Consider the following 68,080-nt stretch of genomic DNA (forward strand, 5'->3'; position numbering starts at 1 on the left):
GGTGTGTATGGTTTGTATATTGTAAGAATGCCAGGATACCACACTTGGGAAGTAAAACTGAATTATTGTCTGTTTCAGGCCGTATGAACCATGGCTATGACTAGTGTCAGATTGCCCAGCAGCGTTTTAAGAAAGCCAGATGCCTGGATTGGGCTCTGCAGAACGCTACGAGGGACACCTTCACATAAACACTGTGCTTCCTGGAATCGATACTTATATTTGTCTAGTACCAAGTTAAATGCTTCAAATTGTAAAACATTTTTCCATAACATTTTCTCACTGAGACTCTCAGGGCTTTTAATATCTCAAGAATATATTTTCCCATTTTCCATAAGACTCAAAAGTAATGTAAGCTCTAAAAAATCCACTAAAAAGACTCTGCAAAAAGTGGAAGATGAAGGGGACTCTGATGAAGAGAGTGAGCATAATGAGATGATTGAGCAGGAAGAGGAGCCAGAGGATGACCCCAGTGTGGTCAAAGACTATAAAGACCTGGACAAAGTAGTGCAGTCTCTCCGATATGATGTTATCCTGAAGACGGGCCTAGATATCGGAAGAAAGTAAGTATGTGCGTTTTAATACAAAATCGCTTGTCTTCTTGTTGGTTGTTTTAAAGCAGCATTACCAATTACATGGCTCATATTATGGTGAAGAGTAACCATAGATGTGAAAGGATCTTATAGGTAACCTGTTCCAATTATTTCATTCTATAGATGAGAAAACTAATTCCCAAAGAAGTCAAGTGACTGCCTGCAAGTCCCACATGGCATATTTCCTTGATTCTAAGACACAATCAACTGTAAGATGAACCATTGATGTAAAAACAGCTTTTTGAGGAAAGAAGGAATCACCATGTTAGATGTATATAGCAAGCATAGCATGCACCTGGGTTTCACAAATGCTACAGTGAGAAGGTACCTCTTAGAATCAACATAAGCAGTAAAACATGGTGGTTAAGACTGCAGGCTTTGTAGCCAGACTACTGGGGTTTCAATCCCGGGTTGTGTGTGACCTTGGACACGTTACTTAAAATCTCTGTGCAGTTTCCTCATCTGTAAAACGGGGGTAATAGAACCAGCTTTAGAAGGTGGTGGCTAGGATTAAATGAGTCTGTCTACCTAAAGCATTTATAACAGTGTGTGGCACATAGTGGGTACTCGGTACGTTAGCTATGATGATGAAAATACTATGTGTGTTCATATATAGTGCATAGAGATACTAAGTGTAACTTTCAAGATTTCTTTAATATTCTCATTCCTTCTCTACTAGACTAATTACGTGAGAATAGTGATCCTCATTGTTCATTCATTCCTTTAGCAATCATTGTGTGCATACTGCATGCAAGATAAGAATTGTGGTATGAATAATAAGAAAGATGCCCTTGTGTGATTTGTATCTTTATGTCCTGATTTAAAGGCATAGTTCAGTTTTTAACGCTGAATCCACAGGCATCCTGATCAGGACTTGAATGTTCTCTAAAATCTGGCAGACTCATGAGGGGCCTCTCCCTCTCTCACAGTAGTAATGGCCGCTGTTCTTACTAGGAGAAGCCCAGATGTCAGTCGCTTGGAGTCAGAGCACTAAAACGAAAGGGCACTCGTTTTCATCTGTATCCTGCCCTGGTCTGGTTGCCCCAGTGATCAAATTCAGAGAGATCAGCAGCTGCTGGATTGGAATTTCCCCATCCTCAGTGCAGATTAGCAGAGGGTTTCTCAATAGCCTCACCATACACGTGGTGCCAGGTTTTTCTCACAGCATGTGAAGGGAAGGGAGTGCCCCCTCATTTTGGCTTTCGTGAATCACAGGCGCTACCACCTCTAAGGTGACTGCTGTAGGGAGAGTCACATGGAGAGCACCGGGCCCATCCTGAATGCCCTAGATGCAGGTTCCAGCCCACTTGGAAGCCCCAGCAGGGCGCTGGTTACCTGCCTGCTAGCGCTAGCAGGTCTTTGCAGCAGCCGGCATCTACTCGGCAGTGACCTTTGGTCTCCCTGTTGAGATATATATGGAAGCAGTTGACTTTCACTTTCCCAGCACCCAGAACGGAGATTTTGTGGAGAGGCCAGTCACTGTCAGGAGAAGCTTTACAAACAGCTGGTACTTTTCTCAAAATTATATAATTGTTTTGAATAAATTTCTATTTTCAAGCACTTTGATTTTTTTTTTTCCTTTTTTTAGCAAAGTGGAAGATGCATTCTACAAAGGTGAACTCAGGCTGAACGGGGAAAAATTATGGAAGAAAAGCAGAACGGTGACCTTTTTTTTGTTGTTTTTTTGGGGGGGCTGTGTTGGGTCTTCACTGCTGTGCGCAGGCTTTCTCTAGTTGCAGTGAACGGGGGCTGCTCTTCGTTGCGGTGCGCGGGCTTCTCATTGTGTGGGCTTCTCTTGTTGCGGAGCACGGGCTTTAGGTGTGCAGGCGTCAGTAGCTGTAGCACGTGGGCTCAGTAGTTGTGGCGCACGGGCTTAGTTGCGCTGCGGCATGTGGGATCTTCCTGGACCAGGGCTCGAACCCGTGTCCCCTGCATTGGCAGGCGGATTCTTAACCACTGTGCCACCAGGGAAGTCCACGGTGAGATATTATGACAGCCAGATAATTCTGTCTGTTCTTCCAGTACTCAGTTAATGGCTCCCCCAGTTTCCCCCAGGGCTCCTTCTTTGGGGCATCAGTGGCTCCTCGTGTATGTCTGTCTTGCCCCCTGTAAGGTCTCCCTCAGGCCTGGTCACAAAGCTTCAGTTACACAAATCACTTGCTCTTTGCAGCCATAATGACTTTGAGATGAAGCTTCCCCTTTTTTAAAAAAATTTTAAGACAAGTCACTATCAGAACTGGCAAAAATCTATTAAACTTCTAAGTCATTAATGTTAGCCCCCGTGAAATCATCATAATCAGGCTAAATCCATGTAGAGGTTTCTTTGGCCTGCTGTTACCTGAGCAGATGTGCAATTCTGTTCCACTCAGCAGTAGCCTCCAACCCCCAGTACCTGCTGGATACACTGCTCTGTGTGCAGGGTAGCCATCAAAAAAAAGGTTTCATATTTCCTGACAGCTCCATATCAATACTATTGTTAAGTGAAAGAATCACTCACAAGTGTTAACAAGAAATTGTATTTCTAGTATCCAGTGTTATAATAAATGAATATACTTTTAAAATGTATTTTTGTTAAAAAGTCATATATACATACATAGAATTAAAATATTAATACTACTAGTATTTATCTTTGAGTGGGGCACTGTGGGTTATATGTTCTTCATGCATTTTATTTTCTGAATTTTTTACGAATATGTTTCACTTTTGTAATTGGAAAATATAATAATGATAGTAAAAGTTAACAAAACAATTTTGAAAAGTATATAACAGAGACCCTTAAAAAGTTTAGAAGACACAGACCTATGAGGCATTGGCAGGTATAATCTAACTCTTAGTCAGTGTCCAGGGAATAAATGTTCCAGGGAAGTTAGACATACTTTTGAAGGTTGTTTTTATTTTAGCTTCTTTCTTTTTTTTTTTTTTTTTTGCGGTACGCAGGCCTCTCACCGTTGTGGCCTCTCGTTGCGGAGTACAGGCTCCGGACGTGCAGGCTCAGCGGACGTGGCTCACGGGCCTAAGCCGCTCTGCGGCATGTGGGATCTTCCCGGACCGGGGAACGAACCCTTGTCCCCTGCATCGGCAGGCGGACTCTCAACCACTGCGCCACCAGGGAAGCCCTAGCTTCTTTCATATTTCAAAACACTCCTGGGATTGGAGGACCTGAGCTGCATCCTGTACCCCTGGGACCCAGGAGGGTGTGAGCCATTGGCCATGGACCTGGATGAGCACTGAGGCTGTCTTCAGTCTCTGCTCCCCAGACTCAGAGTGGTTCTTGCAGCTGAGTGGACAGGAGGGGGGATCCCCAGTGCTTGTCTTGGCCACCAAGTCACAAGGCCCAGATCCCTCTGATGGCACCTGACCTGACAGGTTCAGACTGCAGGTGTCAATCCTTGCTCAGTGAGCTGTAGGAAATCAAGCACTCCAGATATGCACCTGGAGATCAGGTCCTTCTTGTCCCTTAATTGCTTTTTCCTGCTTGTAGCCCAGCCCCCTTCTCACCAGCCGCAGTGTTCCAAAGACAAGATCTGTTTTTGGTGCACAGTGTCTCTGCCAGGGCCTCATTTACAGATGCCATAAATCTATTTTTCTCCCTCTGCTTTGAGATATTGTTAACTACAGTCTTAATTGCTGCTTCTTCACTCTGCCTTGGGTGTTCTGTTGTCTTGGCTGCCTTCCAGATTTCTCCTGAGGGTCAGCAAAGGAAGGGGCCAGCATTAACACTCGGCTGCCTTGTTACTAGGAGGCCTGGTAGCCATAGTAACTGCAGCTAAGGGGAGATTGGAAATGTAGATGCTTGGAACAGCCCCTAATCCCAGCCAGTTTTGCTTTGTGTCTACTGTGCCGTCTCCCACGGTAGAAGGGACAGGGCTTTGCAGGGAATGAGGAACACCTCCCCTTCCGTGGCCTGCTCCGTGGGGCCTGTGCCTGGCTTCTGGCTGAAGGGTCAGGCGCCTGTCTGATGCTGCAGCTCTAACCCTGGCTGCCTGCAGCTGAGCAGAGCTTTTCTGTGAGTTGCACACCAGATGGGGCCCAGAGTGCTGTGGGTGCTGGGTAACTGTTGACCTAAATAGAGGGTGTATGGAGCCCAAATATGGGGACTGAAGCCTTCCTAACCTCACCTCTCCCTGGGATTGACCGGGTAAAGGAGAAACATTCCTTCCCTATTCTCTGCCCTAGAAGAAAGCCACCAGAACGATCCACTGTCCTCTTAAGGGGCAGATACCACACATAGTATATCCATGAAAGGATACATAAGAAGGGTTGCCTTTTTCTCTGTGTATCCTTTTATACCTTTTACGTATTGTATCATGTGCGTATATTACTTATTAAAAAATGAATTTTAATGACAAAGTTATGCCGAAAAAGGTAAAGCAGAGTTCCCAAGCCTTGTATTTCTGAACATTGATTTTAAATGTCTACACAGTTTGGGCAAATGGTCATTTTTTTTAAAAAATTGAATCCAGCAGAACTTCAGGAGGACTGACCGCCCCTCCCCCCAACTCCCCACTCCCCCCTCTGCCTAGCCCAGATGATGCCTTCAAACCCACAAGGAGAAGCAGTCTTCCTGCCTCTCTGTGGTTTGAGTCTCTCTGCTTCTCAGCCCAGAGAGGAGAGTTAATGGTTTAAAATCAGCCCCTGTGAGTTTTACTTCCAGCTGCCTGGATTGACCAGTGTGACATCGTGGTGAGCAGGCGTGCATTCCCAGGTTGTAGACTTAGTATTGGGCCTACAGAAGCCTTGAGTGGGTGGCTTGCCCTAGTGAGGTACAGATATCCCAACAGCGTGAAGTTATGACTGCCTCAGGGCATTCATTGAAAAATGAGGCAAACATAAGCATTTGGCACCATGCTCCCTAAACAGAAGCCCCCAAGTAGGCTTTTAAATGGGTACCTGTGCCCACTTAGAGTCCATGGCCCACACATGGGGGTCTGTCCCTGTCTTCCTGTCCATCTCTTCACCACTGCCCCCATCCTTGGCTCTGAAGTGGTGGTGAATGGTCTGAGATGGCCTCTGGTCATCCTGGCTTGTGTTCTAGTAGAAGCATATGGCATCTGGGTCGGTTTAGCCCCTTCCTGAGTTGCTGGGCAGATTCCCTGGGATCCTGAGCTGCCAGGACCAGGTGTCTCATGGGCTGTTTGCACCGTGGCAGCACTGATGTGACTGCCCCCAGGGCATGTCCTGCACTCCCTCAACCCAAAGCTCCCATCTGGACAAAAACGGGTTTGACCTCAGCCCTTTTAACCCAAGTCAGCATCCAACTTGACCCTCTCTTCTGTGGCATTCCATCCTTGTGCGTTGAGTCCTGTCTCCTTGATGATGTAGTATCACTGGCGCTAGCCAATGCTGGAAAGCAGTTTATTTACTTCAATTTCTTTTGGAGATGCAGCTGACCGTTGTTCCACTGTGACAGATTTTCAACAAACTGTGCCCCGTCCCCAATTATGTAGCTTAACTGTGTTGAAATCAGTGAAAGTGTTACGCTGAAAATTGTCTTCTCAGTGCATGTAGTAATTACTGTGCTCATAATCTCTAAGGTTGTGCCCCGCTTCATCTTTTGCCACTGTTACAAAATAAATGCTTCCATTCAAGTGTTTCCTTAAGTCATGCAATAGACATGAAGACTGAAGCTACACAGGCCCTGTCCACAAGCAGCCAGTTGTCTCAGCCTGAAGGAGGGACACTGGCCCCTATTGAGCCACATGGGTCTGAGGCATCTGCCCAGAGAGGGGGGCCCTTTCACCTGGAAGCACTAGGGAGAAGTGACCATAACAGAGGAGTCACCTGTGCCCTGGGTGGTGGTTGCCCAGTGAAAACTCAAAGGAGAGATGTTTGCATTGGCCGAGTTTCCCAAAATGTAATGAAGGTTCTGTTTTCTTTTTAATTTTCAGGTGAAAGTGGGAGATACATTGGATCTTCTGATTGGAGAGGATAGAGAAGCAGAAACAGAGACAGTGATGAGGATTCTCCTGAAAAAAGTTTTTGAAGAGAAGACCAGCAGTGAGAAATACAGAGTGGTGTTACGGCGGTGGAAAAAGTTAAAATTGCCTAAAAAAAGTACACTCAAATAAATGGATTGCTTTTTAGCAATAAAGCTGCTTTCTAGTGGTGGGGGAAGGGGCCAGGTTAAAAAGAGGACGTTTTTATTAAAATAATGTTCTCCTACCATTTGTGGACTCTCCTGAGCCAATTCTGTGGAAGTCAGCATTCGTATCGTGGCTCCTATAGACGCTTCCCTTGGCCTGGATTTCCCTCCCAGGCTTGATTTGTTCACATTTTGACCTCGTGAGCATGAGTGAGACATGTGCTGAATGAACTAAGCCCAGAGAGGGTTTTCATGACCAGCCTGCTGTTTCCCACGTTAACTACCTCAGGAGGCAGTGTAAAATAAATTGGCTTGTTCTTAGTGTCATTTCAGTTTTATCCCCGTCAGCCAGCTTCCCTGGGTTCAGGCTTCTTAAGGCAAAACCAAGCTAAGTCAGGGCCCCTTTATCTCCTTAGGGGAGCAGCACTGGGAGACCCCTTTCCCCACTGGCCTTCGGAATTACTAACATGTTGGCCTTAGTTCCCTTCAGTTTGTCTCCAGAAGTCTGGATAGTAAAGTTGTTCCAGGTAATTCCAAATGGGCTAGTTAGGGCCCATTTAAAATTAATTGTTTAGGGCATGGGGTTGATAGACTAAGGCAGCTGGAGGCCTTTTGTATGGCATGCAAGTTAGGAATGGCTTTTACATTTTTAAAGAGTTGTTTTAAAAAAAGAGAAAGGAACATATGAGAGAGACCTTATGTAGCCCACAAAGCATAAAATATTTACATTGACCTACAGAAAGAATGTGATGACCCTCCCAGGTTTAAGCGATGGTTTACTTTTCAGGTGAAAGTAGAAAATACACAGATTTTATCAGTAAAGAGAATAAAGAATCAGAGACTAATTATTCTAATTCTCAAGAAAGTGTTATAAAAGGGACTAAAAGAGTAGTAATAGAAAGGACACACACATAATACACATCATCTAAGAAAAGGGCATCTGCATAAATAAATTGGTTTGTAGATTCCCAGGAGCAGTGTGCTAGCACTGGAAGAGTTGGCTCAAATAGACTTATTAGACTGTGTTGTGTCATAAAGACCAACTATGTCTGGGTCCTTTTATTTGCCCTCTAGGAATTCTTGAGAATTCAGGTTAACTGATAGAGAACGGAAACTTCTGTAGCCCAAAGCAGTGAGATGTTTGGTCACATGAGTCTGGAAGTCTTACCGGCTCAGATTTCAGAAGACTCAGGAAAATTGATTTTTATTTGAAAGCTTAAATAAGCTCTCAGGAAGCAATAATATATACTGTGCAGTGTAACAGAAGGAATTTTTCTATTTTACCACTTGTTAATTAGGCTTTTACATCAGTGAAAATAGTATAATTAATTTCAACATGAGTTAATTATGAGTTTTAATTTAGGAGATTATAGTAATGATGATGCTTTTTCTCATTTTCTTCACCTCTCTGTGCCTTTCTGTCTCTCCTTCCCTCCCACCCTCTCTCCCTTCCTTCTCTTGATTGCTCTTTGGAAAGTAATAGAAAGCCAAATAAGTCTTATATGGTGAGGGGCAGCATGACCTAGTGATATGTCAGGGGTCCTAGTTTTTAGGCTCTGTCTTGCCCTTAGCAAGTTCGGTTACCTTGGTTATATTCTGGCCTTAACCTCTCTGAGCTTCAGCTTCTTTACTGGTCAGAAGGGGGATCAGGATCCTAATTTCCTTACCTTGTTGAGTTGAGTCTTCAAGAGAGTTAATTAAAATGTGTTGTGTGAGGCAAGATCAGTTGATAGTAGCTAGAAAGCAGGAAGGCCCATTTGAAAGGCTGTTGGAAGCTCTATTGGTAATTAAGTACCTCAACTTAGCTGGTGGGATTTGACCCATTACAGGCTTCTCTGTTTTTAAAAATCAAAATAAGCAAAAAGACGTCTGATGGTGGAGAATGTTAGTTTGGTCATACCACGTGGCAAAAACTGATCTCTCATAGTTGTCTACAGCACAAGGGATTTGGAACATATTTATGAAACAGCAGAAACAAAAGCAATTCATAAAGATTTATGGAACTCTTGCAGCTTACTCTATGATAGCTGCTTTATAATGCCGTCCTGGCAAGGCCTCCTCAGTGAACATGTGACCAACATGATGAAAAAATTAAAAGATTTGGATGTTTCTAATTCAGTGCTTCTCAACCTGGCATGATTTTACCCCCTTGGGGACATTTGGCAATGTCTGGAGATATTTTTGTCTGTCACAACTGAGGGGGTGGGATGGGCATCAAATGGGTAGAGACAGGTGATGCTGCTAAACATCCTACAGTGTACAGATAGTCCCCACAACAAAGAATGATCAGACCTTAAATGTCAGTGGTACTGAGGCTGAGATGCCCTGCTCTAATGGGGTGACAAGAATTTTTTTTTTTCAATAGGTCTGGCTTTCACAGCAGTCAGACAAAAAAGAAAAAAGATATCCAAATTGGAAGGGAAGAGGTAAAACTGTTATTATATGCAGATGACATGATACTCTATGTAGAATACCCTGAGACTTCACACAAAAACTATTAGAACTGATAAATGAATTCAACAAGATAGCAGGATACAAGACTAATATACAGAAACCTGTTGCATTTCTTTACACTAAAAATGAAATATCAGAAAGTAAAAAAAAAAATACTCATTTAAAATCACTTCAAAAGAAAAACAAAAACAAAAAACAAATACCTAGGGGCTTCCCTGGTGACACAGTGGTTAAGAATCCGCCTGCCAACGCAGGGGACATGGGTTCAAACCCGGGTCCGGGAAGATCCCACATGCTGCAGAGCAGCTAAGCCTGTGAGCCATAACTCCTGAGCCTGCGCTCTAGAGCCCGCGAGCCACAACTACTGAAGCCTGTGTGCCTAGAGCCCATGCTCTGCAGCAAGAGAGGCCACCGCATTGAGAAGCCCGCGTACCACAACAAAGAGTAGCCCCCGCTTGCTGCAACTAGAGAAAGCCTGTGCACAGCAATGAAGACCCAATGCAGCCAAAAAAAAAAAAAAAAACCCCACAAATACATAGGAATTAACATAACCAAAGAGATTAAAGATTTATACGCTGAGAACTATGAAACATTGGTAAAGGAAATTGAAGATGATTCAAGGAAATGAAAAGATACCCCATGTTCTTGGATTGGAAGGATTAATACTGTTAAATTAATATTGTTAAAATGGCCATACTACCCAAAGCAATCTACAGATTTAATGCGATCCATATCAAATTACCCATGACATTTTTCACAGAACTAGGACAAATAATCCTAAAATTTATGTAGAACTGCAAAAGCAATCCTGAGGAAGAAGAATGAAGCTGAAGGCATAATCCTTCAGACAGTACTACAAACTTAAAGTAATCAAAACAGTGTGGTACTGGCACAAAAATACGTATAGATCAGTGTACAGAATAGAGAGCCTAGAAATAAGCACGTACTTATGGTCAATCGTAAACAAAAGAGGTAAGAATATACCATGGAGAAAAGACAGTCTCTTCAGCAAGTGGTGCTGGGAAAGTTGGATAGCTGCATGTAAATCAATGAAGTTAGGACACACCCTCACACCATACACCAAAGTAAACTCGGAATGGCTTAAAGACTTAAATATAAGACATGACACCATAAAACTCCTAGAAGGGAACATAGGCAAAACATTCTCTGATGTAAGTCATACCAACGTTTTCTTAGGTCAGCTTACCAAGGCTATAGAAATAAAAGCAGGGGCTTCCCTAGTAGCGCAGTGGTTAAGAATCCACCTGCCAATGCAGGGGACATAGGTTCGAGCCCTGGTCCGGGAAGATCCCACATGCTGTGAAGCAACTAAGCCCATGTGCCACAACTACTGAAGCCTGTGTGCCTGGAGCCTGTGCTCCGCAACAAGAGAAGCCACTGCAATGAGAAGCCCTTGGCAACTAGAGAAAGCCCGTGCACAGCCACGGAAGAACCAACGTAGCCAATAAATAAATAAATAAAATAAATCTATTTTTAAAAGAAGAAATAAAAGCAAAAATAAACAAATGGGGCCTAATCAAACTTATAAGGGTTTTTTAAAAAAATATTTATGTATTTGGCTGTGCTGGCTCTTTGCTGCTGCATGGGGGATCTTTGTTGAGGCGTGCAGGATCTTTAGTTGCAGCATGCGGAATCTTCAGTTGTGGCATGTGGGATCTATTTCCCTGACCAGGGATCGAACCCGGGCCCCCTGCATGGGGAGTGTGGAGTCTTAGCCACTGGACCACCAGGGAAGCCCCCAAACTTTTAAAAAAATTAATTAATTTATCTTTGGCTGCATTGGGTCTTTGTTGCTGCACGCAGGCTTTCTCTAGTTGCAGCGAGTAGGGGCTACTCTTTGATGTGGTGCATGGGCTTCTTATTGCGGTGGCTTCTCTTGTTGCAGAGCATGGGCTCTAGGCACGTGGGCTTCAGTAGTTGTGGCATGCGGGCTTCAGTAGTTGTGGCATGCGGGCTCTAGAGCGCAGGCTCAGTAGTTGTGGCGCATGGGCTCAGTTGCTCTGCGGCATGTGGAATCTTCCCGGACCAGGGTTCAAACCCATGTCCCCTGCATTGGCAGGCAGATTCTTAACCACTGTGCCACCAGGGAAGTCCGGGAAGTCCCCAAACTTATAAGCTTGTGCACAACAAAGGAAACCATAAACAAAAAAGGAAAAGACAACCTACAGACTGGGAGAAAATATTTGTAAATGATGTGACCAACAAGGGCTTAATTTCCAAAATATACAAACAGCTCATACAACTCAGTAAAAAAAAACAAACAATGCAATCAAAAAATGAGCAGACCTAAATAGACATTTCTCCAAAGGAGATGTACAGATGGCCAACAGGCACATGAAAAGATGCTCAACATCACTAATTATTATAGAAATGCGAATCAAAACTACAGTGAGGTACCACCTCATACAGGTCAGAATGGCCATCATTAAAAAGTCCATAAACAGGGCTTCCCTGGTGGCACAGTGGTTAAGAATCCTCCTGCCAATGCAGAGCACACGGGTTCGAGCCCTGGTCCGGGAAGATTCCCACATGCCGCGGAGCAACTAAGCCCGTGCGCCACAACTACTGAGCCTGCGCTCAGAGCCCATGAGCCACAACTACTGAAGCCCACGCACCTAGAGCCCGTGCTCCGCAACAACAGAAGTCACCACAATGAGAAGCCTGTGCACTGCGATGAAGAGTAGCCCCCACTCGCTGCAACTAGAGGAAGCCTGCACACAGCAACGAAGACCCAATGCAGCCAATAAATAAAAAATAAAATATATTCTTTAAAAAAAAAAGTCCATAAACAATAAATTCTGGAGAGGGTGTGGAGAAAAGGGAACCCACCTACACTGTTAGTGTGGGAATGTAAGTTGGTGCAGCCACTATGGAAAACTGTATGGAGCGTACTCAAAAAACCAAAAATAGAGTTGCCATATGATCCAGCAATCCCCACTCCTGGGCATATATCCAGAGAAAACTCTATTTGAAAAGATGCATGCACCCCAATGTTTATTGCAGCACTATTTACAATAGCCAAGACATGGCAACAACCCAAGTGCCCATCGACAGATGAATGGATAAAGAAGTGGTATATATATACAATGGAATACAATTCAGCCATAAAAAAGAATGAAATATTGCCATTTGCAGCAACATGGATGGACCTAGAGATTATCTTACTAAGTGAAGTCAGAGAAAGATAAATATCATATATCACTTATACGTGGAATCTAAAAAATAATACAAATGAATGTATTTACGAAACAGAAACAGACTCACAGACATAGAAAACAAATTTATGGTTACCAAAGGAGAGGAGGGGCAAATTCGGAGTATGGGATTAACAGATACAATCTACTATACATAAAATAGATAAACAAGGATTTACTGCATAGCACAGGGAAATACATTCAGTATCTTATATAATGGAAAAGAATCTGAAAAAGTATACATATATATATGTGTGGGTATTTATATATATATATATATTTGAATCACTTTGCTGTATACCTGAAACACAATATTGTAAATCAACTATACTTCAATTAAAAAAATAATAAAAATTAAAAAATGTCTGGATTTCCCAGGAAAGTCTGAAAATGCTTCTAGTGTATGTTTGCAGTTTTTAAAGGATGAACAATTTAAAGTTATGACTTTGTAGAGCAGGGGTCCCCAACGCCTGGGCTGTGGACTGGTACCAGTCTGCGGCCTGTTAGGAACTGGGCCGCACAGTAGGAGGTGAGTGGCGGGCGAACAAGTGAAACTTCATCTGCTGCTCCCATCGCTCCCCATAGCTCGCATTGCCACATGAACCCAACACCCACCCCCTGGCTGTGGAAAATTTGTCTTCCATGAAACCGGTCCCTGGTGCCAAAAAGTTGGGGACTGCTGCCGTAGAGGCCTATCCAATCCTTTTACCAGTAATGGTTAATCCCTTCAAAGAAATAGCTCTCCCCTGGGCAATGTGATGCTAATTGCATTTCTCTGCCAAATAGCATTTACCATCTTCCATGGAAAATTATATAGACGGCTAGGCAATAGTTTCATTATTTTTTTAGCATTTTGGGGAGAAAAGTAGACATTTGGGGGAAAATTCTTAGGCCATGGTTTATTTGGTCAATAATGATTGAGGAATAGAAACTACCATTTTTCAAGAAACTAAAAACAAAACAGATTTCCTTTGGAGAGGTTGTGTATGTTCTATGAACTTTCTTAAAGGGTGTGCAATGTATACTAGGCAAGTAAAGAGACACTGTACGGAAGTCCTGCCTTATCTTGGTTGTATGTATTTTCACTTTCAAAAAGTTACTGTCAGGGCTTCCCTGGTGGCGCAGTGGTTGAGAATCCGCCTGCCGATGCAGGAGACACGGGTTCGTGCCCTGGTCCGGGAAGATCCCACATGCCGCGGAGCAACTAAGCCCGTGAGCCATGGCCGCGAGGCCTGCGCGTCCGGAGCCTGTGCTCCGCAACGGGAGAGGCCACAACAGTGAGAGGCCCGCATATCGCAAAAAAAAAAAAAAAAAGTTACTGTCAGAATTAGATAGATGGAACCAACAAGGACCTACTGTATAGCACAGGGAACTCTACTGAATATTCTGGGATAACTTAGAAAAGAATCTAAAAAAGAGTGAATATATGTATATGTATAACAATCACTTTGCTGTACACCTGAAACTAACACATTTTAAACCAACTATACTCCAATAAAATTAAAATTAAAAAAAAAAAGTTACTGCCAGGATTATCAGTCAGCTTACTGACCATCTTGAGAAATTAGAAACTCCATCGAGCAGACTCCATAGAGCAGAATGTGAGCATCTCCCAAACAGCTTTCGAGTCATATGGGTGGCTTACGATGAGACATGGTAGGAGGGTTTTCACCTTGGAAATCAGCAAGCACCGTGAAACAGAATGGATTTTTCTCTTGGAGAGCCAGTTGTCACACATTTACCAGCACACCCCTGGGTGGAATGGGGAGGTGCACCCACAAGAGTTTCCACTGGGAGATGCCGGGGCACCAGTACCCACCCTCCAAGTTCTTCTTTCAAGTTATCTTTTTTCTTCTTCTCACATAGTTCCACATGTCCTCCTCCCCTACTTTAGCTAATCATTCTAATGTGTATCTTTTTGTTGGTATGCATTCTTATAAAATGTTTTGTTCTGTGCACATATTATAAATATATTATAATTATATTTATTATAAATAAAATAAAATATATTTTAAATTTCATAAATGCCATTACTATATATTTCATTTTGTATCTTACTTTCTTCACTAAGCCCATCCATGGCACTCTAGGCACATCTAATCCATTGCTTCTCACTGCTGCATAATAAATACTGAAGTACATCCACCACATTTTGCCCACCCAGTCTCCCAGTGACATTCTCCCACCCAACTCCCCTCACCACAAAAAACACAGTGCTGCTTACTCTCCAGGATGGCTGCACCAGGCTGCCCTCCTACCAGCAATACCCAAAGTACCTATAGACTCATAGCCTCACCCAGCCCCTGGCATGACCCAGCTTTCTAATTTTTGCCAGTCTAATTATGAGTATAAAGAGATATAGTTAGTTTGACATACACTCTTCGTAAGTTCTCTCCACAGCCTGTGCTTCTGCCTTTTGGTAGCTGCTACAGCCAGTCTGTGCTTGGCATTTCTCTGAGGGCTCTGAAATTGGACACAGCTTTCTGAGACTGCCACTCTCCTGTTCCTCTCAAAGACACGCTTGATGGCCCTTTCTTGTTTTAAGATTTTTTTGTTCCTTATTAGTTAACAGACCAGGTATATCAAAAGACGGAGTGAAAGTCAACAATTTTGCAGGATCCTGAGGACGTGGATCAGTCACAATGCACTTCCTGATTCCCTTGTAGAGATGTCAACTGTATCCAATGGACCTTCGATCGTGGGACTTTATCCTTAAAGTTGGAGGAAACTTCCCCAGGCCAGACAAGTGAAGGCCCAAAGACTGATTGCAGTCAGAGTAGAACAGCAAGTACCTAAAATGGGCAATTTCTGTTTAGAAGTCTGGACTGGTAAAGCCCATTTCTGGAGTCCCACTCAGAGGGGTTACTTATATTAGATACTTCCCCACAGAATGTGTAGGGAATTTTCTTTAGGATTGTACGGGAAATCCCTTAACTCTTGATTCTGAGACAGATAAGTCAAAGGTGAGGCTACAATAATAGCAGCCAATTCTCTGGACTCAAGCAATCAGTATTAATTATCTTAAGACAAGGCAGCCATCACCATATGCTGAAGGATATGCCTTGTCATGCCTGGCACTGTGCCTGCACCGAGGTATCAGCTGGTCAGATACAATGGGGAGACTTGGGTTTAATACCTCACGTCAGAAATAGCAGGATACTTAGCAACTGTGTTTCAGCCTGTGAGAGACAGGAGAGTCAGGAACCCGCACTCTGGCAGGTGTGCCTCAGACCAAAGCCTGGCCCTGTCCTCCTGCCGTGGCCTCAGCTGTATGCACCCGGGCAGAGCCGATGTCCTCAGCCAGCTTATACCCACATGCATCTTGAAAATCAACCGAAGGCAAGAGGCATCATGTTTTGTACTGTTTACCATCAGAACCTTCTCTCCAAGCTCAAACAGGCTTCGTACCTACCAACTAACGAGGCTTGCTAGAATCATGAAACGGTGCCCAGGAGACAGTAGGGGTTACAAATATTTTTGCTAAATGAATGAACTTCCTTTAGAGGCAGAGATGATTATTACTGCATTCCTTGTTCTATTTCCTGTGGCATTGAGAGGCTTCCTGAGTCAGATACTCTGACTGGGGTGGATCCAGAAGCTCAGCGACTGTGGACAGTCAGCAAAACCCCAAGTTAAACAACCAGGAACCACCAGGCAAACAAACAGATTTAGTCCACACAGCTACATAAGCAGCAGTGTGGAAATCAAGGGCACAAACTGGGGAGTCAGCCTGGCCATCATTAGAGGCTCCCAGCTCTGCCAGCATTGTGACCTTGACCAAGTTACTTAACCTCTGAAAGCATCCCCATCTGTAAGATGGGGAATACAAATATCTATCCCACAGGGTTTCCGTGAGGAATAAATGAAATAACGTATGTCACATCCCTAGCATATTCCTGACCCATTGCAGGAGCTTAGAGAATGGGAGCTCTTCTGAAAAACACAACTCCCTATAATCTAAGGCCCCACCGTCACTTCTGAATACACAGCTGCCACACCGCAGAAGCTTCTGGAAGGAAAAGCTGTGGCATTCCATGTTCTCAACCTCTGTCAAGGACACAGTTCACCATCTGGACTACACACTCTTGAAGAACAAACAAATTCCTGCTCCTTAAAATAAAAGCAATGGACAGGCCTCCCCCTGCAGAAATGTTCTGGCAAAAGCTACCGTTTGGCCAGTGACGCTAAGCCCTGATGCTGAAGCATTTGTAAACCTGCCTCTTCCCACTGACCTGAAAGCTAAGATTGAGTTTATCACTAGTTAAGAAGTCAGGATGGCAAGGTGACTAGAACACCAGCAGAGGAAGGCAGCCTTACTGGGCTGAGAAGGCAGAGTTCAACACGATTGTATCAGAACAGAATATTCCCCTCCCTACTTAGAACAGGTGAAGGGTTTCTTCTTTTCGGACGGATCCAAGGACAATTTGGTGAAACCAAAGTCATCCAGCCCTGGACTAATTCTGCAGGTTCACGAAACTCCTCCTCCTCCCCTAGCTCCAGCCCCGTTGGCTTCCTTTTAGTGTTTCCTAAGGGGTTCTTCTTGTACCCCAAAGCTTGTTTGCATGCTGAACTTTTCACCTGATTAATTCCTCATTTTCAAATCTAGGCTAGTCATCCATTTCCCTGGGGAAGTTTTCCCTTACAACTCCAACAAGGACCAGTCTACCTGTTTCATAGTATTAACTACTCCTCATTAATGAACTTATAATTTGTAATTTTAAAAAAGGTCAGTTTTATTTGAACACGACAGGAAACCACTTATTTCAGCTCAGATCTATTTCTAGTATAATCAGGAAAGTGCTAAGCCTTCATTCAGTTTCTGAGATGTACACAGTGTATTTTTCGAAGTCACTGTCATGCAGTGGTTCTGCAGCCCCTGGACATCAGCACCAGTATGACCTGGGAACTCGTTAGAAATGCAAATGCTTAGACACCACCCCAGTCGGACAGCATCAGAACCTCTGGGGTAACGTGCCCTCCAGTGGTTCTGCCCCTTAGTGGGTGCTGATGGAGTCCCACCCAGACTCCCCTTCCAGCGCACCCATGCCCTCGCTGCTGAGAGCCAGCTAACCACTCACAATGGCCCTTCTGGAACACTGCCCTTGGCAAAGGGAGCCACCCTGCCAGGCGAGCTACCCCTTTCCCTGGAGAAGGCATCACTGACCAACTGGCCCCTTTGCTGCACCTGGTACGAACTCTGCCAAGCAATTCATGTTCTAGGGCCTCCCAGTGGCTGGCAATGAGGCCGGACCGCAGAGGAGACCACACTTGCTCACAGCCTTCCCTGCTTCCCGTCCTGCTTCCCATCTCCTGGGAGCAGGTCCTCAATCAATTGCACAAGAATCCTAGTCTCAGGCTCTGCTCCTAAGGAATCTGATCCATGGCAGTTACTTTCACCATCTCAAAAAATTTACTCTTACCAGAACATGTCTGTCCACAATTGCCACAATTATTTCACCCAGGGCAGTTTGAGAACCGGCACCCCCATATCTAAGATCAGACAAACTGGGGCTTAGAGCATGTGGGTGACAGGACACCACTGACTTGTAACTGGTTTTGGGTCTGAATCTCTGTGTATTGTGTGTGGTTCGGGGGTGTTTACTTTCTGAGATGGTACGGCGGAACGAGACAAACTTGGGTTCAAATCCTGGCACTAAAGTTTGCCAGTTGTGTGAACGTGGCCGGTAAACCTTCTTTCTGCTTCCTCACCACAAAACAGAGATTAATGGCATTGCCCAAGACGCTGAGTTTTTATGAGAATTAAATGAGATAACACACATACGCTTCAGGGCCTTACCTTTCTTGTCTCAACAGGCTTAATTAGGGAACTTACGTCACAGGGCTTCCGCCGTGATCCAGGCGCAGCTCTCAGCGGTGTGCCTCGGCACTGTTGTCTATACTCAATGAAAGGTATGCCCAACGCTGCCGTAACAGCAAGCAGGCAATGGATGTTCGTTCCCACCACTGGCGGAAGGATTTTAGATTTCTCTGGAAGCTCTCTTAAAGAGTCCATTGCATCTCACCGTTCCAATCTTCAGGATAATTTGGTGTGGCGCTCGTATTTCTGAGAACTGCTTTTACAAGTGAAACCACATATACTGAAATTCTCTGATTTTTTTTTTTTTTGCAAGACCAACAGATGCAGAGTTCGGCTTTTTTTAACAGTTTAGCTTTTTGCTGAATGTGTTACGTTTAGTCAAAAAAAAAAAAAAAAAAACAAAAAAAAAAGCCCGTGTCATCATCAGACTCCTCAGATTCTTCTTTCTTTGCTTCTGCTTTCTTCTCAGCTGGGGCAGCGGCGCTGGAGTGGGCAGGACCGCCTGCTCCTCCTGCTGGGCCGGTCCACCTGCCCCCCCACCGCCTTGCAGATGAGGCTCCTGAGGTTGACACTGGCCAGAGCCTCGGCAAACAAGCCTGGCCAGAAGGGCTCAACATTTACGCGGGCTGCTTTAATGAGGGCCTGGATCTTGCCCTCCGTGGCCGTCACGTCACTCGTCGTGCAGACCGGGGGCCGAGTAGATGCAGGCGAGCTCGGAGACCGAGGCCGTGGCGCGGGCGAGCGCTGGGCGGCGGGGTGCCGGGCGCGGCGCTAGTCGCGGCTGAAGGGCGGGCCTCACCCCCGTGCGGCCTCCGCTTCCTCGGAAGTACCGAGCACCTTCGCGGCAGCTGAGGAAAGGGACTTTTTTCTTTTCTTTTGGTCGAAAACAAAGATACCCACAGCCAGAACGGACCTAAAGAATTTAGTCTTCCTTCAAGTCTTGCTTAAACCTGCTCACGGAGTAAATGTCTGAGGCTCCAGCCCCGACCAGCCCTGACCTGCGCGAGGCTTACAGCACAGGTGTCAGGACTGAGGGCTGAGCGCTCACGCCCTGGAGGCGGCCGGGCTCCAATCGCAGGCCACGACTCACTTCAGGCCGTGCGAACCCCGGGTCCAAAACAGTGTTGCTCTGATAGCTTGAGACCTTATTTTCACTGTGAAATATGATTTAATGATTTATAATTCGCCAAAGAGGCGAGAAAAAACATGCATCCTTTTGTTACCAGTTAATAATACGTTAGCTTTGAGGAACGAAATCTCATTTAATCCGAAGTGGGGAAAAAAAAAAAAAGAGTGAACTGAAGCCCTGCTAGTTTAGCAGCAGGGAGGGTCTGGCACCCGACCAGGAAAGGGGGGCAGTCAGCCGCGCCCCTACTGCACGGCCAGGAAGGAGTTTGTGTGGAGACGTCTCAGTCACTCGGCTGTGACAAACTGCACCCCGATACCCAGAGCGCGTATAAGTCGGAGAGGCTGAGGTGCCCCGAGTGCCCGCGCCCTCCCCGGGGACGAGGGGGGAGGGGGGAGGCCGCACGCAAAGACACACAGACCCAGACATTTCGAGAGACGTCTGCCTTAAGAAAATAAGATGTTACGAGACCATATATTTTCTATTTTTATAACATTTTATATAACTCATAAAACAGTGCTTGTATAAAAATTCACACAAAGTTGCTAGAGAGCATACAATTTCCAAAAATGTCCTGGGTTTTTGTTACATTCAGTTTTCTAACGATGCACTCAAATCAATGGTAAAATGCAGACATTATGCGATATTTCATTATCTTTGGTAAAACTATACTCATTATTTTGTCTCCTCACAGTATTAATTCTGATATCCACTTTGTGCAGGGTCTGCTGTCACTAGGATGTCAGAAGAACATTAAGGCTGGATCTACAAGAGGCAAGTATCTCCACGTGACAGTCGGAGCCCCTCGGCCCCCACCCCGTACCCACTCCATATCATCCATCTACACAGCAAGGCAGGGTAAGAGCCCAATGGCCTCCAATCCGGGGTCTCGAGACCCTCCTCTTCCATCAGGCAAGAAGTAAACGTTTGGGGGCAAGGGTGGAAACTGAGGCCATCTCTGCAGGAACCCGAGTGGCCATGCTGTGGTAGGGTAGGCCAGTGACTCAGCATTTAAACAGCTATCCATTCACCACTAAGTAGATCCCATTGGTTGGTAGATGATTGCTGCTGAGGTGGTGCCCCTCCCCCCAAACTTAAAAAGAAAGGAAGGTTTGGAGCCAACACTGAAGGGGGAAGGGGCACACTAACACCCATGACACTGGACACGACTTTATTCCCTGTCAAACATGTGTTGTCATGTAGACACAGCCAAAGTGAACTGAAGCAGGATTAGAACACTTAGTACATTCATGACTATCTTCATACATTCTTTTAAAACTTACTAACAGAGAAAAACAAGGGACACTACCACCTATTGTGACTTGCTATTTTACTCAACATCAGAATGTATCTGTGCTACTTCTTTAGTCCTCTGGACGTGGGGGGTGGGGAAATTTCCAAAAAAAGCAAACCAGTAAAAATCAAAGAATTTAGATGCAGAGGGAGAAGGGGTTTTGCCAACAGATTTTATGGAAAACATTAAATTTTGAAAAAAATTTAGTATTTTGTACTTCTATTGCTTCGTGTAAAAAAAAACTGCCCCTGGAGCCCACATGTATGGCTGGAGCTCTGAGGACACCACACAGACAGACATGGGACCCACAGGTGGTTCCTGATGAGTCAGTCCAGAGAGACAAGAAACAGCTCACAGAGTGTGTCCACCTCTCTTCACTGGAAGGGACTCTTTAAGATTTTGGGGGAAGAAGCCCTACAAGGAAAGGTATTAAGGAAACCACCAAAACACGGTTTCCAAAAATTGAACATGCTTTAGGTTCTAAAGAGACATAGTTCATTCCTAGAACCTGATGATGTCTCTATCGTGGGTAGATAGGATGATTTTTTTTTTTTTTTAAATTATTAAATGATTGTGCTTCTGAAGTTGCAGGGTCACATTCCACCCTCTAGAAAGCAGGGCAATTTTCACATGGCTTGGAATCCTCTGGGATACATCCTAGAGACCAGAACAAATTCCATGGCACCCTCCCCCCCACAGGGCTGGTGAGTGAGAGAGTGCCACTGCCGTCTTTGGGTGTGTGTGCGCGCGCGCGCAGGCATGCATTTATGTGCTGGAGAGACTAAGGCATAGAGAAAGGCCCGGGAGAGGGGGAAGTGAGTCTCTGGCTGCTCCAGTCCTCCTCCTTTCCAGGCACAAAGAGGTTGAGCTTGTTATTCATGTCGGTCTCCTTCCTCTCACTTCAGTTTTCTACTAAGAAATGTGTGTGTGCACACGTGGGTGCGTGGGGAGACAGTCATTTATTAAGTCCCTGTGCATTTCTAAATTGCAATAATTTAGGTCCACAGTTTCAACAGAAATAATCTGTAAATGACATTTAAAAGCAAATTTACTAAAGTTAGATCAGCAACTTTACACTGCTCAGAATCTTGTCATATTAAAAAAAAAAAAAAAAACTGCCCGCTGGGTGCAGGCAAAATTCTGTCATATGGCCACTGAAACTGAAGTCCTTATCTGTATGAAGAAAAGTCATAGATTGTTTCTATTATTTCTGCATTTTAAGGTAGCAAAATATTAAGCCATTAGATTATTAAATCTGTAACATTCCACAAGGGTTTTAGGACTACCCTGTGTGATTAAATTCATTTTCTAGCTTTCTGGTATGATGTACTGTGTTTGGGGTAGACTGTTTCCTTTCCCTCTTAGGCACTGGCCCCCGCAGTCAGGTAGGTAAAAGTACTGTTTTTATATTAAGGACTTTACCTGTAGGGGAGTTTCCTTCAGGTTGGAATCCTGGAGAACATGCCGCTGGCCTGGAGCAATGTGACCTTCCCAACCAGGGGAGAGAAAAGAGGTGTCACATCCCGAGGCCAAGGGACCAGCCAGATGTAGGACAGCAGGACCTTCTGAGGGCCCAGAGGGAAAGCTCTGAGTGAACCCTGGGAAGGGATATGGGAGCCCCATTTGAGATGGCCTGGGTCCTTCCTATACCAGGTATCCCCAAGAGAGCCCAAGGCTTGGGCCCGCCCTGAGGAAAAAGGATGTGTACTGACGGGAGGAGCTGACACTGAGGTGTGGTGAAGTCACCATACAGCTCCCAGAACCCGGGTTTTGTTTTGTACAAATACACACATGGAAAGTAAACAGTTCTTGGTGAGCCCAAAGGGGCCCATCCTTAAATCAAACAAGAAGCCAAATATGCACACACACTTTTCCAAGGTAAAGTGTTTACCCCTCCAACAGCATCCTTGCCTAGAGAGGAAAGGAGGCAGTGGGAGGACACAGCTCAAATGAAGACATTGTGAACGTGTTTCCACGTCTCGCTACATTCATATCATCATCATCATCATCATCATCATCATCATCATCATCATCCAGTGTTCTCGTCTACAGAGTGAGCACAACAGTCTACCGGTGCAGCAATGCAGGCCGGGCCAGGCCGGGCCGCCCCCTAAGCCCCTTCCTCGGCACCACGGTGGAGGGGAGAAGGTGACTGACCGTGGTCAGAAAGACATCGCACTATTCCATCCCCTCCACCGCCATCCAAGAGGCATCCTGACTCTTCCAAAATCCGATATAAAAGACAAGGTCAGTAAAATCCACCTCTATGCCACCTGAAGCTATTAGCCATCATGCATGAACATGGCACTTCTAAAAATTTCATTTATCTGAAACCGTCTTTAAAAAAAAAAAAATTCCCAGCAACTGAAGTCATCTTACAGTATTTCATCTCAAATATTTAAAAGATTTTTTTTCTACGTAAAATGGCCTCCACAGAGCCCAATGATTTTCTTAAAAAGGGTTTCTTTTTAACTTAAAAAAAATTGATAAAAGTGGAAGATGTGAAACGTGGGAAGAAGACCAAGAGGGTTGCTCGATTTGCATTTCAAATTGTGAGGGGACTGGGAGGACACTGCCAAGGAGAGGGAACCCTGACTCCTGAGGCCTCTCTGCTATCACAGCTTGGCCCTCCCCAGACTCTGGCTGCACCACCAGGAACACAGGACAAAAGTCGTAAGTACAAGAGGCCAAATGCGAGGCTTCTTTCTCGCGGCCGTGGCCGGTGGGGCGGTCACGTGTGCAAATGCAGCAGGCCACTCCCCGCCGACATAAGGTGCGCGGCTGTGGACACGTCGCGGGCTCCGGCAGAACGCTCAGTGCCCGCCGTGCCCATCACTTCTCCACCTTCTTGGCTTTCTTCAGGATGTCGCATTTCTTCCTGTTGGGGCGGCGGCACCGTTCGTCGATGCTGGGGATACATTCGTAATGCCACACCTCCTCCATCTTCTCCACCGGGTACACAGCCTCCACGTAGTGGCGGATGAGCCTCAGCCGCGTGGGGTCCAGCTGCTTCTTGTTGCACGCCCCGGAGTGGTTGTACTGCAGCCGTAGATTCTCGGCGGTGAAGAGTTCGGGGAAGAGCCTGACGAGCAGCCGGGCGGCGAAGTTGCCCACAGAGAGGCTCTGCTGCACGATCTCGCGCACCTCCTTGTCTGACAGCAGGTACGGCGAAGGCACCGGGAAGTCGGGCGAGGGCACCACCAGCTCGTCCAGAGGGATCTTGCAGAAGTCCTTGCTGCTCCTTTCGGGGGGCAGCGGGGGCCCCTCAAATTCCTCCCGGAACCGCTCAGGGTTGATTGCATAGCTGGCCAGGTCCCTGCACTCCGGGCCCGGCACATGGACCTTGCGCTGCTGCTGGTAGGAGCGCCTCTGCTCTGTGTCCCGGCGCCGGCAGCGCTCGTCCAGTTTGCCCACGAACTCCAGTGTCCAGACGCGGTCATTCTTGGCCCGCGGGTAGAGCAGCTGCACGTAGTGGCGGATGAGTTTGATGCGGGACGGGTCCAGCTGCTTCTTGCCCAGGGAGCCGCTGCAGTTGTACTGCTTGCGCAGGTTCTCGTGGGTGAAGAGCTCGGGGAACAGGTGCACGAGCAGGCGTGAGGCAAAGTTGCCAATGGACAGGCTGCTCTCGTAGATGCTGCGCAGCTGCTCCTTGCTGAGCAGGCAGTCGGCGCCAGGCACCTCGAAGTCAGGCTGTGGGATCTCCAGCTTGTCGAAGTCGATGGGCACCAGCCAGATCTTCTTGGACCGCCGGCCGGGCCGCTCGCCCTCGAAGCTGTCTTCCACCTTGACCACGGAGATGTCATCGGGAAGGCTGGAAGAGTCGTAACAGTCGTCCCGCGGGGGCTCACCCTCGCTGCCCGCGTCCAGCCCCAGGCCCTCCAGCTCGTCGTTGATGCGCTGGGCGCACTGCTGCAGCCAGGACTCCTCCTCCTGCATGTCGGGGAAGTAGATCTCCGTGTAGTTGCGGATGATCTGCAGCCTCTGTGGGTCCAGCTCCTGCTTGCCTCCGTCCCCGTAGCAGCTGTACTGCTCGCCCAGCTTCCGGTGGTCGAAGAGCTCGGGGAAGAGCCGGTGCAGAAGGAAGACCGCGAACTCCCCTGGTGACGAGGCTTCGTCCAGGAACTCAGTTAGGTCCTGCGTGTCCACCACGTGGTCCGAGGCGATGGTACTGCTCCGGTCCAGGGACAGGGCCTCCTCCTGGTCTTTGTTGTCCAGGAAGTGGCTGGCGTCCACCTGTTCGGCCTCGAAGAAGCCGGTGACCTGGCCGCTGGGCTGGCTGTCCTCCATTTCCCGTTGGGCCCAGAAGCGGCTGAAGAAGTCGTTCAGCTGGGGCAGGCACTCAGCCTGCCACACAGCCGTGTCCTTCACTGATGGGTAGTAGACCTCCACGTAGTTGCGGATGAGCTGCAGGTGCAGTGACTCCAGCTTCCGCTTGGCCGCAAAGCCGCAGGCGCTGCAGCCCCGGGAGAAGTCCACGTCGCTGAAGAGCTCAGGGAATAGCTGCACCAGCAGGCGGCAGGCCAGGTCGCCGCCCGACAGGCTCTGGTCCACGATCTGCTTGAGCTCGGCTGCCGTGAGCTGGTACTCGGGGGGCGGCTGGAACTTGGCTACCATCTCGGTGGGGCTCACCTGCTTCTTGATGCGGCTGACCTCCAGGGAGAGCAGGTCCACCTTGCTGTGCAGCTGCGACATGTTGGAGGAGAGCGTGTTGAGCATGTAGAACATCTTCTGGATGAGAAAGTAGATGTTGGGGTCACTGTCGGTGGCTGCTGCGGCGCCGCCGCCGCCGTCCCGCTTCTGTGGCTCGTTCAGGAGCCGCAGCGGAGAGGGGCTGTTCCTGGGGTTCGCCTTCTCGAAGAGCTCGAACGTGGTAAGCGCGTCTCCGGCGGGAGGGTTCTTCTTCTCCATGATCTTGTGCGAGATGCCGTACAGAGGCTTCTTGTAGGAGGGCGTCGTCACGTCGTTGCTGGGCTCCTCCTCGCCCGGCCACACGGAGCCCGAGCTCTTGCCCCTGCCTGCCTGCTCCCCGTTGCCCTGGCAGGGCGAGCTGTTCTCCCGGTTCCGCATGCCTGCTAGGAGCGCCTGGAAGACAAGAAGTGCGTTAGCTGAGGGTTCTGGTTTACTACCCTAGAAACAGAGGGGCCAAGGTCGATTGCAGGAGCCTGTGAAAAAGTGTTTCCTCTGCCCTGGAGTCACTGCGGGTACACAACACACCACTAACACCAAACTTGCTCACTCTCCCTACTTCCTGAGAGGCTCAGGCTGCACCTTGAAAGCTTCTAATTCCTGTAGGACACAAGCCCTGAACTTCCTGTCTACAAGGCGTGGCAGGAGACCGAACACAGATCCTGGCAAGGCCGGGCAAGAGTCCTCGAGGGATGGGAGAGAGACCCCGGGCACAGGAAGCACTCCTGTGGCAGTTTAGCCTTGGGCAGGTCACCTCATTGCTCTCAGACAGGGAGGATTTCTGGCAATGGCAGCTCCGGAAGGCAGCAGTGTGTTGTCCAGTCTGCAGCCTCTAGGGGAGTAGGTGTCTCCACTCTGGACAGCTCCCAAGATGCATGGTGTTGAGCACGGAAGAACTGGGGTCCAGCGGTCCCCAACCTTTTTGGCACCAGGGACCGGTTTCATGGAAAGCAATTTTTCCACGGATGGCGGTGGGCTGGGGGGTGGTTCAGGCGGTAATGGGAGCAGTGGGGAGCGATGGGGGGCGGCAGATGAAGCTTCACTTGCTTACCCGCTGCTCACCTCCTGCTGTGCGGCCCAGTTCCTAACAGGCCGTGGACTGGTAGCAGTCCATGGCCCAGGGATTGGGGACCCCTGGTCTAGAGAGTGGCAGTCTGTTGTCAACTCTACCACTGCCTGGAGTCACATCTAATCTCAGACTGGAAAAGGCCCAGAACTCACCCAAGCCCGGGCGACTGTGGATTCTGTGAAGTGATGAGGCCTCCCAGCTTTCCAAGTCTCGGTCTCCTAGCCCTTCTTGGTCCAGCAGCCCTTCTCAGCCAGAATTGCAGAAGAGTATTAAGCCTCATGTCCTAAAGCACCCACTGCATGTACTGAATTAACACCTTTCCTATGTATCTAGAAAGGTACTTTCTATGTACTCTTCAGCCTTGCTCAATAGAGGACAGTGAGAGAATTAAGCCCTACCAAAAATGATTTCAGGGATTATCTCCTCAACTCTCCTAAGGTTGGCACACTCTGCAGGTCCACTCCTGATGGACTCCCAGGGCAAGTTCAAGATAGCCTTTTTTAAAAATAAATAAATTTATTTATTTATTTATTTTTGGCCACACTGGGTCTTCATTGCTCTGCGCGGGCTTTTCTCTAGTTGCGGTGAGCGGGGGCTACTCTTTGTTGCAGTGCTCGGGCATCTCATTGCGGTGGCTACTCTTGTTGCACAGCACAGGCTCTAGGCGTGTGGGCTTCAGTAGTTGTGGCACACGGGCTCAGTAGTTGTGGAACATGGGCTTAGTTGCTCCACAGCATGTGGGATCTTCCCAGACCAGGGATTGAACCCGTGTCCCCTGCACTGGCAGGCAGATTCTTAACCACTGTACCACCAGGGAAGTCCTGAAGATACCCTTAAAGACTCCAAAGCTTGAGCCCAAGCTTCATACCAGAAGGCAACTGCCCAGAACATTTGGGATCCCAGAGTCCTCAGCTTTCTTTAGTGGTTTTCTCTACTGCCAGGCCCTGGACGGTTTAAAGAGGCTTATTTACATATATATGGACAAGTGATTTTCAACACAGGTTCAAAGGCAATTCAATAGAAAAAGGAGAATCTTTTCAACAAATGATGCTAGAGAAATTGGATATACATATGCAAAAAAAAAAAAAGCAAAAAAGTTTCATCCTACATATATCATATAAAAAATTAACTAAAAATGGATCATGGATGTAAAAATAAAAATGAGCTTAAAATTCTAACACTTCTAGAAGAAAGCATAAGAGCAATCCTTTATGACCTTGTTTTAGGCAAACATTTCTCAGACACAATACCACACACTTGATCAATAAGAGAACAAACTGATAAACTGGACTTCATCAAAATTTAAAACTTCTTTAAAAACAAGCCCAGACTGGAAGAAAACACAGGCAAATCATTTATCTGATAAAGGACTTGAATCCAGATTATATAAAGAACACTCAAACTCAATAATGACATACAACCCAATTAATGGCTTCAATAGTCACTTTGGAGAAGCCATATAAATGGCAAAAAAGCACATTAAAAAGATGCTTAGGGCTTCCCTGGTGGCGCAGTGGTTGAGAGTCCGCCTGCCGATGCAGGGGACATGGGTTCGTGCCCCAGTCCGGGAAGATCCCACATGCCGCGGAGCGGCTGGGCCCGTGAGCCATGGCCACTGAGCCCGCGCATCCACATCCTGTGCTCCGCAACGGGAGAGGCCACAGCAGTGAGAGGCCCGCGTACCGCAAAAAAAAAAAAAAAAAAAAAAAAAAAAGATGCTTAGTGGGACTTCCAGGGTGGTCCAGAGATTAAGACTCCACACTTCTACTGCAGGGGGCACGGGTTCGATCCCTGTTTGGGGAACTAAGATCCTACATGTTCCACAGTGTGGCCAAAAATAAATTAATTTTTTAAAAAAAGATGCTCAGTAACCTGCACATTAAAACCACACTGAGATACCACATCACCCCCACTAGGATGGGTGTAATCAAAAATACAGACAGTACTGAATGATGGAGATGATGTGAAGGAACTGGAACTCCACATGCTGCTGGGGTGGATATAAAATGGTATAACCACTTTAGAAAACAGTTGGTATTTTTTTAAGAAGTTAAATATATATGGGACCATATGATCCAGGTATTCCATTCCTAGGTATTTATTTACCAAGCAAAATGAAAGCACATGATCATACAAAGTCTTACATGCAGATGTTCATGGCAGCCCTGTTTGTAAATAGCCCCAAACTGGAAACAACCCAAATTTTAAACAAGTATATAGATATACTGTGTTATACAGCAGAATGCTACTCAGCAATAGAGCTGATAAACATGATACTCATGATGAATCTCAAAATAATTAAGCTGAGTGAAAAAAGCCAGTCAAATGAAAGAGGCCTGTAGGATTCCATTCATATAAAATTCTAGAAAATGCCAACTCATCTTTAGTGACAGAGGCAGATTAGTCATTACCTGGGGATGGGGGGAGGATGCAAAAGGGCACAAGGAAACGTTCACGGTAGTAGGTGACGGATACGTTTCTCATCTTGACTGTGGCACAGTTTCATTGGTAAACACGTCAAAACTTATCAAATGGTATGCTTTAAATATGTGTCGTTTATATATTTCAGTCATAAACTAGTTTTTGACAAATGTTGAATTTGACCCCCAAACATACTGGAATATATTTTTGAGGGTCTAATTAAGCAGAAGAACTAATTGGTGAGCACCTCTGGGTGTCAGGGGAGCAGGCAGGGTTGAAGCACAAAGCATGTGCTTCCACAGACATGCGCAAGATGCAATGCAACTAGAAAATGGACAAGGACCAAGTGCATCCTTAGGATGCTCCCCCACCTGGGGGAGAATATGGTTGGCATAACCCGGCCCAGCCCAGCGCTTCTGAAAGTCTAATATCCATATGAACAGCCTGGGGTCTAGTTAGAATACAGATGCTGATGCAAGGCTCTGCATTTCTAACAAGCTGTTGGACCTCTCTGGGTGGCCAGGGCCAGGTGGTCTGCTCTCAGTTTATCTCATCCAGGCAGATTCAGTGTCATTTGTAAGCATTCAGATAACTAATGCCAGCACAACACAGTACATGAGGTGCTTTTCTCTTGCAGCCTAAAAAAATGTAGGGAAGAGACACTCTTGGGGGCGGTGGGGGGAGGGCTGCTGTTACAACAGCAGGTGAGCAATACAAAGGCCTGAGGTGGAAAGAGACAGTGAGGCCACATAAGCATGTGAAACTCTGATCCTTCTGAACCTCCCACATGTTATCGTTCATTTAAATGGATGAATTACTTCCTGGACCCTCTCTTTTAAAAAATGGAATCATCAGACTCATATTAGACAAAGGTTGATTTTTCTCTTGCATCTCTGTTGACAACAACCATGCAGAAGAACAGCTACTTTACTCTCTCAGGACCCCGAAAATAAAGGAATTCTTTCAGGTGTTTCAGTTATCCCACCGAGGTAGGCAATACTTTCTTCAGGGTTTGTTTGTCTAAACTGATGATGGGGGCTTCCCTGGTGGCGCAGTGGTTAAAGAACCTGCCTGCCAACGCAGAGGAAAACAGGTTCGTGCCCCGGTCCGGGAAGATCCCACGTGCCGCGGAGCGGCTGGGCCTGTGAGCCGTGGCCGCTGAGCCTGCGTGTCCGGAGCCTGTGCTCCGCAACGGGAGAGGCCACGGCAGTGAGAGGCCTGCGTACCACAAAAAAAAAAAAAAAAAAAAAGTAGCCCCCACTCGCCGCAACTAGAGAAAGCCCGCGAGCAGCAACAAAGACCCAATGCAACCAAAACTAAATAAATTTATAAAATGATGATGGGTCAGAGGCCCCTGGCCCTCCTACCCCACCCCCTAACCCCACCAAAAAACTTCCCAAGAGCAGAGGAGCAGGGGCCTGCTGGGCTGGGGCGGGCCTGCTGGGCTGGGGCAAGCCTGCCACCTGCCCCTCTCCCTCATGGGGTCTCCTCCCTGAGCTATCCCCATCCTCATCACACTGCACAATGGTTACATGATGGGACCAGGTCGTTCCTGAGTCCATCCCTAGTGTCCTGCAAAGTGCCTGGGACAGAGAAGAGCTCTCAATGTTTGTTAAGCAGGGTAAAGTGTCTACCACCCTCAAATATATGCTTAAGAAAAAGAACCTGTTCAGAGAGGCCACTAGCTTAATGAATGAGTATAGGGAGGTATAAAGGAGTGGATAGGTCCTCTGCATGACCTTTCATGCTTCAGCTTCCTGTGTGTAACTCAGGGATATACCATGGTACCTGTCTCTGGGTACCAGGGTAGCTATGATGACCTAATGAGATAATGTATATGAAGCACTGAGCCTGTGTCTGAATCAGTAAGTGCTTAATAAATATTTACTGTTTTAGTACGATTATTATTAAACAATGCTCTTCCCAAGCTGCAGCAGTAACCATACTATGGGTCTTTTATTGAACTAGTTGTATAGATTACTCTCAACCAGTAAATAAGAGAAGAACTTTCCTACAGTGCAGCAGGGTAAGTCACTCACAGAAGGCATTCTTAGAGGTCTGTTTGCTCTAAAGACGGGCTGGGAGGAGTACAGGAAGGACAGCTGAGCTCAAGGTGGGGTCTCAAGCTCTTTTCAGTTCTGTAGTTCTGCTATCTGGCAGAAAGCAGAGGATAATTTTAAAAAGGAAGAAAGAGGGACTTCCCTGGTGGTCCAGAGGTTAAGAATCTGCCTTCCCCAAGAAGCACATGAAAAGCTGCTCAACATCACTAATTATTAGAGAAATGCAAATCAAAACTACAATGAGGTATCACTTCACACCACTTAGAATGGGCGTCATCAGAAAATCTACAAACAACAAATGCTGGAGAGGGTGTGGAGAAAAGGGAACCCTCTTGACTGTTGGTGGGAATGTAAACTGATACAGCCGCTATGGAGAACAGTATGGAGGTTCCTTAAAAAACTAAAAATAGAATTACCATATGACTCAGCAATCCCACTACTGGGCATATACCCTGAGAAAACCATAATTCAAAAAGAGACATGTACCACAATGTTCATTGCAGCACTATTTACAATAGCCAGGACATGGAACCAACCTAAATGCCCATCGACAGACGAATGGATAAAGAAGATGTGGCACAGGTATGCAATGGAATATTACTCAGCCGTAAAAAGGAATGAAATTGGGTCATTTGTAGAAACGTGGATGGATCTAGAGACTGTCATACAGAGTGAAGTAAGTCAGAAAGAGAAAAACAAATATTGTATATTAATGCATATATGTGGAACCTAGAAAAATGGTACAGATGAACTGGTTTGCAGGGCAGAAATAGAGACACAGATGTAGAGAACAAACATATGGACACCAAGGGGGGAAAGTGGCTGGGGGTGGTGGTGGTGGTGGTATGAATTGGGAGATTGGGATTGACACGTATACACTGATGTGTATAAAATGGATAACGAATAAGAACCTGCTGTATAAAAAATAAAATAAAATTCAAAAATTCAAAAAAAAAATTATAAAACAATAAACCGAATCTGCCTTCCAATGCAGGGGATGCGGGTTCGATCCCTGGTTGGGGAATTAAGATCCCGCACGCTGCAGGGCAACTGAGCCCTCGTGCCACAACTAGAGAGCCTGCACACCACAACAAAGATCCCGAGTGCTGCAACTAAGACCTGACGCAGCCAAAAATAAATAAATAAAATAAATATTTTAAAAAAGAAAACTTAAAAAAAATTAAAATAAATAAAAAGGAAGAAAGAAAGGAAAGGAAGAAACCACATACACATACATCAGAAACTTGGAGAAAGAAAGGGATGGAGATGGTTGAAAATCTTTACTCCTGACACAGTGTGTTTAGAACTGTGGGTTGTCACGTGGACCCATTACTAAATGATGACATTGATTTGATGCGTCAAGACCAGCATAAAAGAGGGAGGGGAGAATTCCTTGGCAGTCCAGTGGTTAGGGCTCCACGCTTCTACTGCAGGGCGCACGCACGGGTTCAATCCCTGGTCGGGGAACTAAGATCCTGCATGCCGTGCAGTGCAGCCAAAAAAACAAAAACAAAAAAAGAAAGAGGGAGGGAAGGAGGAAGTATGAAAGAGAGACAGGAAAGAAAGAAAAAAAGAAAACAGAATAGAAAATATCAGAGGGCATTGCACACAGTAAGTAAATTCAAGAAGTTTTGTTCTATTGCTCTGTGTCTATATATTTACATACAAATCTATATATGTGAAAAAGATGGCTCTATAAGGTGAATTTATAACTGTGGGTCACTGTTGAAAAGCACTGCCCTAATAAATTCAAATTGTCTTACTTGCTAATTCCTATAGACTGTAAATTAGATTTTTAGCAATTTCCTCACCATTAAATTTTTTTTTTTTAACTTTTATTTGCATTTATTTTTTGCAGCATTTATTCCTGGGCCGTAAGTTTTTGTTTCTTCAGTTTCTTCTGGGATATCTTTTTCCTCTGGTCAACCTCCTCTTCTGGTTTAGCACAATCTGTTCTTTTTCAGTAAGGGTTCTCTCAGTGTGGCAGGGAGAGCTCGTGTATGGGTTGATCCCACCATGAACTCTGTAAGTCCTGTGCCGCATCTTGGGGGCTTTGTTCACCTGGATGTGCTCAATGACCAGAGAATCTACATCTAAGCCCTTAAGTTCAGCATTACTCTCTGCATTTTTGAGTGTGTGCAGTGAAAATTCAGCACTCTTTTTGGGCCACCGACCCTGCGTCCGGCCCCACCGTTTGGCCTGGGCACACCTACCAACTCCACCGTTGTAACGACAGAATGGCACACATTGCTTCTTTAAAGTGACATCTTTCAGATACTTGGTGCCTTTCAGATATGCGTACCCGTAGTGGCCTGGGCAGTTTCACGAGTGTTCTTAAAGTGAACACGAAGATTTGAACCTCTTGACTTGCATGATTTTGTGGGGTTTTCTGGGTCAAGTGAATAGTGAACCATTTTTAGAGGTCACCTCAGACCGCTTACCGGAAAAGGAAAAAGCACTCACCATTAAATTTTATTACACCAAAATAATTTTGGAGGTCCCATGAATCATAAGATTTCCGTGAGGTTTTACCAAGATAGAGTAATTTGACTGTGTAATGCCAATCATTAAAAAAAAACCATAATTACAACTGATTTTGGGAAGGGGCAAAGCAAAGGCTTTGTAACAAGCAGTTCCACTAATACATTTAAATAAGATTCCACGCAGAGAAAGATCACCAGAAACTCACATGCCATGCAATAAGAGTACACATTCTAGGGGGGGATCTGCCCTTATTAACACTCGGAGTAGAAAATAAGCACAGGGACAAGTTTCTGGGTGAACTATCTGAACAAAACAAACAGAAGTCGTTTGACTCCTGCACATTCCTACGGCGAGCAAAGAGCAGAGTGTATCAGAACTGGAGACCCCCCATAACTCTCACTAGTCAGCCTCATTAATAAAAATATTTCAGTTTCTACCAAGCATGTTAGAAACACTGCCATCAATACAAACATTTTTGGCTAAGTTGCTTGAATAAAAAATTAAGTTGGAGTCCCAGCAGAGGGCAACATTCCTCACTCCCAGAGACCTTGGATACACAATTCAACACAAAGCATGACACAAGCACCAAAGAGAAGGTTCTTAGATATCCCCACACTGGTGTCCTGTCAACTCAGTGCTCCAATTAATTCCACAAATGCTGCCAAGGCACGATGGGCTGGCTGCATTTGCTGCTGCTGATAAAATCTCTGCTCAGCTGTCTAGGAGTATCAAGAAATCTTTAAATCTGTGCTACTTGGCACTGGTGTCTGGCTGACACCGTTCCCAATTCTCCGAGGCTCATCTTCCAACCATATGTGAACTCTGCTGCACAGCTCAGGCTCTGCAGTGCCATCATCTCTCCTGGATCCGATCGTGCATTTCATTCTAACACTAGCACCCTTAGACTCAAGCAGGAATGCCCAATCTCTTGGCTGGAGAGTCTGACTGATCAAAAAGAGGTTGATGTAGGGTTATGGATGTGTCCATGCCCAGTGACATCCTGGGGAATGGGTCACCATGGAGATGCTCCAAGTCCTGAGTCTTCCTCAGGACTCCAAATCCAAGAGCAGTCACTGAATTCAGTTCAACGAATGATGAGTGGCTAAATGGTGCCCAGTCAGCTAAGTGGAACACCAAGAAAGCAGCATGCCTTCAGAGGAGTAGGGAGTTGAGAATTAATGTGGCATCGAGGGCAGACCATGAAAAAGGGCTCCTAGGGGGCTGGCATCACCACCCACCTCCAAATAATCGAGACGGGGTGATGCTTTTCATTTTTAACAGAATGTTTATCTTCATCATCATCATCATTAAATGACCAGATGTAGTTAGCAATAGGAATGGAAGAGCTTTCTACCACACAGAGTCAGGAAACAAACATCACTCAGTGCCCAACATCTGTCAGGCACTGTGCAAGGCCCTGGGGACACAGGGAACAAGCCCGTCTCTGCCCTCATGGCTTTTATCCTTTGGGTTATCCTTTATACTGCTGACATTGTGTGGTGAGGATGGAGAATGTGTTATCATGCCTGAAAAAATAAGAATCTGGGAAGATAAAGCAACTTATAGGAAGGGAGAAGAGAAAGATCATAGGGATGGCAAAATATCAGGGCAGGGCATCCTCAGAGGCTCCTCACAGCATCTTACAAATACCCCACAGTGCACAGGGCCACCAGTGTTTTAAGTGCACAGTTCCAAATCAAGCAGGCTTGGCAGTGTTAGCTTCTCTGAGCCTCATTAAAATGGGAATGGCCACACTACCTATCTGCTAGGGCTGCTGTGGAAACGACTATGAATCTCCAGCTAGGACCATAATGAATGACACCTAGGAGGTAGGTGTTCAGTACATTTGCACTGAGCGAATGAGATGGCAGTTCCATTCTCCAATGGAAAACCAAACTGCAATGACACTTTAGGATTAAAAACAAACATAGAAACAAAGAACCCCAGGAGAACAAGGCTAACTTCTGCCTGGCACAGGGCTCTAGGATATCACCCCCGGTTCCATGAGCAAAAAGATGATTAGCAATAAAAATGCTGGCTACTCACCTCCCACATCTGCTGTATTTGGCTATCATGCCTTTCCCAGCAGAGGCGCCAAATATGTCTTTATACAGCCTTTTGTTAGATTTTTTGAGGGAGGTTTTATTTTTCTTCTAAGCATTGTACTAAATGTCACTCATAAACAGGCCATCAGCACTGATGGGAGTTTGAATGTGACAGACCTTTAGCATCAGGGCTACCACTCAAATCCTCCCCCCTCGCCCTCATCCCCCTTCCTTGGGGTCAAAGGAGAAGATGGAAGGTGCTCAGAATCAAGGGTGCTCAGGCCGGGGGCGTCCAGGAGGGCATCAGGTGGCCTCTCTTGGCAATTCCATGCCATTTTCCTTCTGCTAAACATGGAGGGAGGCAGCCGAATACTGACCGTAAGGGGCGGTAGTTGGAGATGGGGGTTGGGGAGCAGTAATAAACTTTTTTTTTTTTTTTTTTTAGTAATAAACATTTTTGAAGGCTGATGTAGGGCAGGCCCCGTGCTGGGCTCCTTCTAGGGGTTGTCTTAATCCACACAAGAACCAATGAGGAAGCAGTGTCACCCCTCATCCCCGTGGAGGGACCCGAGTTTGGGAGGTCATGGAATTGGCCACAGACTCCATGGTGAGCTCCAGCTTATCTGACTCCGGTCTCCATTCATTCTGGAACTGACCATTCCTACAGGCTGGATCAGAGAAGGTGGGGCTCACTTCCTGGATACGGAGCAGGGAGCTGAGCATTCCCGGTCACTCCTGACACCTCACACCAAGAACAAGGCTGCCCCACTGGCATCCTGGCACATTAACTTATATGTCTGAGCTGGCTCTTCTCTCTGGGGGAGATATTCTCTCATCGCTGTTATAAGGATTAAATGAAACAAGACAAGGAGTGGGGTTATTTGTCAGGTAGGGAGTCAACAGCTGTTAACGTACATCCTTTCCACTTCTTTGGATTATTGCTTGTTTCAACCTCCGTTCCTCCGTCTTACCCTGTGATGAAAGTGCTTAAGATAGTCGTATATACTCCCTGCTTCCACACTCCCACCTCCTCCTTCCCCACCACACATGTAAGATGGATCAGAGAAAACCCAGGGAGAGAAGGATAAAGGGCTATCCACTCTAAATTAGGACTAGTACCATTCTGAAAAATCAACACATGCTATAATTTCATAAAACCAATGGATTGTTCTAAAGCCCTCAGGGTTCTGATGCTACTGATTTACTGACATATCAGCTTATACAAACTTTTAAAAGGATGCACTGCCTTGACTTCACATGACACCATTCTACAAGGAGCTCAAGAATTTCAAAAGGTTTATACTTACACATATATATATATTTTTTACAGAACAGGACGGGGAGCAGGGCTACCAACCTCACATTATCTACACTAAGGGAAATGAACAAAGCTAACAGCACTCCCAAAATAAAACCCAGGGGGCTTCCCTGGTGGCACAGTGGTTGAGAGTCCACCTGCCGAGGCAGGGGACATGGGTTCGTGCCCCGGTCCAGGAAGATCCCACATGCCGCGGAGCGGCTGGGCCCGTGAGCCATGGCCGCTGAGCCTGCACGTCCGGAGCCTGTGCTCCGCAACGGGAGAGGCCACGACAGTGAGAGGCCCGCGTACCGCAAAAACAAACAAACCAAAACAAAATAAAACCCAGGACTTAAAGTGTCTTTTCTACTCCAAAATCTAATGGGTTACAGCTGCCTGCTGTATCCAATCCATTGAAAAGTAAACATAGGGGACTTCCCTGGCAGCGCAGTGGCTGGGAGTCCGCCTGCCAATGCAAGGAACACAGGTGGGATCCTGGTCTGGGAGGATCCCCCATGCCGCGGAGCAGCTGAGCCCATGCGCCACAACTACTAAAGCCCATGCTCTGCAGCAGGGGAGGCCACCACAATAAGAGGCCCGCACACTGTGATGAGGGGTGGATCCCACTCACCACAACTGGAGAGGGCCCACGTGCAGCAACGAAGACCCAACACAGCCAAAAATAAATAAATAAAATAAATAATTTTAAAAAAAAAAGTAAACATAGATGACCAATTAGAATATGTAAATTGGACAAGTCATATTAGAAATATTCAAATATATATTGGTTCCCTTTTCTCCAAACATGTCAGAATTCCTGGATGCTGCTGAAGCTCCGGCCAGACAAAGCTTATTGCCTCACTGGATCTAGAAGAGCATCTGCAACCTTCAAATCACTTCTGTGATGCTCAGGGAAACCCTTCCACTGTGAACCTCAACGGATCTTTCCCCAATGCAGGACCTTTCCTGACTTGCTTCATACACCGAAGGATTCAACTAAAATACAAATCATAAGAACCTTCTCCTTCTCCTTCTATCCCCAGAAGACGAAGATGCTCCCTTCTCCACGATGCCAATAAAATGTGTTGGATGAAAGGATGAAGAGTGACACCATTTGTGCAGTGAGGCAATGGGGCCAACCTGGGCTGTCCACAAAGGCCACAAACCAGCCTACACGTGATCAGAATTCCTCCTTGATGCAAGAGCTGGCTGTTCCTTGCTGTGGTGAATTGTTTATAAAAATGGCCATCATAGTTCCCCTGTCCTTGTGTGGAAATCTCTTTGCAACATGACTTTGTTGCTCCCACCATCGGGAGGTGGTGTCTATTTTTCCACCCCTTGATCTAGATGTGGCCATATGACTGGCTTTGACCGGTGGCCCATGAGCAAATGTGTCACAAGCAGAGGCATCAAAAGTGTTTGCTCCCCAGAGTTTGCCCTCCTCGCTCCTCCTTGGAAATCTTCCAGGCATGTGAGTAAGCCTGGACTAGCCTCCTCCTCGTAGGGAGTGAGGAAGTGCATAAAGGGAAGCTGGAGTCACCACCGCACCAGCCCAGGTGAGGCCCGGATACAGGAGTGGGGTCCTCCCTTACCATCTGTCCCCAGCCACATCAGGCCAAACCAGGGGAAGCACCAGCTGACTCACAGAACTGAAGAAAACAGTGGTTGTTTTAAGGCGGCTAAGTTTTGGGATGGTTTGTCACAGCAAAGGTGAACCAATACACTCAACTTTGTGCTCCATTTCTTGAACTCAAGCTTTACTTGTAAACATGAAAGAGTGTGCAGAATTGATCATAAGCAGAATTTAATGTGACACATAGAAGACGTTTCCTGGAGTTCCTTCAGGGACATACCACAGTGCTTCTCAAACTTCTCAACCCTTTCAGAATAACTTCGAGGAGCCTAACCCTTAGAATCACTCACAGAAGGGCATGAGGTTTATGGATATGGATATGGATGGTCACTGTGGCACTATATGTAATGACATAAAAGTTCCTATATAACAGTCGTTAGGGAAAAGGATAATAAATTATGGTTTAAAATAAAGCATTTTTTAAAAAGCAGATGGGTAAAGGTTTTTCAAACAAGCTATTGGACTAACCATCTTGTAGCTTCACTGGCCACAGCAGGCATCTCTCCAGTCAGGAATCTGAGTTTTCATCTACAATCAATACTTACTGCACTGGAAACTGCCGTCCAGAAATGAAACTTTCCCTAGAGTACCAAGGTATGCAGCAAGTGGCTGGTTTAGGCAGCCAGAGTCAAGGGTGGGGTATTTTTAATTAATCCATCACAAAAAAATGCTCATACAGGTATAAGAAAATTCAACTTTTTTTCTGGGTATTATGGATTTTCTAAAATGTATTGCTGGAGTACTCATGATAGTCAAAAAGTGGAAACAACCCAAATGTCCATCAACTGATGAATGATAAACAAAATGTGATATATTCACACCATTAAATATTATTTGGCCATAAAAAGGAATGAAGAACTGATACATGCTTCAGCAAGGATGAACTTTAAAAACATTATGCTAAGTAAAAGAAGCCAGATATAAAAGGCCACACAGTCTATGATTCCATTTATATGAACTGTCCAGAATAGGCAAATCCATAGAGACAGAAAGCAGATCAGTGGTTGCCAGGAGCTAGAGGAGCGGGGGATGGGGAGTGACTGCTTAATTGGGTACAAGATTTCTTTGTGGGGTGATGAAAATGTTCTAAAATTTATCATAGTAATGGTTGTACAACTCTCCGAATATACTAAAAACCACTGACTTGAACAATTTAAATTGGTGAATTGTATAGTATGTGAATTATATCTCAATAGAGCTGTTTGGGAAAAAATTCCAAATAAATAAATAAATGAATGTATCCCTCAATGTTCCATGATGTGGCATGTAGATCAGTCCTCATTATAATGTAATATTAACTTGCATATTGAAATCCTGGTGAAAATCTTAATCTCATCACTTTACTAAATCTCTAAAACCTATCAATTCCCAATTTATTTAGATCTGGGGTAGCATGTAATAGAGGAGAATTAAAACAAACCAGTAACAATCCAGAGTCCCAGGCTGATACCCCATGGTGTACTGGCTAATGATGATGAACTCTGAAACGCGGGCTCTACTGAACAGACATGCAGAAGCTGAAATGCTATCTGGGTCCCTCATAGAGCACGTGTGCATGTGTGTGTGTGAGTGGTGAGTAGCTGCGTTGGAGAGCTTGGGAAAACATTCTTCTAAGAGTTTAAGGTGTGATCTGCTCATCTGTGGAGAGGCTCTGTTGACCAGGCATTCTGGGCCAGACACCTCATCTCCCAAACTCCCCTCTCTCCTCAGTCTTAACTGTTTTGTGTACCTGTCTTGTCTCCCATCTGGACTCCAGGCTACTAGAGGGGACCACTATGTCCAGTTCCATTTTCTCTCTCTCAGAACTTAGCAAAGTTCAATATAATCAGCAGGTGATTAAGAAATAAAGCAAATTCATAAAATAGGTAGGTTAGGGGTCACAGACATGTTATAAAATAATTGGTCTCCTTACAGAAAGATTCATTGAACAAGCTGCCCTAATAGATACAAAAGATGGATCAGATTTAGGAAAAGACCTGCTAAGCCTCACCTTCTCCAGGAATCTAGGTGAGGTGTGCGCTACGTGAAATGTGGTAGGCTTTCGCTAACAGTCCTTGCTATCAACAAGTTCCTGCTTTCCCTGTGAGACCTCACCTCAGGAATCAGCCGCCGCCTCTTCACGCTTGGGACGGAGTCTGGCGGGCCCTCGCTGCCCGGCTGCTTTCTCTTGCTGGAGTCCTGGAGGCCAGTGAAGACGCTGTCCGGAGTGTGCTTCTCAGAGGACCTGGAATTCACTGAGCAGTCCAGGGCAGCATCTTCGGCCTCTGTCTCCACTTTCACAGTGTTATTTTTTAGAACTGTGGCAGAGAAGAAATAGGGCTCAGCGGGGAGACCACCTGGCGGCGCTGGGATTAGCAGGGTCCCCTGAGCGGCAGGTTGTATGCGGCCGCCCTTTGATACTATCACTCAGATAACAATATCTGAGTAACAGATCACAATAAAACTGGCTTTCCAATCAAGCAATCTGTATCTCACCACACTAGTGCTATACAATGATACCATGTTCCAAGCACATTTTATTCATAACAGGTTTTGAAGTCTTTTCTCAGGGGAGGGAGAGGAGATGGAAGGAGAGAAACTACTCTTTTAAATGATGCTTTTAAAAAAGTAACTCTGGAAAGATACATAAAATACCACAGGTGTGAGTGGAGAAGGATGGGAATCAGGGAGGGCTGAGAGGAGACTTTTCTTGATTTTTCATCATGTATCTTTTAATATTTTTGAACCATGTAAACATATCTAAAAAAAAGTATTCAGTTAAAGTATTTTTTAAAAAGAGGCTTTTCTTTTTTTACCTTCTTCTACATCTTCACTGAATTCAGTTGCATTCATCTTCTATTCCACTAAATGAAAAGACAAAGACAAAGTCTTGATTTATTGTTCGTTTTTTAAAATTTTACCCACCCATAAGAAATTCCCTTACCTTCCCAACCCTGGCTCCTGGTAATAGAAGGTTAAGCCGATGTGACCCTGCAACATCCAGGCCTCCTGTATGCCTGCTGGGAGTGCTTCTCCAAGACTTTATGTGGGCAGAATGCATCTTAAAGCATCAACTGAGAACCACTTACAGAACAAAAGGAACATATTTGAGAAAATCAAGTCTTACAGAAGACCTCAGTTTGGATGATCTGTTAGTCCCTGCCTTAAACATTCTAGCCACAGAATGAAAAGGCTGACAAAGGTCCACAGGAGGCTGTGGACCCTGTGGACCCGGCGAACCCAAGCTAAGTTCTTAGGTGGTCCAAAAAGACCTGTGCTGTCCATGATGGTAGCCGCTAGTCACACATGTCTCCCAAGCACTTGGAATGTGGCCAGTGCAAATGGAGACATGCTGTAAGTTTAAGATACATGCTGGATTTCAAAGACTCAGCATAGTAAAAATGTGCAATATGTCATTAATAATATATTGATTACATGTTAAAATGATAATATTTCAGATCTATTGGGCTAAATAAAATATTAAAATTAATTTCACCTTTTTTTTAATGTGGCTGCTAGAAAATTTTAAATTACATATGTGGCTTGCATTATATTTTTATTGGATGGTGCTGGTCTCGCCCTTCCTTCAGAAGCAAGGAAGAGAAAGAGGCACTGTGGGTTCTTAAAGCTCCTGAGCCATACGATCTGGTCCAAACCACTCTTTTTATTGATGAGGGAACATGGCAGGAGGCAGCGGTGGCGCCCTGTATGGGCTGCAGGGTCTGGGGCTTAGCCAGCCCCCGACTCTCGCTGCCCCAGCCGAAATGCAGTGGACATCATGGTTAAAAGCACCATTATGTCTTGGAGATTCCCCAGATTACATAACAGCATGTCTGTAACTAGGATAAAGTATAAATGAGGCAGTAACATGGCAGAAGAGCACACATGACAGCCTCTAGTGTTGGCATTGAGGAGCTGTGGTTCCCACAGCTGGCGAAGCTTCCCGCAAACCCTGAGTGCCCATTCCGGTTACGGGTCAGAGGGGGCAGGCTCTGGGGTATCTTTATGAAATTTCCATAAGGAGGAGGGATGCCATCCACAAAATTCAGTAAACCATTCAAGGAGCAGCTGTGGAATGGCGTGTGGTCCCATTTTAGACGGATGGATGGGGAGAGAGCAAGACTCTGTCTAGGTGATCTGTGCACAGGGTAATAACTTCAAAACTCACTAATAGGAGAGAGGGAGACGCAAGAGGGAAGAGATATGGGGATATATGTATATGTATAACTGATTCACTTTGTTATAAAGCAGAAACTGACACACCATTGTAAAGCAATTATACTCCAATAAAGATGTTAAAAAAAACCAACTCACTAATACCGCAACACTCATATAGTGCTACGTATGGCACTATTCTGAGTCGTCACAGTTACTTCATGACAGGCGCAATTGTTTTCATCCCCGTATTACTAATTTTCAAAGGAATGAATAAGAAATTTTAAGATTTTTTTGAAACTGAAATTAATTCCTACTTATTAAACTATCTCCTGTCTGAAAAACATAACATGCAGGTGAGACTGAGTGAAAATAAACAGTGAGTCAACTTCAGGGGGCCAAGAACTATCTTACCAGAGGTGAATTTCAGCAAAGACAATTTCCATTGTATTTCAAGGAAAGAAATCTCACGTTTGGGTGTCTCAGAGGGGAGGGAGTCCCAGGCAGGTTAGGTGAGCACCAGTACTCTTTTCAGACAGCAAGGTTGGCCAACGCTGGGCAGAAACTCAGGCCTGATTCGCAGCCCAGACAGAGGGCTTGCTTCTCAAGGAGACGCAGGTGAGCCTCCCGCCGGGTGAAGGCCGGGGCTGCCATCTGCCTCGGGAGGCCCTGCCGCCCCGTCGCATAAGCCGTCTCCTCAAGTGAGAGGCTGCAGAACAGCTGAGGAGGAATGAATACAGGGTTGCTGGAGAGGGTATGGTGTACCGAACAAATTACATTCCTAAGAGAAAAGGTGGGAAAGGGAGGAGACGGCACGTGGTTAATTCGGAGGGGAAGAAAGGGTCACGGTGAAAAGCCACAAAGCCTCTGGCTAAGTGGAAAGCATGAAAACGACGAGCGAATCCTAGAGGAAAAGAAAACAGGAGACGATGAGAAAACCCAGCACAGAACCACGCGCACTGAGCAAGGAGGGTCCGCTTGTCTAACACTCCATTTCCCGGAGCGCGGCGCGGGAAGGCGACTCGGTGCGCCGAAGCGTTTTGGCCGAACAACCACCAAGTGACCCTAGTGCAGGCAATTTAGCACCTGAATCCTGAGCTCGCCCAGATTCTCGCGTCAGAAAACGATGAGCGAAGGGCGCACACCCGAGCCACCTGCTGGTGGGAGGAGAGCCGGAGGGGGCTGGGCAGCCTCACGGAAGGGGCGGCGGCTTCCTGGGCGTCCAGAGTGCATCTACCTTGGAAAACATTTCCGTGTCCATTTATAGACCAGAGACAGATGCTAGATTGGCACTGAAGGAACCCAGAACGCAGTGTGGTGCCCCCCTCCCTCCTAGCCGGCGAACAAGCCACACTCATTGGGAAGCCGGAGAGTTTCCCGTTTGCAAGGCCTGGAAAGCCAAGTGCCTGCGGCTCGTGTGGGGCGGAGCGAGGTGAGGGTCCCCGTTGACACTCACGGCCTGCGCACTTGGAGCCCGGCGCTGCCTGCCCACTTCGTGTGCGCCTCGATCTTACCCTGAGCTATTTCAATCCCAACTGAATAAAAGAACTGAGGGCGTACACCTTAAATATTTACAATTTTTATTTGTCAATTATACCTCAGTGAAGCTGGAAAATTTTTTATATCATTTTGATTACAGAAATAAGATGTTTCACTATTGGAAGGGGGAGGAAGGGAACAGAGGGCCAGGTACCTGACCAGTATAACACAGCTGTTTGGTGGCAGAACTAGGATTCAAACCAAATCTGTGTGTATCTCCTGTCAGCCACCAGGAGAGGGAATAACAGAATCCTCATTCTTCTGTTAAGGTTCTTTTCATGAACACAGAGGCCAGTTTCCAGCCTTGGATCTCTCTGACCACTAGCAGCTGGAAATCTCCTTTCATCTCCGTGTCACTAGCAGGAAAACGAGGCTACTCTGTGCTTATATAGAGTCCACTTCACAATACAGAAGTTTCTACAAGAGGGATGGGATGTGTGGGTCACTTGCCGGCATCCCGAGCTGATGTAGACACAGCACGTCAACACCGTCCCAGCTGGGTAGAAAGGGTTGCTTTCTACCACGTTGCCACCTCCGTTGCTACCTCCCTCTACACGTTGCTACCTCCGTTTCCTGGTCATCTGCCCAGATGAAGGTCACAAGGTTGTTCATCCTGGGCGGACACTAAACACCCGGATGCCAAGCATGCCGCAGAAATTCCTTTCGCTTACACAACTATAGGTTGTGTAGGAGCTACCAACTCTGCAGCACCCGCCCGCTGGGCTGCCAGGATTACAATCTCCTTTGCCTGCAGGACTTCGGAGAATTTCTCATTTTAACATTCTCTCCTTCTCAAAACCCTCTTATTCCTCTCACCACGAATCTCCAATTGTGAGACAGTCTAACTATGCATCCACATGTCCCTGAAAATCAGCTTTTCCCCAGGGGGTGCCTGTTCCATGTCCCTGACCAATCCCAAGGGAAGATATTTAAACTAGGGAAAGGGACGCGTGTCAAGGAGACACATGTAGCTTGCCGCTGCCTCTAGTTAAAACACACAGCTTCTAAGACATGGGTGACCTATGGGAGGGTAACTCTCAAACAGGACCAATCTCCAGTGGTTAATCCAATAAGTGAAAATGCTTTGTTTGTTTTGAACCCAAATAGCCTAGGAAGCCTCAGGCAAAGTGACTGTCAGCGGTAAAAATAGGTTTTAAATATCGCAGAGCTCCTAGGAGCATATATCATTTTATTATAATACCTAATAGTCTCTATCTTTCTTCACAGGGTGAGATGACAGTGTTCAACTTTCCATGCAGGGCACATGGGTGGGGTGGGGTGGGGAAGCAGCTATCAGAAACCCTTCAGTTTTTACCAAAAGTGCAAAAGGAATGGTAATCCCAAATGTTTAAGATGCTTTAGACACTCAAACATCAAATTACAAGGATAAGTTGCTTAAATTGGCTACATAAATGCAGGACCTGGCAGGGCCACCTCGGGGCCTCCTGCTGCAGCAGTGGCTGGATCTGCCTCCTGCATTTCATTGCGTCTGGCCCACAGCAGGAAGCAAGGGCGAAGCAAGACAAGGGGCCCGCAGAGCAGTGAGAACCAGTCACCGGCGCTTCGAGAAAGAACCAGTTCTAAGAGATGCCACAAAGAAGTGGAAAAGCTGAAGACTGACAAATTATGGATCAACTTAGAGAGTTCATTTTAAGAAGGGAAGATGCTTAAAGTCTCCTTTTCTTTTGACTAGATGGGCATGCATCTGACAATTCTAAGGGTATAAAAGGATATTTGGTTAAAAAGCCCACTGTCCTCCAGTCACTGGGTTACACTCTTGGTGGCAAGCTCGTCGGTTTTCCTGAGTCCTTCCGCAGAAACTCTGCTAGAGTTCCTCAAAGTGTGACATGAATGCAGTGCGCTGCCTGCACGGGCTGCACGTCTCTCCCCAACTCCAGCACTAGTGGAGTCAAACTGGTAGCTTGAAATTGGCACACCATGGAAAGTGACATTTTTACAAACCAGTACAGTTCTGGGCTTTGTTTTTTTCTTTCTTTTTTCTTTTTGGAGACCCAGTTTACCAGTACAGCCAAGGCCCTTTCAGGGGGTCCATGAGATCAAAACTATTTTCATAATAAAACTGAGATGCTGTTGCCCCCTTCTTTTCACAGGTGTGCAGGAGAGTTTTCCAGAGGCTACATGATACTTATTTTGCAAAAGATTGAATACAGAGGCAGATATGAAAATTCAGCTGTCTTCTATTAAGTCAGATATTAGAGATATTTTCAAAAATGTAAACAATACCATTTTTTTCACTTATTTTCTTTGGAAAAACATTTCTTTCATAAAAATATTATTGACATTAACTTGTAATATATTTATTTTGGTTATTTTTCAATGAATTGGTAAATAAATATTTAAACTTCTTTTCTTTTTCTGTTTTAGTTTCTACCACGGTAAATACTGACAGGAACCCATATAAACAAAAGCTATTTGGGGTCCTCAATACTTTTTAAGGGTAGAAAGGGATCTTGAGACTAAAAGGTTTAAGATCCTTGCTCCTTGCTTCTTTTGCTTAATGTATCATGGAAATTTCAGTATCACTTCTTTTTTTGGTGTAAGTTTCCCCAGAAGTAGATTTTGAGACAAGGATTTGGAGTGAGTAGTCCCTTTGGGAGGAGACAGAGAAGGGCTGAAAACCAGTAAGGGGGCCTGTTAATGGGCTTCCGATGGGAGAGTCCCTGGCTGAGGTCAGCCCTGAGGGTGCTAATGGAGGTGTCCAACAGGGGTGTGGTGGGAGCAGAGGGCCACCCCAGCTCACCTGGGCGACCCCTGGAAGGCAGAAACCCTGCCGTGCCATTCCCTTCCAACTCCTCGCCACACTACCCAGTGCTTTTGCACACTTGACGGAGACTCAATGCAAACAACAGCCTACACTGTGGAAGATGCTGTGCTAAGAGCGCTACTAAGTGTAATTAACCTAACAATCCTAGGAGGTGGAAACTCTTCTTAGTCTCATTTTACAAGTGAGGAAACCGAGGCAGAGTTTTAGAGCCAAACGGGACCTCAGAAATCATCTCGTTGTATAGGTGTGAGACCCAAGGCTCAGAGAGGTTAGTAACATGCTCGAGACCATACACTGGGAGTGGCCCCCGGTCTCCCTGCCCTGTGCTTTGGTGGCTACACTCCCCACTGTGTGATGGGGAGCTGTTGGTGCCGGTGGGGTGACTGTCCTCTGTGCAGAGGGGATCGATCGACTGTATAGCTTATTTACAGGGATTGAAACCAACACAGGGTAGAGATGGGAGGACCTGGAGGATGAAGACAGAACTCTGGGAATTTCTGCTGGAGGGGAGGATGGGTAAACACTAGAAGATAACAGTAACAGGAAGGAAAGAGCAGTCAGAACCTCAAGGTTAGAAGATATTACATTAAGGTTTCTATAACAACTGTACCTCACATCTAATAAACACAGGCCGCATGCCACAGGTGTGCAGAAGACCACCAGTGCTTACAATTTTGTGATCTGGATACAAATAATATTAAATTCTGACATATATCTACAAGATTTTTTTCCTTTGGGGTAAGAAGTGACATTAAAGCAAATTCTAGGGGAAAATATTTGCTCTGGAAATAACGCTGTCAAGGTGTAAATGGGCATATCTTGATCTTCTTCATTACTTTCAGCTTATAAAGACCTATAGCCAAATCTTTCTGTCACTTAGAGCCTCATACACTTGAAAATTATGATACGAAATGAGCAAAGGCCAGAAGGGCAAAGAACCTGGGCCAGGGGGTCTTTTACTTCGGATTGATCTCAGGTTAAACACAGGCAGGAACTCTAGGGTCAGGCTGAGGGTGGAAATCCAGGTGCAGAATAAGCCCTCTGTAACCATCAGTCACTGTTAATTACTGATAAATTCCACAAAAACCTGCAGAGAAAAGGGAAGGGACGACAAACTCAATGTGACCTGGATTGAGATCACCTTTGATCACTATTGTTATTTCCAATATACAAAGTTAGAAAGTCAACTTCTACACATTTTTCTCAACACACGACTTCAAAACCTCTATTGACAGAAAGAGCCGAACATTAAGTTATGTGTAAAGATTCAAAATCAATTGTTCATTACAGGACCACCCAGTCGATAACAATGTACTTCAAAGTTCACAGGGGATATCTTGACAATGTAATTGAAAAATGCCATAAAGCAGACGGAAGGAAACATGCCAAGATGTTAATTACCTCCAATTAGGATGATTTTTCTTCTTTAGTTTCCTCTACTTTCCAAATATTCTACAGTGAGCATGCAATTCTTTGAAAATGAGACTTTTTTAAAATGAAAAAATAAGAAGTTTAGCAATCTTTACTGCTAGCCAGGTCATATTCTAAGTTATACCCATAAATAGCAACAAGCTAAAAATGTAAAATCAAATCATTTAAGTATTTAAAATACTGATGCTGGGACCTCCCTGGTGGTCCAGTGGTTAAGAATCCGCCTTCCAATGCAGGGGACTCGGGTTCGAGCCCTGGTCGGGGAACTAAGATCCCACATGTCGTGTGGCAGCTAAGCCTGCGCGCCACAACCAGAGAGCCCGCGCGGGGTGACGAGGAGCCTGTGTGCTGCAACGAAAGATCTTGCATGTCGCAGCGAAGATCCCGCGTGCTGCAACTAAGACCCGACGCAGCCGAATAAATAAAATAAATTTTTTAAAAAAGAAAAGAAATATAGACTGACTTTCCAGGAGCTTCTTGGGATCTCCAGGGAATCAGACTAGGAAGATATTTTAAAATACTGATGCTCTAAGAAACAATATATAACTGACAAACTAGTGCAGACCTTTCATTTCATAACTGTCTCTGAATTATTGCCTCTGAAGGTGTAAAAAGCTCCTCAGTATGGGGTGACGGGGAGATCAGAAAAAATTCTCAGTTCACAAGCCAAGGTGTGAACAAAAAGGTGAAAAGATCAGCTTTGAACACTAAGGAAATGCCATTTCCTGGTGGGTGTATTATAGGCCCCATCAGTGCATTGCCTGATACTTGGAGTGTTTGTCAAAATAAGTCAAATTTCATGGAAATTTCATGGGTGTCTTGCTGCAGGTAACTAATGAAGAAGTGGTCAACCACAGAATCTTCAAGAAATAAGAAATTCTGTACCATCTGAAAGTAGTTCTTGTTGGTGCCTTCATTTTAAAAAGCACTCTAAGATTAAAGGGAAATGTTTTCTGATAAAATAACAGACTTCATTTAGTACAGGTTCTTAATATATAACAATTACAAATTGAGTATTGTTTGTAATGGAGTAACATCAAATCAGCTAGAGAGAAATGTATCGTGTTTTGAATTAGGTTTTGTGAGTAGACAGATTAAAATTCTATTTTAAATATAAAGTTTATTAAAATAAATACTTTTGTATTCAAAAAAAAAAATGGAAAAACAAAACAAACAAACGAAAAACCAAACCAGGACCAAGTCTCCTGGATTAGGGATCCAAGCTGAGGGCTAAAGCCAGGTCATTTAGAGAATCTGTGGCTGGCTGGAGAAAACAAATGGGCTGGAGGGCAGCTTAGCAATTCTCTGGGCTGGACTTGCTGAGTTCCTGCATTCTGGATGACAGATGGTGCTTTCTTTGGGGTTCTCTCATGCCTGTGTCTGAGCACCCTGGGAGACTTCTGACCTGTACCCGGAGCCCTCCTTCCCTGATTCCTCAAAACGGGGCAAATCAGGGGCCTGCTCTAGGGGCCCTGGCTCCAGGGTGAAGCAGCAGGAGGCAGTGGGGAGAGGAGAGGGGAGGTCTGGGGAGCTGAGGAGTGGCTGGGCCACAGAAAAAGGAAGGAGTGTCCGGAGGTCACCAGCTCAAAGTGCGTAATAAGGAGTCACGCGAGAATCTGACTGGGGGGTTGGGAGAGGATGTCTTTGTTAGGAGCTGGAGGCTAGACCACTGTAAGGCAAGCAGGGGGCACCTGGCATGGCAAATCATTGGCAAACCCCTCTGCCCGCACAGGATCATTGGGCTCTTCCCTAAGCGCCCCACGGGTTTCCAAAGAAAAATGTCCTCTAGCGGCGCACACAGGGGGCTGGGAGTGACCTGGGGTGCCTCTGCACTGAGTTCGTTTTAGGAGAATCCAGCCCAGGCTAATCAGAGGCGCTGGACAAGCAGCAGGCCCAGAAATGGGAAGTACTTGGGCTTCCTGAAACCTCAACATTCAAATCCTAGGCAGCTGACTCAGGATTCTGCCCTACCACATCGGAAACCTCCACGGGACTTAGGACTCCCCCGCACAATGAGGTCAGGTCCAAAGACCTGGCCCAGGCCGCCTTGGGGCAAATCCTTCCGACCTCCACTCCTGTTCCCGGATGTAAAGTGAGGCGAACTCGTACCACCTGAGGGTCTCCTGAGAATGTGAGCCCCAGAGCCCCAGAACAGGAATGACTGGAGCCTGAGACGCCCGGGATGGTGGCTGTGCAGCCCTGCCTGCCACATACAAAAGGTAAAGCACGCCACATGGCCCAAAACCATTTTAAAGGTGTTATTAATAAAATACATGCAAGGATTTAAACAGTTTAACTAAGACCTAACTAAACCTTACTTCATCTTGCCAAGCCATGTGATATGAATTCATGAAGCCTCCCCACTGCAGGTTAAACTGATTTTTAAAAATTAAACATAGAAAACGAGGACAGCAGCTGACATTCATGCAGAGCTACCTCTGAGGTCTAAGTGTTTTACAGGTTCACCGGTGCAGTCCTCACAACAGTCCTTCTAGTTTGCAGACAGAAAAGCAGAGGGGCAGCGGGCTGCGCCTCACTTGAGGTAGATGCTGCGGAGAGCAAGAAGAGGGAAAGAGGCGGGTGGACTCGGGGTGGTGGCCTCATTCCAGCCTTCCAAGAAGAGCTGGGACCGAAAGGGGGTGGACCATGCCCGCTCTGCCTTCTCCCTTCCCTGCGGAGCACACATTTGTAGGCTGGGCTCAGGTGCAGGAGCAAGTCAACAGTCCAGGTAGGCCTTCGATCACGAAGGTACAGCTGATTTGTATAAAAATGGAATACCGTACTAAACTTTAGGGGCAGAAAGACCTGTGTTCTATCTAATCCTGGCTTCACCTACGTTTAGCTTCTAATCCCGGGCAAGTGGCTTACCCAGCCAAGCCTTGGTGCTTTCTTCTGTAAAAGGAGCTGCACACACTACCTTTCCTTCTAGAGACTCTGTGAAAACTACAAAGGAGAAGGTGCTTGGCACACAGCACTCAGTAAACATTACTTATTATAAAGGTTTTTTTTTTTAAAAGATGTTTAAAGTGCATCTTAACAGTGAACATTTTTTAAAACTAAAATAAAATGTTTTAAAAAGTTTTGTAACTTTTTTTCAAATGAAAGAGAAAAGAAACTTAAACTGGAAGGGGTGAAATCAAAATGCTCTCCCTAAGGACGGTAAGAATGTTCCCATGCCATCCACTCTTGCTGGGCTCCGTCTCTGGGTCTGCAGGAACGGCTGGGAGCCTTGGGGATCTCAGAACCCAGCCCTCTTGGCTGTGGCATCCAGCCCATGGGACTTGCAGGACATGTTTGCAATTTGTTTTTATTTTTAGACACATCTTCAAATAAAGTTTGAAAAATACCAGTCCTCACAAAACCAGGGCAATGTTCCCCTGAGTTTCCTAAAGCTGTAATTGTCGCCGCTTTCCTTATTCAGTCAGAGAACAGCCTTATCTTTCAGCGCCAACCGCACAGCCCTGCCTGCCTGCGATGTGGCGTCTCATCCTTCCGAGACTGCGTTTTCTGAATGTGACTAAATGTGATGTCTCCCTCAGCTAAGGGCTTCTACTTATTAAGCCCTCCCTGGCCTCACGAAGGACTGGCTACCTCCTTCGACATCAATGGTAGGAGGAGTCAGACTCTGCTTTTAACTTTAACCATGGAACCCAGAAGCTGGGGTCAAGGAGAAAAGGAGGGCCAGCATATCCCAGCAGCCACCCATGTGACTGACTGGACAATGGTGACTAATTTTCCTAAGAGGTATAAGCAGAGTTTCCTCTGTACTTCCCACTTTTACAAATGTGTTGTCTTGTGACCACATGAGCTAACTGGAGTTGGGGCACAGTCGGGTGTGAGCTACCCGCCTCCACATCCCCAGCCTCCCCGCTTCAATTTACTAGCTCCATGCTCAAACCAACAGCCCCTGGCAAACAAGAAAAGACCAACATGTGATTTATTCAACTGAGCATTCAATACCTTTACAGATACTGTGTTTCACTGGGCAGTGATAACTGATCATCAGACAAGAGGAGAGGAGAGGTGGCCGTTAGTAGAGAACAAAAACCTAAAAGTGCTGATTTTAAATACCGTCAGCCTTCCAAATCTGTGGGTTTGAAATCCAAGGATATGAAGGACTCGCTGTAAGGGACTAGAGCATCTGTGGATTTTGATATCTGAAGGGGGTCCTGGATCCAATCCCCCACAAATATTGAGGGATGGCCGTACATGTGTTTCAAGTTAAATTAAAAATAGAGGAAGGGCATGTTACCAGGTGAGCTGCTGAGAAAAACTTAGCTCTAAAACAATAGTTTGTAAAAACTCTGATCATTCAGGGACTAACAAGCCAGGCATTAATGCCACTCCAAATGAAATCGCACCTCTCCTGTTTGACACACTGAAGGCTTGATGCCAGTGTGGAGAGCCCTTAGCTTGGCATGTGCGGGTCACGTGTGGCAGCTTGTTCCAGAAACTACAAGAGCCTGGGCTGAAATAATAATGTTGCAAGAGATACTGGAACATGAGACAGGGGAGAAGAGCCATTGTCCAATGTGAAGTGGGAAAGAAACATCAAGAGCAAGGTGATACAAAGCACATAAAATATCCCTTTTGGGATCATGTTTTGTGTGTGTGTGTGTGTGTGTGACTTCAATTTCTATTTTTAAAAAATTACCATACAGTAAAATTTACCTTCTGGAGGGAGGGGGTGTACAGTTCTATGAAAGGTAACACAGGTATATATCCCTGCAGCCACCATCAAGAGGATACAGAAAAGTTCCATCACCCCAAAGACTGATTGTACAAATAATTCCCCCAAACTTGCTTAAGCCAATAATAGGTACAATGAGTAACAGGAGAGGTACCATAATCTGTCATCAAAATTAAGTGCCAGGGGCTTCCCTGGTGGCGCAGTGGTTGAGAGTCCGCCTGCCGATGCAGGGGACACGGGTTCGTGCCCCGGTCCGGGAAGATCCCACGTGCCGCAGAGCGGCTGGGCCCGTGAGCCATGACCACTGAGCCTGAGTGTCTGGAGCCTGTGCTCCACAACGGGAGAGTCCACAACAGTGAGAGGCCCGCGTACCAAAAAAAAAAAAAAAAAAAAAAAAAAATTAAGTGCCAGGAAAAACAAAAACATTACACCCCAACCTCCCATACACTAACACCAAATTATTTTCGCTGGTTGGCTAGCAACCTTCATGTGTCTCTCCGTTATAAAATTTGAGGTCTTTAAAAGACAGATCCCCCAGTTTTTCACCATGGTGTCAATACAATTCATAAAAGTATGTGGTTTCTTTCCCTGTTGCTGCAGGGGCTTTCTAAACAGCTCTCCTGCTGGACTGTCCCACCTGTGGCAGGTGGGACATTCCAGCAGGAGATTAAATTTTCACCTACTCAGACTTCTGTCAGAGATGATTCCAGTTTTTTTCTTCCTAATTATTAGACATTCTACTCCTCTTTTGCTTATCTATGAGATGCTTAGGAGCCCAGAAGTTTGGAAGAGGGTAAAGAAAATGTGTCCATGTGGTATCTTTAACAGATTATTGGGATGCTGGCCGTCTTGTCTACTAGGTAGTAAGTGGTCTCTCTACTATTACTAGTGCTTTGTATGTGGTGGGGGAAGGCAAGAACATAACACTTTTCTGTTAAATCGCTTCAACAAGGACATGGCCTCTACGGTAAAACACACGTTCAGTGGTGGAGTGTTTATGTGACAGATTTTAAAGGCTCTGGTTTTTCCATGAATTTCATTTCAAGGGCCATGCACACGCTAGCTAGCCCACTAGCAGGAACAGGATGCATTGGCCCCACTTTCTTCTGGAATCCAAGAAGCTCTCCGTTCATTCAGCAAAAATTTATTGAGCACCTACTAAGTTATCAGACACTGGGTTAATGGCTCGGGATGTAAAACAATAAAGATACAAAATCTCAGCAAATCTCAGTACTGAGGGTGAAGGAAGCTGACAGGGTCCTGTACGGCGACATGAAACTGGAAATTAGTAATAGATGGTTAAAAAACAAACAACAACAAAAACCCCAGAAAAACTGAGGGGGGGGCGGGTTTGGGAGTGTGGATAACAAAGAATCTCCTTCGTCTCTGTCCCTCTGGGCCCATCCCGAGCCAGCCCCAGCCTGAGAACTCACTTCCTAGCCTCAGTTTCCCGAAGCCGCAGCTTTTGGGCACTCGACGCTTTGCCCCGAGGCACAGGGAACAGTTAAAAAGTTACAAAAATTACTTTAAGAAGGTGAAGTTGACACTGAAGTGCTTAGCCCTGTTCCGCACATCCTTGCCTGGTTGGCATTTGCGTGTAAAATTCTTCCGGACGGGCCACCTGAATACTCAAAAGTCTTTTACCTCTGCAAAAAACACCTTGGAAAAAAAACTGTGTCGGCACGCAGGCCCTCACGAGCGTTGCAGCACAACTCACCGGCGCGGCGAGGACCAAGTCTGCGTGGGAACTCACGTGTACGAGAAAGAGGGGGCGGTCACGAGGGGCGGCGGGCGCCTCGGCTCCGGCTCGGCGGCCGGCCGGGAAGGCCTCGCGCCGGCCGGGCGCCCGCCTCTAGGTCCCGGGCAGCGGGAACCGCGAACCGCGCCGTGGATGGCCGGGGAGGGAGCACTGCGCCCCCTGGAGGCGGGGCCCGTCCCTGTCCGCTCCCGGCCGCCGCCGCCGCCGCCGCGGGCCTGCCTCGCTCCATTTGCTGACTCCGGCGGCAGCGTCCCTCCGAGCGGCAGCTTCTCGGGCCTCCCGCTCCCCGCTCGGCATCTTCCTCCAGTCCCCGCCCCCTGCTCCTGCTCTGACACCCCCTTCTGCACACCGAGCCGTCCCCAGCCTCAGCCCGGCCGAACGCGAGCGCCGAGTCCACCGCGGGCTTCGTAGAGCCTTCCGGCGGCTCCGGCCGCTCCATCGCGGCGTCTGGCGGGGGTGCGGGGCCGGCGCGCGGCGCGAGTGGGGCGGCAGCGCGGACTGTTCCACTACGCGTCCCCCCCCCCGCTCCCGCGCGGCGCGCGTGCTCCCCGAACGCCATGGAGCCGCCGCGTTCCGAGCGGGCACAAAGGAGCGCGCGGCACAATGGGCGCGGCGAGCCCGTGGGCACCGGGCGCCCACTCCGGCGGCTCGGCCCTCCGCGGGGGTGGGCGCTCCTCCTGGCGAGCGCGCTCCGGGCAGCCCCCCTGCGCGTCTCCTCCCTTGCTCCCGCCCCCACCCCAGCATGGATGTTGCAGCCACTCTCCCGTACGTCTGCTCCGGAGCCGCCGCCGCCGCCGCCACCGCGCGGCCGGCTTGAACCGCCCCGCACTTACCTGGGACACGAGTTCTGTACTTTGCAGAGCGGGCCCGCGCCGAGTTGGGGCGCCACGTGGGGGTTGGGGGGGAGCACGGGGCTGGGGAGTGGGGGCCAGGCCGGGGCGGCCCGGGGAGTTGCTGGGGGCAGCGGGCGGGTGCCGTGTATTTTCCCCTCTCTTTGTGTGTGTCCGTGCGCTGCGCTCTCGCGTGACGTGACGGGACTCCGTGTGTCATTTCCGCACAAGGACACAGGAGCCCCCGCTGCAGTGGAACCACAACCCCTCCGCCCCCACCCCCGGCCCGCCCCTCCCCCTCAGCGGGGCACACGCGGGACCGGCGGCGGCGCTCGGGCGTGAACGGCCGCGGCAGGGAGCTGGGGCGCGCACTCCGGGGACCCGGGCTGCCCGGCGCGCTCATCCGGTACCGCGCGGCTCCACGTGGGCCCGCGCCCGCTGCCCGGGGCGGGGAGCGGCGGCCGCGCACCCACGGTGAGCCGGGCCAGCGCTGGCTAACAATGTACCCTGCACACCGTGTGTTCTCTCCATCGCGAGTCATTTCTCTAAAACGTGGTGTCTTAGATACGAAGAGTTTGACCTGAAAAGCCTCTTTTTCTATTTTTTTTTTCCTCCGCGGATTGGCGACTGTACTGGGCACCTCCCCTCGCGCCCGCGCCTCTCCAGCATTTTTGATCTCCGCCGTGGCCCTGGCCCCCCGGGCTAGTGTTCCCGCGCCGCGATCGGCACAAAGACATCGGGGCGCGGGGACCCAGTGGCCCCGCGGAGCCGGCATGGAGTCTGGCGGGCCGCGGGAGAGCGACCCCGGCGCTGGGAAACACTGGCTCTGGCCACTCCCCCAGCAGGGTGGCCGCCCTCTCTTGTAAGCCTGAGAGCTAAAAATCTGCCTTCTACTTGTAACCCGAAGTTTTGAGGTTTGAGGCCGCATACCCAGAGATTCAGAAGTGCGCTCGCTCGCAGACCCACATGCCACAGACAAACCCACGGGGTATCTGCGCCAAGCTCTTAAAATAGAAAAACACGAGTCACCAACTCAGTAAAAGCTGATTTTTTCTACTCATGACTCCCGGACTGGAGATTCCAAGTTGATAAACTCGAAACCTACCCCTCGGGTATTTTCTCAAGTCTCACTGACTTGAAGGAGTGTGGGGTGTGAGGGTCAGGGAAGCCCAACCCAACAGTTAAGCCACGTTTATATTTAAGGCAAACAATGAGAATGTAAATTTTTAAAAAATCCTTTAACTTGCCGGTCGAAGAAAGTATAAAAAGAAAAATGCAAATTATCCCATCTGCTGCTCACAGCTGACTGGCTGCAAGGAAGGGCCATGTGGCCCAGCCCTGCGCGGTCAGTGAATTGGTAGAATAGATTTTAAAAGAAGGCATATGCTGGCTCCTTGCTGCCCAGGCGCTGGGAAGGTTTGAATTAACGTATAGTTTTGGATTACGTATCCTCTGCCAGACCGCTCCAACTGGGAATTTAGCAATTATGCAAGTTCTTCCCCTTCGGGTTTGAAATCAAGAGGCAAGAGGTTATCTAAGACCTTTGAGGAACTACGTGGAACGTTCTCGAACTGTATTTGGATAGCCGATTTTGAGAAGTCAGTACTAATTGCTATGCAAAATTAGCAAGCAGCCGGGAGAACCAAGCACTGCATCCAGGGGGTGCTTTTATAAAAGAATCCATACGTGCTCAGTGTCATTCAAAACAGGATGATGAAAAGAATGGGGCCGAGATAGCAGCCCTTCAAATTCAAAAGACTTGGGTTGCCCTATCTACATTTAAAATAGGGCGGAGGGAGGAAGGGAGGAGGACCGCTTGGGGCAGAATGGTTAATTTATACATTCCCTGAAGACAGAATGGAGGCACTTCGATTTCTGCCGGGAACTTGACTTTTAACATTCACACATTAAATAACACGTATGATATAGTACATCACTTGACTTAGTTAACAGATATAGCAGTTTTAGTCTCACCTTCAATTTAATGTGACAGTTATAATTAGAATTTAAAAAGCATAAGTTGCATTTCATTAATTCAGTTTTCTAGGGTTTCCCAGTGGAAAAGTTAGGAAGAGTTAAGAGTAGCATTTAAGCTCGCTTTGCATTTTTAAACCACTTTATGGTTTAAAAATGTAAAATGACCTTGTTACATTTTTACAAAAGGGACTAGATGAAATGTGTGTTAAGGGATATATCTATAGCCAGTCATTCACAAAACAACTCAGGTATTGGAGGAGAAATTAAATAATAAAACAATAGATATAAAATAATTAGAAATTAACATTTCTTTGTTCACATTGTTCAAAACCAAAGTTTTTGTCAAATACAATAAGTTTATTAATAAATAGCATCTAAGGCAAGCAGCGTGCTTAAACTGACTTAAACTGACTTTTCAAAACAATCTCAGGAAACTACAGAGTGACCTTGAGTTTATTCGAATTAATGTATCTTAATTTGCATAACTGAATCAGCATTGCTACTTAACAAAGTAAGCTGTTTCAAATAAGTTATTAACAGATAGAAATGGAAGTTATTGCTCTGTGGGAAAGGAAACTACCTACCTTCAAATGGTTTTGTATGTTTATATGAATTTCTATTTTTTTTTTTAATAAGGAGAAAGGGAAAACAAATGCATTGGAATTGTATTACAGTTGTATCTTGGAGCCTTTAAAAAACAATAGTTTTGAAAGTGCTATTGGATAAACGTAATGCCTTATGAATAAACGTGAAGTAAGATGGGGAGAGGAATGAGGTTTAAAAAACACAACGCCTGGGCTTCCCTGGTGGTGCAGTGGTTTAGAGTCCGCCTGCCGATGCAGGAAACACCGGTTCGTGCCCCGGTCCGGGAAGATCCCACATGCCGCGGAGCGGCTAGGCCCGTGAGCCATGGAGCTGAGCCTGCGCGTCCGGAGCCTGTGCTCCGCAACGCAAGAGGCCACAACAGTGAGAGGCCCGCGTACCGCAAAAACAAAAACAAAAACCAAAAAAACCCACAATGCTTGCCTGACACAATCTTAAAAAGTCAGTAGGAGTGACTGCTAATGGTTCATAAGGATATGTATAACGACCTGAAAGAAATAATAACCTGAGATTTAGCAGTCTACTTGATTGGAAATTTCTTAATTAGCAATGCATTTTTCAAGATTTCAAATTAGAGTTGCTGCAATTGATCTAATGAATTCATTTCCAATTTTACCTGAGTAAAAGGCAGCAGGGGGTAAACTGGCTACTTGGCCATATAAAGGACTCACATAAAACACTAACTGTAAAAACTCAAAAGGAAAATTACACAGCATTTAATGAAGAGTGGGATATCTTTAATGTCAATGTATATAATTAAGAGTGGCAGACAGACAGACATCAGGTTTCAGATATCTTTTAGCTGTTGTTCTAAAAGTTTTGACCATCGCTAAAATGTATTTATAGTTGCCAAGACAGTATTTAGTAGGACTTTTTCCCCCCAGTCGTTAAGTCAGAACAATGTAAGATTTCACTGTTACTTGAAGACATTTCCACTTTATTTCTTGCCTGCTGCATGTAAAGTTTTGCCAAGTTTTCAACTTCAAACAGAAGTAGCTGGCAGATCCAGATTCCGTGAATACTCACAACGGAGAAGTAAGAGGGAGAAAGAGGAGGGGCAGAGGAGCCTGTATTAACTTTATTAAATAGAACCTACTGAAAGACACCTGGCTGAGTAACTTGCAAAACTGACTTTTGTTTGGGAAGGTGGGCTCAGGGAGTTGAGTTTAACCCCTTGTGTGCTGGGAGGTGGTGGGGAAGCCCTACCTTCAGTGGAATCTGGAGCAGGTAATGACACACCGTGACCCAATGTGGAAAAAAATGAGATTTTGAATGAAAAGCTGCAGAGACTTTATGCTGGGCAGTTTTCCTTATGAGTAGAAGAACTACTGAATAATTTATAGCACCTTGAGATTTTAAACACCCAGCATAACCATTAGGATCTGATTTTAGTTGATTATATGGCTTGCACAATGGGAGTCTGCAAAAAGAAATATTAGGGAGAGTGAAAACTGCTGCAATCCCACTCTCAATCTCAAGCCCTTGAGAAAACAAATGCCAGTCTGAACTATAGCTCATTCTGAGCCCAGAGTGCTAGCTGGAGGCGCTGCAGCCACCAGGGCCCCCGAGCCCAGAGGGCATTCAAGGGCCTGCAGTCAGGAGTTCTCACACTGATCACAGAGCCGCAGCGACAGGCGAGAAGCAGGGAGCAAGGGGAGGCTGGTTTCCCAGCCAATCAGAGCCCACTAACAAAGAAAAAAAAGGAGATATAATACTGCTCTAGTAATTGGCTGGTTTTTAAGAAATTATTTCATGCTGTGGGTCAAAAGACTCTAAATGAGATGCTCTCCATACATACATATACATTTTTAAAGTCTTACTTGACTTGGCTGAAATCTCTGTAAAATGAAATACATCATAGAAATGAACTTGAGATCCAGTGATTCTACCTTTACGAATCTATCCTAACTCAACCAAGGCTACATCTACAAGGATGTTCATTGCAGGATTATTCATAATAGAAAAAAATTGGAGAGAACTTGGAAAATAGTCAAATGGATGACACATGCTATGTTACACTATGTCAGCTTTACTTTTTTATGGGTACAGAAAAGTGTCTATGACATATTATTGAGTAAAAAGAAAATTATAGATCTCTATATAGTGTAATCCCATTTTTGTAAAAAAAGAAAAACATGTATGTACCTATCTGGGTGTGACTAGAAAAGGTCTGGAAAACACAGGGGTAACAGTGGATACCCCTGGATATACCCTGAGGTATAGAATGGTGGAAAGGACTTACTTTTTCACGTTAAACCTTTATGAAATGTTTGATTTCATTTTTTTCCCCGCACAATGAGCATCTATTGCTTTTGTAGCCCTTTCCCCCTTCCACAGACCAAAAAAGAGTCGAGTTGTCACCTTGGCCTAAGGAACAAAAGTCACCCTGGAGTAGCTAAAAGTCATGTGGTGTGAGTGCCTGGATTGACACCTGTCACCTGACTCCCCTTTATCAATCTATTGTCATGACAGGAAAAAAAAAGAAGAGAAGAAATCTTAGTAATAATGCTCCAAAAGTAAATACAGTATTTGGCTACAGAATCCACCACTCCCTTTCCCCAAGCTTCTAAAGTGTCAGCACGGTATTTTAGAGATGTAACCAAATACGTCTAAGGATTTCCCTATAATCGCGGCACATTAGGGCCTGAGAAGTAATAGATGCCAATGGCCTGATTGTACCAATAAGGAAACTGAAGCAAAAAGGAAAGGTAGCTTGCCCAAGGCACACTGGCCTCTGGAACGAGGTTCTGGGGTTCCTTTTTGTATGTCACGCCTACCAAAGGCCAAATAGATTTAAAAATAAATGAGTCCACCAAAGAGTAAAATATACAAGGTTAGTGTTTCACACAGTTGTATTCATTAAAGTAGCAGCTCGGGGAATTCCCTGGTAGTCCAATGGTTAGGACTCCGCACTCCCACTGCAGGGGACACGGGTTTGATCCTTGGCTGGGGAACTTAGATCCTGCATGCTGTAGTGCAGCCAAAAAATTTAATTAATTAATTAATTAATTAGAGTAGTAGCAGCTCAGCCTCCAGCCTCATTCTTCAGTCCTCGGCAGCTTAGCTCTCTTCCTCAAGAGGCCTCGTGGGTCCCAGTCTGGGGTGGAGGCCCCTGCTCTGCACCTCCATGGCACCTTGTTCTCTCCCTGTCATAGAGGCTGTTATGGACTGAATTGTGGCCCTCAAATTTAGGTGTTGGACTCCTAACCCCCAGTGTAGCTCAGAATGTGACTGTATTTGGATATAGGGCCTTTAAAGAGGTGGTTAAGGTTAAATGAGGTTATGTGAGTGGCCCTCAATCCAGTGACTGGTGTCCTTATAAGAGGGATTTGCATACACAGAGAAAAGGCCATGTCAGGACACATAGGTGGCTGTCTGCAGGCCTGGAAGAGAGCCTCAGGAGACCCCTGCTGGCACCTTGATCTTAGACTTCCAGCCTCCAGAACTGGGAGAAAATTCATTTCTGTTGTTTAAGTCCCTCCGTCTGTGGTATTTTGTTATAGCAGCCTGAGCAGACTGACACAGAGACCCGGCTCATGTGAAGCTGTGATTGCCTTTTTATCTGTCTCCCTAACTAGAATGTAAACTTTTGGAGGCCAAGACCATGTTCCAACACTCTCTCCAAGTGCCTGGCTCTGTGCCTGAGACATAGTCAATTCTCAACAAATAGCTGCTGAAAGAATAAGTGAATTGTTGTTAGATATCATATGTTCCATTTCTCTTTCCCTCTCTATAGATGAAGAAACAAAGGGTCAAAGGCTTGGAGCAGGACAGCTCCTAGTCTATGTGAATGGCACCTCCTGGAATTGTCCCTGCACCACCTATGTGTTATAAGGGAATAGCCCAAAGGCAGGCAGCTAAGTCATGGCAGGATCTGGGCCACATGCCAGAAACCCCCCACCTCCCAATCTAGGGTTCCATCCACCCTTCTATACCAACTCTGGAATAATATCATACAGGTACAAAGTTCTTTCCATAGTTGTCTTAGTCTGCTCAGGCTCCTATACTAAAATACCATACACTGGGTTGCTTAAATAGCAGAAATTTCTTTTCTCACATCTCTGGAGGCTGGAAGTCCGAGATCAGGGTGTGGCATGGTTGGGTTCTGGTGAGAGCTGTCTTCCTGGTTTGCAGATAGCCACCTTCTTGCTGCATCCTCACATGGTGGATAGAGAGCAAGTTCCTTCCCTGGTATCTCTTCTTATTAGGGCACTAATCCCATCACAAGGGCCCCACACTTACAACCTCATCTAACCCTAATTACTTCCCAAAGGCTCCATCTCCAAATACTATTATGTTGGCAGTTAGGGCTTCAGCATATGAATTTGGGAGGGACACAAACATTTAATCTATAACAATAGCGTTTTCACATTTTGTCATCCTGTTTGCCCTTGATCATAGACCTGAGAGAGGTCGAATAGCTCACCATACCAATTCACCCCATTTCTATTTATTTATATTTTGGCCACACTGCCCACAGCATGTGGGATTTTAGTTCCCCAGCCAGGAATTGAACCCACGCCCTCTGCATTGGAAGCGTGGAGTCTTAACCGCTGGACAACCAAGGAAGTCCTAATCCACTCCACTAAAAAAAAAAAATTATTGGGCTTCCCTGGTGGCGCAGTGGTTGAGAATCCGCCTGCCAATGCAGGGAACACGGGTTCGTGCCCCGGTCCGGAAAGATCCCACATGCCGCAGAGCAGCTGGGCCCGTGAGCCATGGCCGCTGAGCCTGCGCGTCCGGAGCCTGTGCTCCGCAACGGGAGAGGCCACAACAGTGAGAGGCCCGCGTACCACAAAAAAAAAAAAAAAAAAAAAAAAAATTATTATCATTTATTTATTTTTGGCTGTGTTGGGTCTTTGTTGCTGCGCGTGGTCTTTCTCTAGTTGCGGCGAGCAGGGACTACTCTTCATTGCGGTGCGCAGGCCTCTCATGTTGTGGAGCACGGGCTCTAGGCATGCAGGCTTCAGTAGTTGCAGCATGTGGGCTCAGTAGTTGTGGCACTCAGGCCTTAGAGCGCATGGGCTTCAGTAATTGTGGCACATGGGCTTAGTTGTTCCATGGCATGTGGGATCTTCCTGGACCAGGGATTGAACCCGTGTCCCCTGCATTGGCAGGCAGATTCTTAACCACTGACCACCAGGGAAGTCCCCCACCCCATTTTTAAACAGATGGGAAAAACAATAAAGCCAGGAGAGATGACATGGTTTGTAATTCATTCTTTCATTTAACAAATAATTACTGCAGGCCTAATATGTGCCAGACTCTAGATGCATAACTGGTAATTGGCATGACCTGCATTATATCCTGAGTACTAATTCTTCTGCTGTTTCCCAATTAAGTCTGGTTATTTCCCAGTTTAGTTGTTTGAAACAAAGTAGTGCTGACCAGAATACAATTTAATCTTTTCCTTTCAGAAAATTCCATTCTACTCTAAGACACAAGGGAGTCCTTAAGCACTCCTTCCTGCTCAGGCTGGGCATTTCTCTCTCCTCTGCGTTTGCTTGTGATGCTTCTATGGTGCCCTTGCCAACTCCTATTCATCCTTTGAAGCCCAGCCAAATGTCTTCTCTGTCGTGAGGTTTTCACCATCCCCCTCCCACACCAGAGGCAGTAGCACCCAGGCCTATGCTCCCAGGGTTCTACTTACTCCTTTATTGCAGAGAGCCCCTATTTCAGCCTAACTGGCGTTACCTGACTATACTGTTTATTCGTGTTTGCTATGATGCTCTTGTACTAGACTCCACGAAGCCTCAGATGCATGTCATCCCTCCTGTTGCCTTCTGCAGTACCTCAAGTGGCTCTTCCGTGCTGTGGCTGTGACACATGCACTGGACGCTCCAGCTGACTGGACTTGGGGCTGAAGCTTGAAATGTGGGTAGTCACTCAAGGCTGCGTGTGGATGATGCCAGACCTTCCCAGGGGCTCGTTGCCAGCCCTGCTCGGCAGGCCTCTGAAATGGACAATGATAAACCCACACCATGTATATGTATTGGGTGATGTTTTTCTTTCCTAGGACTGCCATTATAAAGTACTACAAACTGGATGGTTTAGATCATCAGAAATTTATTGTGTCAGTGGTTCTGGAGGCTAGAAGTCCTAAATCGAGATGTTGGCTGGCTTGGTTCTGTGTGAGGGCTGGGACAGAACCAAGGACTGTCTGGGACTCTCTCCTAGCTTCTGGGGACCTCAGGCATTCCTTGGCTCTTAGATGGCATTCTCCCTGGGTCTTCACATCCTCTCCCTTCTGTACATGTCTGTCTCTGTGTCTAAATTTCTCCTTTATATAAGGACACAGTCATCTTGGATCGGGACCCACTCTAACAGCCTCATCTTAACTTGATCATCTGCAAAGATGATCCTATTTCCAAACAGACCCTATTTCACAGACAATGCGGGTAAGGAGTTCAACATCATCGTGGGGACACAGTCCACCTCATAACAGGTGGGAAAAAGAGGAGTAAGCTCACTTGGACTCAGTCCTAACATCCCAGAAGCACTGGGTCCCAGAATGAATGTCTGCTGACTAGGTGGCTTCCTCTGCTACAGCACAACTCCAAGGATCACTGCCAACATCTCTGTCACTGCAGGAATCTGCTTTCCCTTTTCTTTCTAAAGAATGTGCCTAATTTAGTTTTGCTGCTCCTTGGGGACTTGGCCCTTTGCATTCACATTTCCTTCCCTCCAGCCCTACTGCTGTCCTGCAGGTAGCAGGTGGTGATAAATGCTGTCACACTGCTGGCTGTAGACGGCAGGGCTTATGAAGTCCTGGATTTGAACTCAGGCTCCCACATGTACTAAGTGTGAGAGTTTGGACGCTGCTTAAGCTTTCAGCTTCCATTTCCTTTTTCAAAGCATGGGGCAACCCCACCCTACAGGGTGGTTATAAATGAGGCAGGCAATTATGGGTAGCACTGCAGAGCAGCTGATACAAGGTTAGTTCAATAAAGAATAGCTGTTATTTTTATTGGTTATAAATGAGGTGAGCAAACTGTTGAAATAACTAGCCCAGGCATGTAACAGTTAGGGTTTTGTTTTTGTTTATTTGCTGTACGCGGGCCTCTCACTGCTGTGGCCTCTCCCGTCGCAGAGCACAGGTTCCGGACACGCAGGCTCAGAGGCCATGGCTCACGGGCCCAGCCGCTCCGCGGCACGTGGGAACTTCCCGGACCAGGGCACGAACCCGCGACCCCTGCATCGGCAGGTGGACCCTCAACCACTGCACCACCAGGGAAGCCCACAGTTAGGGTTTTGAAAAACACATTTCTAGTTTAGCAGAAAAAGCACAAAGGTTCATATGACCATCCAGAATGCCATCTGGAAGACACTGCTTTATTTTATTTTATTATTATTTTTTTTGCAGTACACGGGCCTGTCACTGTTGTGGCCTCTCCCGTCACGGAGCACAGGCTCCGGACGCGCAGGCTCAGCGGCCATGGCTCATGGGCCCAGCCGCTCCGCGGCATGTGGGATCTTCCCGGACCGGGGCACGAACCCGTGTCCCCTGCATTGGCAGGCGGATTCTCAACCACTGTGCCACCAGGGAAGCCCTGGAAGACACTGCTTTAAATTCAAACTCCACCCAGGAAGGAAAAAAGATAGTGTCATATAATTCTAAAACATGTGATGGTCCCCAAACCACAAGTCTAATGTCCATTCTCCTTACCCCTCTCATAAGGAAAGGACAGTGAATCCTGCCGTCTTTCTCCAGGACAGGCCCTGGTGGCCTCTGTTGCATGTTCACTTTGGTACCACCAGAGCCCTGAGCTAAATGACCAAGCCAGACAGAAAGTAAAGGTACTGCAAGCAAATCTCAGTCGATACATTTGTGTGTATGAAATAACAATTTTTATAATTTACTTTCTATCTTGAGCCCCATCCTTTTGGAGCCCTCCCCACCCCCACCAGAAGCTTCCAGGGGCCTCTGCCCTCCAGGCACCTGCCCACATGGGTTCTTGCTTGTCTATCATTCTGCTCGCCGTGCCCTGCAGGCAGCAGCTCTGCCATGCCCAGCCAGGGACACGGTCATCTCCTTGCAAGGCTGCCCAGAACAGGGATACGTGATGCCAATGCCTTCAGGAAGCGTGTAAGGAGAGCTCATGAGTGAAGCAAGCCGTCAGCCTATTAGACACATAAGAACGTCTTCAGGTCTACAAAGAAGTGCACCAGCTCCTCTGTTTCTTTCAGCATGAGCCATCTTTAGTCTATCTTGTATTTCTTCATTTACAGAAGAAATCTGGGTTAAAGAGGACCACCCTCTATCATCTGGAGGGCAGCAGTGCAAGTGTCATGATGAGTGGCAGCTAACCCTTGGCTTTAGCGTAGGGATGAAACAGGGACTGTTAGGGACTCTGGCAAACTAGAGCGTGTTCATTCCTTACCTAAGGCAGGCAGCCTTGGTGCCATAAACGACTGAACACAGTGTGGTCCAAACTGCTAATTATTCAAGAGAAGCCCCAACCTGGACTTTTTTTTTTTTTTTTTAATTTTTATTTATTTACTTATTTATTATTTTTGGCTGTGTTGGGTCTTCGTTTCTGTGCGAGGGCTTTCTCTAGTTGCGGTGAGTGGGGGCCACTCTTCATCGCGGTGCGCGGGCCTCTCACTGTCGCGGCCTCTCTTGTTGCGGAGCACAGGCTCCAGACGCGCAGGCTCAGTAGTTGTGGCTCACGCGTCTAGTTGCTCCACGGCATGTGGGATCTCCCCAGATGAGGGCTCGAACCCGTGTCCCCTGCATTCGCAGGCAGATTCTCAACCACTGTGCCACCAGGGAAGCCCCCAACCTGGACTTTTATGTAAAATTGCCTAGATTTGTAATGCTGAGTGACTGAAATTCACATGGCCAAACAAAGTCAGATGTAACCCACTGGACTTTAGTTTGTGGTCACAACTCACCGCTACAGCTTCTTGGGGGCAGGCCTGCCTCCCAGCCAGGCTGCTAGAGAGCCCACACAGCAGCCCTGCCTGTCCTCACTACTCTGTCCGGGGTCCTCCTGCTCTGCCCAAGACATTTTGCCTGTGGCTCCAATCTTCTCCCTGCTGGGGCTTAAGCTTTTAGAAACAAAAGCTTGAGGGCGATTTCAACTTTCTGCCCCATCTCATCCCTTCGCCAAGATAATAAACCCAGATGGGAATATCTGCTAGGAGTCAGGGAAGGGAAAGGAGGAAATACCAGGAGAATAAAAATATAGTTTAGTATCTCAAAGATATTATCTTGCCACACATACTTATTGAACATATTTGATCTGAGGCTATCTATAAAACAGTTTCAGAATTTCTCTACCCTATGGACTCTAAGGAAGGAAGCACTAGGAAAATCTTTTAGAAAGGAAATCCCAATTCAGCCAATTAATCAAGATTCCATTTTTCCCAGTAAAATAGATGTATCTAACATAGCACCTTCTTAATAATATAGTATGATGTAACATTTACTTTTATTAGTATAGGTCCCTTGTATTCTTGATTCTGCCATGGGCAATTTCTGAATTCAATAATAAGGTTTTTTAAAAAATAGGCAATACCTTGAAGGTTTGAGTTAATAGTAAACACAATACTAGTTATTACTGAGCCATTATGAATTTAAAGGACTAACGTTATTACTGAGCCATAACTGGTTTAAAGGACTAAAGCAATATAACCCTTGTGCTCTGGGAAGATGAAAGATTTGGGAGCAGAAAGTTCACACTCAAATTACCTTTGTTTCACCATTTTCTTTGGTGTTGGGAGAGAGATGCTGGTCTCACTGTGATACTGATTTGAGTGGTCAGGTATGGGGCAAGAATATTAGAAATATACCAGATGAAAATCCTTCAAATAAATGAACTTATTACCCTCCTGACCTATATAATCAGCATGGAGCAAAGAGGAATAATTGCCCTGCGGCACACGAGTATGTGAATTTGAGGGAAAAGGCACCAGAGGAATCCAATAATCCACATTACCTGCTTCTTCCCTCTGAATAATTTACACTAGAAATTAGAGAAGTTTTGGGTTACTCTCCTCCAGTAAAGTTAAAAACATTTTTTAAAAGGAGAGTATTAGTATCAGCAGAAATACAT

The 68,080-nt window shown here is 46.4% G+C and overlaps 2 protein-coding genes across 9 annotated transcripts in view; one reads left to right on the forward strand and one right to left on the reverse strand.

The window, feature by feature from the left end:
* MTRES1 (mitochondrial transcription rescue factor 1) overlaps positions 1 to 6,999 on the forward strand; it is a 9,693-nt gene extending 2,694 nt beyond the window's left edge. For all 3 annotated transcript variants that reach the window (XM_059083858.2, XM_059083855.2, XM_067011552.1), the window contains 3 exons: positions 79 to 560; positions 2,179 to 2,251; positions 6,479 to 6,999. In XM_059083858.2, coding sequence (XP_058939841.1) covers positions 91 to 560; positions 2,179 to 2,251; positions 6,479 to 6,658 — 723 coding nt within the window. In that variant the 5' untranslated portion in view covers positions 79 to 90 and the 3' untranslated portion in view covers positions 6,659 to 6,999. The remainder of the gene's footprint in view (positions 1 to 78; positions 561 to 2,178; positions 2,252 to 6,478) is intronic.
* Positions 7,000 to 19,835: 12,836 nt separating this feature from the next.
* BEND3 (BEN domain containing 3) lies at positions 19,836 to 55,655 on the reverse strand. 6 transcript variants are annotated; one of them, XM_067011554.1, is made up of 6 exons: positions 55,446 to 55,655; positions 42,880 to 43,128; positions 41,198 to 41,337; positions 41,070 to 41,117; positions 40,369 to 40,571; positions 19,836 to 25,661 (listed from the first exon to the last, which is right to left on the reverse strand). In XM_067011554.1, exons 4-6 carry the CDS (start codon positions 41,104 to 41,106, stop codon positions 23,412 to 23,414), a joined length of 2,490 nt encoding a protein of 829 aa, XP_066867655.1. In that variant the 5' UTR covers positions 41,107 to 41,117; positions 41,198 to 41,337; positions 42,880 to 43,128; positions 55,446 to 55,655; the 3' UTR covers positions 19,836 to 23,411. The 6 variants fall into 6 exon arrangements, with proteins under 6 accessions (XP_066867655.1, XP_066867654.1, XP_066867657.1 ...); XM_067011553.1 differs by having other exon boundaries at positions 42,823 to 43,128; XM_067011556.1 differs by lacking the exons at positions 42,880 to 43,128; positions 55,446 to 55,655 and adding an exon at positions 54,571 to 54,649.
* Between the last annotated feature and the right edge of the window lie 12,425 nt (positions 55,656 to 68,080).

The sequence above is a fragment of the Kogia breviceps genome, chromosome 13 (genome assembly GCF_026419965.1).
Source record: "Kogia breviceps isolate mKogBre1 chromosome 13, mKogBre1 haplotype 1, whole genome shotgun sequence".
In the NCBI taxonomy this organism is placed as follows: domain Eukaryota; kingdom Metazoa; phylum Chordata; class Mammalia; order Artiodactyla; family Physeteridae; genus Kogia; species Kogia breviceps.

Excerpts from the sequence above, each read along its gene's own strand:
- BEND3 (XM_059083843.2), bottom strand. The coding sequence starts at position 41,106 with ATGAATGCAACTGAATTCAGTGAAGATGTAGAAGAAG. Across the intron at positions 40,572-41,069 it reads CAGTGAAGATGTAGAAGAAG|TTCTAAAAAATAACACTGTG; the intron begins GTAAAAAAAGAA and ends TCTCTGCCACAG. Across the intron at positions 25,662-40,368 it reads GGCGGCGGCTGATTCCTGAG|GCGCTCCTAGCAGGCATGCG; the intron begins GTGAGGTCTCAC and ends CTTGTCTTCCAG.